The 70,379-nt window shown below is 51.1% G+C and overlaps 1 protein-coding gene across 2 annotated transcripts; it reads left to right on the top strand.

Moving 5' to 3' along the window:
* The first annotated feature begins 5,276 nt into the window (after window positions 1-5,276).
* Window positions 5,277-51,569, top strand: WT1 (WT1 transcription factor). Of its 2 annotated transcripts, none has more exons than XM_087433041.1 (9): window positions 5,277-6,256; window positions 11,738-11,860; window positions 12,281-12,383; window positions 21,876-21,953; window positions 40,910-41,006; window positions 43,911-44,061; window positions 47,104-47,193; window positions 47,766-47,858; window positions 50,237-51,569. In XM_087433041.1, exons 1-9 carry the CDS (start codon window positions 5,815-5,817, stop codon window positions 50,356-50,358), a joined length of 1,299 nt encoding a protein of 432 aa, XP_087289167.1. In that variant the 5' UTR covers window positions 5,277-5,814; the 3' UTR covers window positions 50,359-51,569. The 2 variants fall into 2 exon arrangements, with proteins under 2 accessions (XP_087289167.1, XP_087289168.1); XM_087433042.1 differs by having other exon boundaries at window positions 47,766-47,849.
* Window positions 51,570-70,379: the final 18,810 nt, after the last annotated feature.

The following is a 70,379-nucleotide window of genomic DNA, read 5'->3' on the forward strand; positions in this document are numbered from 1 at the left end:
TCAGAAAAACCACTCCTAAGAGGGAAAGAATGCCCTGCTTTGCCAAGATTTACGGAGAGCTGTGCCTATGAGCTTTGAGAGCCATTGCTCCTTAGACATTTCTCTGATTTCTGTCCGGGTAAACCTCTGCTGGGGATTCCGGCAATTCCCCTGCCTCACTCCCCACCCTTCTTCTCTCGTCCAACTCTGGTGAATACACAGCCTTCTCTGGCAGACCAGCTGCATATCCGGGTTCGCAGACGCAGGCCCAGGTGGCTCCTTACTTAATGGCTCATCCGTGTCTGTACAAAGAGCCAGCGCCTTTTCTGAGCAGATATTTTTTTGCAGCTAAATTGACTTTTGGGAAAAAAGAAATGCATTCTACAGAAAGCAATGCCTTTTGCTCTTTATCTCTTCCTTCCTTATTCCTTTGCTTCCCATCAAATATATCCTGCAAAATTTTCTCTAAAAAATTGTCTACGGAATATTCCAAATGCAAACTGTTGAGATTTTTCGTTTCTGTCACATTTTTTGAGCCACCACAATGCTAACAGCCTGCTCTAAAGAACACCTCCTTCTGCCCTGCCACCGCCCCCATATTCCTAACTCAGCATTTGGATATTTTTACAACATATATTCAGTTTGAAAGATAATACCGATACCTTGTTTTATACGAACATTTATACACCAGGACCCTGGCGAGAGACTGACTTCATTGGGATATTTTATGGCTTAATACATCTGAATGATTTATATCTCGTTTTGTCTAAGCATTTATGCTAATAAATTTAACAGATTCCCCAGTAGTGCCTGGTCCTTCGCTTTCTTCAGGGGGTCAAAGTCAGAGGAAAAGAAAGCAGCGTGTTACTAAAGAAAGAAGGAAGAAACTGGCCCAATGGATTTAGAACACAAATAAAGTTACAAGACAAATAAAATCTCTAATTACAGTTAAGCTGGAGCAACAGTCAAAAAAAAGAAAAGTTGCTAGATCCAGATAGATTTCTGCAATTAAGCTGTTTCTCAACGGCGGAATCACAACAGCGACAGAATATTTCGCAAGCTAATTTACTGAAGAATATTTTGGTCCTATATAATCAAATCCAACACTGAGGCAAAACTGACAACTATTAAACTGACTGCAGTCCGGAGACGGAAAGGAGATAAGATAAGGTCCAGTCTATAAAGTAGATTCCATTATCTTTTGCAGGTTTAAAAAACACAAAAGAAATGCTTGGAAAGAATCTTCTAAGATAGATAGATTTTAAGATTGTGTGGGGATTTTTTTTTACAGGTGCAGAGTATGTTGAGTTTTTTCCCTTTTGCTTTTTTCTTTTTCTCATTTTTCCCCCTGTTGTTTGCAGAGTTGAATCTGGGGTCAGGAGTTCTAATTGTAACCTCAGACTGGAATTCCAGATGGTGCGCTCGGGACTGGAAGCAACTCTCAGTTCATCAATTTCATGGGCCGAGTATCTGCTCTGGCCACAGCCCGGCTTCCATCCCCACTGTGGCATTAATGCAGAACAAATTGAGACATATCCTCTATATAATTAGTTCCAGAATTTAAAAAGATTTACGGTATCATAATAGAGGCAGCGCTGCGGCGTCTTTTCACTGGGGACGCTCTGGGAGCTCGGGGACCATCTCGCAGGGCATCAGGACAGACGGTGGCCCTGGAGGTTCCAGGCACCGAGCCTGGAAGAGGGGAAGAGGGGGAAGAGGGGGATTCGCACGGCGCACCCGGCAGGGCGCACCCGCCTGGGCCCCCAAAGCGGCTCGCAGAATTGAGTTTGAACCGGAGATGGGGGATTGGTCAAAAGATCGAGTTAATTTTCAAATGAACAGAGGAGGCCGGGGTGGGGGGGTGGCGGGGCGGACTGTAATACACAAAAGTCCCTCCCTTCCTTTTTTTTTAATTTAAAGAAATGAAGCTGGGATTTCTACCGCCCAAGCGCCTGCCCAGCGCCCAGGGCGGGCGGAGTCCCGCGCTGGGGCCCGCCGGGCGGAGGAGCGGCGGTCAGGCCGCTGGTCCAGCGCCGGCCGTGCCCTCCTCCGGTCGTCCGCGGCCCCAGCCCCTGACCGGCGGCAGTCTCGGCGTGTTTACTCAGTCGGGGGCCCGCTCGTCCCGGGGGCCGCGGCGGCAAGGCAGTTGACAGCGCCGGGGTCAGAGTGGGGTTTAGAGGTCCCCACTGTCCCCTCCCACTCGGCCGCGAGTTTTTGATCCCACAATAATTAAGCACCTTCAGGCCAGGATGAGCTTTAGCAGTGTTCCAAAGCCACATGGGTTTCCAGCGTCCCGCTCTCCCTCCCTCCTTCTTCCCTCCCTCCCTTCCTTTAGCTCTAGAGGGGCTTGGGGTAGGGGGTAAAGCCCGAGCTGGACCTTGAGAGACCCGGGTTTCGGCTCGGCTTTGCCACTAACTTGCTACGTGTCCTTGAACAATAATAGACACAAAAATGGTAACGTTTATTGAGGGCATAGGCCAACACCATCCTCCTGTCCAATCCTCGAGTCCCCATGAGGTGGGCGCTCGTGACCCACTATCCCGTTTGACCAAAAAGGAAACTGAGGCTGAGAGAGGCTCCAAAACTCATCTAGGGTCACACAGCTGCTCGTTATCCGGTGGAGCTGAGATGCCATTCTCTGGCCACCGTCCTTGCTCTTAACCACTGCGCTCCACAGCTGCCTTTCCGCCCGTCTGTGCCTCAGTTTCCTTCCCTGTAGAAAAGGAGTTGAACGTCTAGCTCTGCCAATGGGTGACGCAAACCAGACCCTCTGTGCCGCAGGTCTCTGCGCTGAGAGAAGGGACCAGCCGGTGCCGGGCGGGCCTCGACTACCGGGGTGCAGGAGCGCGCCGACCTGCGGAGGCGGACGGAGGGCGCAGCCCTGATCCCGCTGGGGGCACCGGGGCCAGCGTGGTGGCGGCGCCCGCCTGGGTCACCGCAGAGCTTCCGCAGAGCAGGTGAGTCGGGGAGAAGAAGCAGGAGCCGGGGCCCTGCGACCGCGGGGGTCTGCGGGTCCTCGGCGTCGGCCCAGGGGCGCCTGGGCTGGGGGCGTTCAGACCTCCGGTCCGCGAGGCCTCTGCCTGCGGGCGGCGCGGGGCGCGGAACTCGCGGCTCCTCCCACCGCTGCGGACTGCAGGTCCGGGTGCGGGGGCGCCGGGGCCCGAACGGGGGTGCATCGCTACTCTTCCCTCCCTCGAGGATCCTCAGGCAACACTCAGCGAAGGAGAGAGGAGTCCGAAATTTCCTCGGCACCCTCCTCCCCTCACCCCCTTCACACTCCACCCCCGGCAAAAACTTCTCTTTTTCTTTCTTTCTTATTAACATAAAGGCCGAGAGCTAGGCGCCTTTGCCCTATCTGGGATCTAAAAACACCACAGCTCACATTCAAACCACCTCCTCCAAATACCACCAAAAAACTTGCCGAGGAGGAGAAAAGAGAAACAATTTCCACCCTCTCGTTTGGAGATGGAAATCCCTGGCTCTTTATCCAGGGCTCTCCTTCCCTCGTGGCGCCTGACTGAGTCCTAAGTAAGAAAAACGGCTCCGAAGTAGGAATAAAAGTGGGGGTCAGACAGCGGTCTGGGCGTTCTAGGGGTAACTCGGCCGAGAAGTTTAGTCTCGGGGGCGGTTCTCACCACACAGACCCACCGCGCATGCCCTCCGTGCAGCCCAGGGCGCGCGGCGGGGCTGGAGACGCGGCCCGCGGGAGAGGCGGGGCGCTGGCCTCTAGCGCCTTTTCATTTCTGAAATAAAAATTAAAAGCTGCTGAGTGGAGACCAACAGCGTAAGGTACCAAAGTAGCGCAGAGAGGTGTCCACGCCCGCGGAGGAGGCCGGGGGACAAGCGGGCAGCGCTGGTTCCCGACCTTTGCCCTCACGGTCTCCCGCCTCCCCAGGACCAGCGACCCCAGAAGGAGGGAGCTGCGCTGAGGGTCTGGGTCCCGAGCCCACACACGCTTCGGGTCCGCGGCCGGAACTGACAGCTACTTCGTTCACTCGGTGCAGATTAAACCCAAAACGTAAGAAAGTCAAGGCGTTTAAAACGCGCGGTTTCTTTGTAAAACTGCAACTTCCTTGATTGTTGCTTCACGAGGGCTTGGCTGGAAAGCCGCGAGCCCCCTCCCCGGCCCGCCTGGGGTGAGAGGCACAGGCCCACCGGCGCTCCCCGCCCCGCGCTCCCTGCCGTCCCAGGCTGCGCCGTCTCCGCCGCCTCCCGGCTCCCCGGGGCGTTTCCGCGCGCCCCTGAAACGCACTCCAGTTCGGGTTCTCGGCGCTTCTCCTTGCCTGGGGCCCGTTTCTCCATAGATGCCGACTACCTTGGAAGAACCAAAAAACAAAACAAAACCTCAAACACCTGCTCTGGGGCGCGGGGCTCCCAGAGTGAGGAGGTGGAGGGAGAGTCCTCTTTGGCGACGCCAGGCGCTCGGAGCTCCTAGGGCGCGAACAGTGCTGTGGACCGTGTGCCGCTGGAGGCTCTCCTCGTCCGCCTAACTGGCTTTCGCCTCCTGACCAGTCTCTGCGCATCCAGAATGGAACTCCCGACCGCGAGCGGAGGCAGAGCTCGGCGGGAGCGGCTCCAGAAGCCAGCGTCTCCCCGCGGGCTTAGTATTCAAACCCTCCCCACCCCCGCCCCCAAACTGGGCGCCAGGATTCTCTGGCCGGAATGTTTGCATGCGCTGCGCGTTTCCCTAAGGGTTTAATTCCCCCCACCCCCAAACTAGCCGCTGTTTTCCCGGCTTCACCGTAGAAGAGTAAGATACTCACTAGAAGGGGAGATTAAGTGCCGCTGACACCGATTTTAAGTAGGCGGCAACTGCCCTCCCCTGGGCGCAAACCTCACCAAGTAAAACGACGGTCGAAATACGCCCTGTTTATCACAACTGATGCAGCCCCTCCAGGTCACCCACGTTGGCCTGGAGTCTGGCCTCCGGAACCCACAAGGGGCCACCCCCTCCCCGGTGACCCCGAGATTATGGCTACCACTCCAGCCCAATGGACTCGCCGGCGCCGAGCAAGGGAATCCGGGAAAGCTCTCTGCGCTTTCCTCAAGATCCCGCCCCCGGTTGAGCCCCCCTGCCCCTCCTTCTAACCCGCCCTCTCAGATTGACAACCCCCTCCCTATCCCCATCACACAAGTCAGCAGAGGGGACATTCGCTGCTCACCTGGAGAGACTCGCCAGTGCCCCGAGGCGCCCACACTCGCGAAGGCCGAGCAGGGGAGGAGGGGGAGGGTTGTGTCCCACAGGCCAGCTGAGCGCGTGGCGGGTAGGAGAGGAGGGTGTCTCCGAGAGGGACGCTCCCTCAGGCCCGCCCCCCCAGCCCCACTGCCAGGGCACCCCCAAGGAGCCGCGCGCGCTGCCTGGACCGGCTGGGGCTGCGGTGTGAATGGAGCAGCCGAGACTGCTGGCTCCTCCTCCTCCCCCGCCGCCGGCCCCTCTTATTTGAGCTTTGGGAAGCTGGGGGCAGCCAGGCAGCTGGGGTAAGGAGTTCAAGGCAGCGCCCACGCCCGGGGGCTCTCCGCACCCCGACCGCCTGTCGGCTCCCCCTTCCTGCCCTCCCTCCCACTCATTCACCCACCCACCCCGAGCCGGGGCCCCGCTGCCTCCTCGCCGCGACCCTGGACTTCCTCCGGCTGCAGGAGCCGGCTTCCACGTGTGCCCCGGAGCCGGCGTCTCCGCACACGCTCCGCTCCGCGCCCGGGTGCCTTCCACAGCCCGAGCCGCCGGGGCTCCGGGGCCCGGGCGGCCTCTGGGCCAAGTCGGGCGCGGCCGAGCCGAGCGCCGAGTGCCTGCAGGGCCAGAGGAGCCGCGGGGCGTCCGGGGCCGAGCCGCCACAAATGGGCTCCGACGTGCGGGACCTGAACGCGCTGCTGCCGGCCGTGCCCTCGCTGGGCGGCGGCGGCGGCTGCGCCCTGCCCGTGAGCGGCGCGGCGCAGTGGGCGCCGGTGCTGGACTTCGCGCCCCCGGGCGCCTCGGCCTACGGGTCGCTGGGCGGCCCTGCGCCGCCGCCCGCCCCGCCGCCGCCGCCGCCGCCGCCGCCGCACTCCTTCATCAAGCAGGAGCCGAGCTGGGGCGGCGCGGAGCCGCACGAGGAGCAGTGTCTGAGCGCCTTCACCGTCCACTTCTCGGGCCAATTCACCGGCACGGCTGGGGCCTGTCGCTACGGACCCTTCGGTCCTCCTCCGCCCAGCCAGGCGTCCTCCGGCCAGGCCAGGATGTTCCCCAACGCGCCCTACCTGCCCAGCTGCCTGGAGAGCCAGCCCGCTATTCGCAACCAGGGTAAGCAGGCCGCGGAGCGCCCCCTGCACGCGGGGCGGTGGCGACGGGCTGTGGCCGCGCGCGGGCCTCCCTGTCCTACCCCTTCCCTGACCCCGCTCCAGCCCGGATGCCTCCCAGAACTGAGATGGAGCGGAAGCGGCCGCTGGGGGCGAGGAGGCCCAGGAGAGGGAGCACACGCCGGCACGGGCTCCTGACCTTCTCCGGAGCCGGGAGCCGGAGTGTTCGCATGAGCCGGGAGGTCACCTGGGGCCCCTCGGGCCCGGGAGGTCCCGGGACTGCGAGTCCCTGTGGGAGGGGACAAGGGAACCGCCGCAGTGTCTGGCTCTGCCTCGGGAAGAGGTTTTTTCGCTCAGGGCACCACCAGACTGTCACCAGACATTGGACTTTTTAGACATTTAGACTCTGGATTCGGAGTGGGACCAGCACAGGGTGAGCAGCCCGTGCGGCCTCTGCCGCCAAAGTGTCCAGCAGCCGCTCTCGCCCCTAGTGTGGGGTCGGCACAAATCAGGCGCGCAGTAAGTATTCCCGAGCACAGGAGAAAAGGAGCCGGCTAGCGGCTGAGAACTTGCTTTCTTGGAACTGTCCGCGTACGGCTCCGCGTACGGTAGAGGGGAGGCGGATCTCTCCTGGGTCCCGCTCAGGGGGCGGCCACGCGGCACCAGCGCTGAGAGAGAACCCGGTTTATCCGATTCCTAGCCGGCGGGCCCGGGCCCTCCCGCAGGCGGCGGAGTGAGGCCCGAGCGTGGCCTTCCTTCCAGCTCGCCTCGGGCGCCTCCTTGTCGTGGAACGCGGGGCTCAGCGGGGGAAAGATTTTTGTAGGACTTGGGGGTGAGAACAAGGACAGGTTTATTTGCCGTCTTCTGTCATTATCCATGGAGGGACGCGGCCGGTGGCTTTCTCATCCCGCGCTGGCGCCCGCACACCTGTCTCTCTCAGGGACCCGCGCGGCACCAGTCATGCGAAGCCCCTGTACTTTGGTTTATAAGTTTGCTCTAATTGGATTTCTGCGCTGTTGAGAACCTAAACCAGTTCGGGTTGATTCGCTGTTTTAGGAAATGCTTTACAAACGCAATGGTGGATGCTTTTCCTGGAGCAAAAATCGCGCGGGCCTAGAGGCCGGGATGTTTCTGGAACGTGCGGGATGGGAGAAGCAGTGTGTGCTGTTCGCGGGAGGTTCCCAAGGCGCGCAGGAAGGGCTCTGTTCTTCCCGCCGGCGCGCGCACCTTCTAAACGCGCATGGTGTCCACCTCAGCCCAGCCCAGAGCACCTGACCCACCAGAGGCTCGGCGAAGCCGCAGCCGCACTCCTCACTTCGTCCTGGGAATCTGGGATGCCGCCCTGTAGAGGAACCTCAAGCCGACCCACGGGGTTCCTCCACTTGAGGTCTTTCCTAAATGAAATCAGTGTTTCGGACTCAATGGACGTGGGAGCAGCTCAAGTAGAACGCAGCGTCTCGTGTTTTCTGATTGTTCCACCCTTAATTAGCAGGCTGGTGTTACCTTTGGCAAATCTCCAGGTCTCGGTGTCCCCATCTGTCCGAGGAGAGCTGAGGTGGGCAACCTGAAGGTCACTCCAGCCTGGAATTCTATGCCGCAGAAGCAGAAGCCCGACTTTCCTCAGTGTGGGCTTCTAAACACAGGAGGCAGCAGCCCACCTAAACTTAACTGGGCCAGAAACGCAGGACTGGCAGGCAGGTGTGTGATGCAAGTGAGAGTCTGTGAGGATGTGTGCTGATGGAGAGGCCCAAGAAGCCATTTGGTCTGTCCCCAGGGCGCAAAATACTACTGGCCCATGATCATTTACTTGAGTCCATGTAGGTTCTGTGGAATTTTTGGAACCTGGGCTCTGTCGCTGTGTCTGGGTGCCTGTGTCCATCATTCTACAGGGCTGGGCTGGTGCCCAGCATCCCCTAAACCCAGTATGGGGGGCCGAGACTGTGGGCTTCCTGGCCAGCGGGCACTAGACTTAAGGGGGAAATCGGAATTCCTCTCTAGTAGATAGGCTGGCTGCCAAAAAGAAAAAGAGCTTGGTAGCTGGCGACGAGGACTAGCAAATGAAAGAGTCCACCCTCCCCACCTGGGGGGAAAGCCTAGTGGAGAGGTGGCCCCAGAGCTGAACACAGCCTGTAAGCCCGTTGCATCTGTGGGCTTAGGTTTTCTCTTGCAATGAAAAGGTAAATGGGTCACCCTCAAAAAGGCCTTGGACCCATGAGGGAGCTGGAAGCTGGGGTGGGATGTCAGAAGCTGCTCTCGCTTTAGCCCGGGTGTTGGCAACCAGGATGGGCCCTGAGGCCTCAAGATTCTGTATTTATTCTCTTGATTCCTGGGTTCCTGGGGCTCCCCCAGGAATGCCGGTCCTGGTGGGAGGCTTGGGCTCAGGGAAACTAGGGCTTCAACTTCTTCCCCAAAGTGTGGGAATGGCCCTCAGCAGGCTGAGGCCAAATTCGAGCAGAGCGGAGTCCAGACTCTGGATCCCGTCTCAGGCAGGGCAGCCGTGCCATGGCCCACAGGAGAGGACGATTGCTGGCACCCTCTCCCTCGCCCCCGGGGCATCACATCTCCTTTGTTTTTTTTTCCTGTTTCTTAAACGTTATAGCTGGCGTCCTAATGTCGCTTTTAAAGATTAATTCAGTAAGCATTTATGGAGCAGCTATTCTGTGTCAGGCACTGGGGATTGAATATTAAAGACCATTAATGCGCCTCAACCTTTGTAAGAAGCTCACAGCCTGGCATTGGGGGAGCCCCTTATTTTTGGATGAGGAAATCTGGCTCCAAGAGATTATGTGCAACAGGTCTCTCAGTTTGTGGCAGAGCTGGGACTCCAACCCAGACCATTCTAGGCTATTTCTATCTCCTTTTTCAGGGATCTTGGCCCCACTGTTGAGATGGATCCCCTCTGCCCGGCAGATGGGCACCCAACCCACTGCAATCCGTGTGTGAGGGTTGGGGGGTTTGTTAGGGCAGAAGTGGGATGAGGACTTGGGTAGTCGCAGACTAAGTGCGGGATTTGAGGAGGGAAGGAAAAGATCGCTGGTCAGTCAGCCAGATCCCCCAGCCCCGCTGGCGCAGGAGGAGGCCTCGGCATCGCCAGGCCCCAGGCCACCTGGGGGACCAGCTCGGCCTGAGGGCCTAGGGCGCACCCTCCGGTCGCACTGGAGAGGGTATCTCCTGGGGGGACAGCTTCGCCGTGTCCTGCTGCAGCTGCGGAGTCATCATAATCAGCCTCTCCCACCTTCCCGCTGGAGCCTGCTGTCCACTCCACCCCTCAGCTCCCCGGCCCGGCCCCGCAGTTCCCGGGCTCCTCCGTGCGCGGCGGGGGAGGGGGCGAAGAGCGGGTCTTCCCTCCCCGCACGGTCAAGGTTGCGCTCCCTTCCCGACCGGGAACAACCGTGGGAACGGCGCTACCTTGGCAGCTCTAGCCCCTCCCTTTAAGGCCTGGACGAAGAGCCTTTGAACACGCTGTTCCTCTCCTTCTGCAGCACCCCCCTCGCCCCCGCCCCCTCGCCCTCCGCGCCTGGCCCAGCGGGAGGCCCGTACTGCGCGCCCTAATCAGCCCCGCGTCCGATAACCTTCTAATTAAAAGAAACCCCCACCCCCCGCCGGCGCTTTCGCCACTGCCCAGGTGGAGGACCTGAGGGAGGGGGTTGGTGGCTGGCCCTGCCCGCCGGGGTCTGCGCGTCCTGTCTGGGAGGGGCCTTGGGAGCGTCGCCAGGCGCGGGAGCTGCAGCCGGCACCCTGTGGCCCTCGCAGCGCACGAGGTTGCAGAGCCCGCCTCCGAGGACAGCACCGTGCCGGGCCCCTGACTACTCGTCGGCCCAGGAATGGAGAAGGGTTCGTCCAGAGACAATTTCTCTGTCGCTTCTGTTTCTCCTCTTTATTTGAAAAATGACATTTCAGAATTCGGCCTTCCCTCTGCAAACTGGGGCGCTCAGAGCCAAATTTCGTTTGTGAGCTGGTCGGTAGGCCTCAAACGCGCCTGGCCTCCGCTCCCAAAAGGAAGCGCCTGTAAGCCCAGGGGTGCGCACCCGCCTGACAGCTAACAGGCGGGTTATCTCTGCCCACTTAGCGGGCGAGAAACGGAGGTCTCTGGGGTCACGTAAATCATAAAAGCTGGTGGCTTCTTAAGTTGTCAACCTGTGGCGCCAATCCGTGCGTGAGACTTGGCCTGCCTTGTACAAAATCCGGCTGTTCATACGTGCCCCAACCCTCCCTCCCACTCTGACAGACTGTGTTCCCTGGAGTGGGTGTAGAAACTCGGTTTTGTTTTTGTTTTGGGGGTGTGTGTTTGGAAGATGGGGTAGCAGCCTTCTTTCTTTGTCCAGCCTAAGTCCTCAGGCACACTTGTTGCAGTGCCTGACCATGCCTGGGGCAGTGGGGGAATGGGGGCCGTCTGACCCCTCTCACTCCTGAGAATTGAGTGGGGTTTGAAGACCCAGCCCAGCGGCTGGAGGTGGGGGGACTGGGACCGACCTGGGGCCCTGCAGGGCCCAAGTGAGGATCTGGGCCAGTCTTCTTCCCCACTAGGCCTGGACCTCAGGTCAGAGATGCCAGAGCCTGCCCATAGGAGGGGACCCCACCTTTGGGCTCAGGGCCCCAGGACTGATCCTTATCTTAGCTCGATGGTGCTTATTCCCCAGAGGCAGCAACAGTTTTCCAGAAGCTGATGGGGTATATGTTTAAAGCAATTTAATAACAGTAATCCTAGAAGGAGACTGGTTCTTCAACCGAGACACCACAAGACGCCCAGTATTGCCCTCGGTTTGTCGGCAGGGAAACTGAGGCAGAGGGCTGTGCACTGCCGTGGAGAGAAAGGGAAGTACAGTGTCAGGCACACGCTAAAAGAAGCAGGCTTCCTGGCCTGGGCGCGAGGAGGTCGGTCCCCCGCAGTGGTGGGTCGGATCACCGGGTGCGCAGTGGTCCAGAGCGAGGCCGGCGGGCCCAACTGGAGGGGCCCCTTCTTCCCCCCTCCTCTCCAGCTTTCCGACGGCCTGGGTGTCGTGGTGTCGGGGCGCACAGCCTCAGACAGATTACTCGGTAATTACTCTACCCGTTTGAAGCCCCTGCTGTATAACTGGCTCCGAGTAATTAATGAAAGTGGGTGCGCGGGCCACTGATTTACGGCTTCGAGTCAGCGCGGGGTCAGCCGAGCAGCTTCATTTCGCTCGCCCACGCTGCCCCTGCGCGAGAGCCGCGGGGTTTGGTTTTGGGGGAGAACAACTTTCTCTGTCCAGCGGTTTTTATACCCAAGTTGCCGAGGGTTGGGTGCAGAAGCGGCGGAAGGCGGGGGCGGGGAGGGGATCCTGTCCCGGGTCACACGTCGGGGCTGGGGCCCGGCTTCCCGCCCAAAGCTTGGGAGGCTGGCGGGCGCACAGCCCTCCGCCGGCGTCCGAACGCGGGGCAGGGGCCTCTCCCCCTGTTCTGGTTCGGACCCGCCGGACGCGTTTGCCCGCTGACGCTGTGCCTCTCTCCGCCGCGCCCGCAGGATACAGCACGGTCACCTTCGACGGGACGCCCAGCTACGGCCACACGCCCTCGCACCACGCGGCGCAGTTCCCCAACCACTCCTTCAAGCACGAGGACCCCATGGGCCAGCAGGGCTCGCTGGGTAAGCAGGCGGGAAGGGGTTGGGTCCTCCCCCACTCCTTCCATGCTACCTCTCCCCGGAGTTTCCAACCCACAACAGACTGGGGAAAGAGAAAGAGGACACCTAAAAGGGATTTAGAAATAGGTAGCCCCGTCTCACTCAGTCTGAAAGATAGGGTGGTTTCCCCGACCCCAGTGCGTTAGGGACAGCTCCACTCAACCAGATCTGCGAACGTCGTTTCGGGGTACTATGCAGTGACGGCTAAGGGGATGTCAAGTGTCCCGATCTGGCCGCCCTTTCTCCCACGGCCCGGCATCCAGGCCCCGCTGCTCCCAGCGTGGCCTCGGAGCCCGCTCCGGATGCTCTCTCCCTGCCCTCCCGCAGCCTGGCACCCTCGAGCCCTTGGGGCGCGCTCACTCCGCTCTCCTCGGCTCTCTGCAGGCGAGCAGCAGTACTCCGTGCCGCCCCCGGTCTATGGCTGCCACACCCCCACCGACAGCTGCACAGGCAGCCAGGCCTTGCTGCTGAGGACGCCCTACAGCAGGTAGGAAGGCGCTCGGCACCGTGAATGGGTCCCCTGGACCCGGAGGGGGTGCGCGAGCCGCGGGCGCGGGCAGCCGGACTGCGGGGCGGAGGGTGCTGGAGGCGAAGGACGCCTTTAGCCCACTCGGTACTTAAAGCAAATTAAAGCAGATCTTCTGGCTCTGACTTGAAAGAAGGGGGTTTCCTCGTCTCTTGGGGTTCTTATTTTGGCTATAAAAGAGGGCAAGTACTGTTTGGAGCTGAAGAAGACAAGAGCGACGCTTTGGGAAGGTTTTTTTTTTTTTTTTTGGCGAGGAAGATCAGCCCTGAGCTAACACCCGATGCCAATCCTCCTCTTTTTTTGCTGAGGAAGACTGGCCCTGGGCTAACATCTGTGCCCATTTTCTTCTACTTTATATGGGAGGCCACCACAGCATGGCTTGACAAGTGGTGCGTCTGCGCGCGTCTGGGATCCGAACCCCGGGGCCAGCGCAGTGGAGCGCGCGTACTTAACCGCTACACCACCGGGAAGGTATTCTTTAAGGGCTCTATGCTGGGAGGACTTGAGCTTCCTCGGGACCAAAGATAAACACGGGATCCACTCCCACTCGGCTCTTCTCGCTCATCAAACCCCGCGCCGCTGGCACAGGGGCCGGACTTCTCGGGGACTGATTCGTCCTCCGGAGTCTCGGGAGCGGCAGCGCTTCCTGGGCGTCGTGCCCCGTGCCTGGCATCGCTGGGGCGGGACCCGGGCCGCCTGCAGGACACTGCTCAGCCCGCGCCGGGCCTTCTTCCCGTTCCCGGAGGCGGAAGACCGGCTTCTCTTCCTGCCCCTGGTGCCTTCTCTCCCCCAAATTCACTCTTCACCTTCGGGTGAACTTGGCCGGCGTCCGCGTTCGCGATAGGGTTGCCTGGTGACGCGCAGAGGCCGCGGCGGAGGGAGGAGGCGCTCGCCGCCGGGGATTGGGCGCGCATGACCTCACCGCTACCCACCCATCCCGGGACTGCGGGGGGCTTGATACGGCCTGCCCCCAAATCTCACCTCCATCCTCCTCTGCTCGGGACGCGGGGCTGACGTCAGGGAAGGAGGTAGTGAGGTCATGAAGGAAGGAAAAGCGCCTGCCCTGGGAGATTGGGTGGGGGCCGGCGCCCTGGGGCCTCCCGTCCGCGGAGGGAGGAGGGGACCGAGTCTTCCTCCCGAGCGCGGGCGCATCCCAGCCACTGGCGCGCTCAGGAAGCTGAGGCTGGGGCCAGTCTCCTCTCGGGGGAGGGACAGGGTCGTGTCCCCGAGCGCGCGGGCTTTGGAAAGTTTCCCTTTTGATGGGAAAATCCGGCACATCTAACCGGGTCTTGGATTCGAGATCACTCTCTCTCTGTCTGAGAAAGAAAGGCAGAGAAACGCCCGCGGTGGCACAGATGGAGGTGGAATGGTCACCCCTCCTCACCATCCTCTTCCTCCCTGCTGGAAGCCAGTTCTGTTGTTTGGCGCCGCAAGTTCTGCCCCACGCCCGCCGTCTGCGCCATCCCTCGGTGGCTTAGTCGCTGGAATGGGTGCAGAGTCGTGACCCTCGCCCCCACCCCCACCCCCACCCCCGAGAATCTGCGGCAGCCGTCCATTGCCGTCCTTCTGGGAGCTGCTCCGCCCACTGCCAAAGCGGCGTTGCTGTCCTGGTGGCCACTGGGGCGCAGTAGGAATGGTTCCCCGTCGCATGACCTTGGCCCACTCCTCCCTCCTTGCTTCCTGGTACCTCACCGGGGGGAAGAGGAAGACCTGATGCCGGAGTGGCTGCTGTTGCGATGAGCTGGGATACCTGCTTGGGGTTGGGGCCCGGGAGCCTTGGAGTCGGGTTCAGTGGTGACACGCAGCTACACACGCTTTCCTCTCTCACAAGTGTAGACCCACCTTGTGGGTCACTGGAAGGGGGCCCGTCAGAGGGACTGAGCAGCCTAGAAAGAAAAGGAGGAAGGCAAGGAGGATACAATGATAACACCACCAAACCCAATCCCTGTGGTGGATTGACTTAGGGCTGAGTTTGTGGTTGCTATGGAAGCAGGAAAAGTCACTCGGATTGCATTTTATACATAAATTTTTCACATTTTCTAATACAGTTTCTAATTGGCCACGGTATAAAGCAATTTTGTCAGGTTCATCTTTGGGAAATATTTGCTTATCCCTTTCTTCTTTCTATGTAATTGGAACTTTTTTGGTTCTTGTTTTTATATGAATGTCATAAGAATACCATTTTCTCCTGTTACAGAAAATTTCCTAAGTAATAACATCTCCTAAAAAAGAATTTGTGACACTGGTAGGAAAAGAGTTTGCTCTCTTGAAATTTGTACTGTCTGCATCTTTGAAGCTCCATCCACCCTCAATTCACAACATTTCCAGTCGCTTTTCCAAGACAGATCAACTCTTCCCCTGCAGTGACCATGGATGGACAGGTGTAGGGGTGTTTTACCATGGGGTCTGTGCATCAGCATTACTGCAGTTGTGTCATTTTCTTCTTTCCTACTCCTGAAAAGGTTTGAAAGGGTATTTAAATGCTTTTGCGAATGCAGTGTTTGAAAAGTTGTAGGAAATAGGACTGAACTTTAACTGCTCAATGGCTTAACTTCTGGATTTTAGGTATTCAGTGGTGCTTCGAGGGGACCCTGTGTCCATTCCCTTTTCTGTCTGAAATTGGGACCTCCTGGGGAAGGCTTGCTTGTGTTCTGTTGGCCTGGTTGCCTTCAACCCCCCTGAGGCAGCCTGGCCAGCTTCTCCCCCTGCCTCCCCCCAGCTCTGTCTCTCCAGCCTTGGATCCAGTCTCCCTTCCCACCGTGAAATAAAGGTAGCGGTACGTAGGCTGACATTAAATAAGCGTGCAGTGTGGATTTGCTTTGAGGAAACTCAAAACCCTCTCCTAGTTGGGAGAGAACTGTACAGCCACCGTCTGCTCTCTCAGGTGGCAGATCTGAGGACTTACAGCTACACACATCTGGTGCAGATACAGTCAGTAGTGAGTGGGCACTGCCCCCAGGCAGCTTACAGGACGTGACAGGAGATGGTCTTCCCATCTCCCTGCCCCCACATATGGAAGGTGGTAGAGATTTGTTTATAGGTCACCAAGGCTTCTGAAACCCGACGTCGGCCCTGTGGAACCCAGTGATTGCAGCCTGGTGAAAGCATGGGTCCCCGTAACATAACAACTGGGGTTGTTGCGTGCTGACCACGTACTGTGGGCTCCACTCAGGTCACCCGTGACTCCTTCTGACTACTCTGTGAGGTAGGTACTCCAATCTCCACTTTCCTGAAGAGGACATAGGCTCAGAGACTCAAAGTAACTTGTCCAAGGTCACAGAGTGAATGAGAGTCAGAACCAAGATTTGATCCTCAGTCTCTCTGACTTCAAAGCCTGTCTGTGCTCTGAATCACTGAGGGGTTCCAGGCCACTCCGTGTCCTCCACCTGGAATGTTCCCTTTGTAGAGTGTGTGCCAGCGCTGCTGCTGGTAGATAATAAGAGCAAAGGCTTGTGTAGACCTGCTACATCCTGGCACCGCTCTAAGCACTGTGCACGTACTGACTTATTTAATCCAGGACTCTTTGAGGTAGGCAATAGGTTATCACCTCCATCTTACAGAGGGGGAAACTGAGGCCCTGGGAGGGGAGTTAGCCCAGTGTGACACATTAGGGACGGAGCTGGTGTTCAAAGCCAGGTAGTGAGGCCCTAGAGTCCGTCCCTCCTACCCACCTGCTGCTCTCCCAATGGACATGAGTTCTCTTTCCAAAGGTGGCATCTGCCTAGATCTCGCTAGGGGAAGGTCCTTATGCCCCACAGTTGTGAGAGAAACCCCATTATCCGTTAGTTTTACCCACTCTTTCACTTAAGGGACGGGGGCAGTATTTTCCCTGATGGGCATTGTGGAGCCGCCTGATGGTTCTCCTGAAGTCCTGTGCACAGCGGTGTCTGTCTCTGACTGCTTCAGCCCTGCCTTTACTGCTGGGCGTGAACCATGCGGTGAAGTTCAGCCAGGCCCCAGAGGAGACCCAGCACAGAGACCCCTTCCCATCCATCCAGACCAGCTACTTCCGGGCCACCCTGGCTCGGAGGCAAGGTCCCAAGGAGGGCTCTTCTGAGGGGAGGGAGTGCGAAGGGCACCCTCACAAACCTCAATTTCCACTGATCTCTTCCCAGAAGAGGCAGCTAGCGGGGCCTCCCTTGCTCACTCCTCTTGGTTCCTCCTCCACAGGCTCCTGCTGGCCTCCATGGAGCCCCAACTTTGAAAAGGAGTTCTGTGTGCTGTCTGTCAAAATTATTCCTGTGCACTATTTTTTTAGACATTCTAGTCTTTTCTCTGTTTTTGCTCTTCTATTAGGTTTGCATATCTCCCTTTAGCAACTGTGCCACGATTTAAATGAGGGTATTTCCTTTTCCCCTGAGCAGGTAAAACTACTCCAATCCGGGAAGCAGTAATTACTCATGTGGATATTTTTAATTGTATGTTGATGATTCACAAACAGTGAGGTTGGCAGAGGAGCCTGGTACCAGTAGATTGTCTTTCGTGTGAGAGAAGCTTCCTAAGCAGCCGTAGAGTTTCTGGGGACCCCAGGTCAGTGGGAAGTTCTCAGTCCACCTTTATGGCTGGACTTTGCAGAGACAGCTCGTGCCCAGGGAAGTGCAGCTGTGATTAATGGTGCCTCTTTCACTCGGGTGTCCACATACACTTTACGCGGAGTACAAGTCTCAATTAAGACAATGCTGGCGTTTGTTTCCTGCATCGTAGGCATGAAGACGAAAAGTCTGACATGGTTTCCAGGGTGTGGGCAATGTTGTCAAAGCCAACTGCCTGAATTGGACTTGTCTCCAGGGAAGGGGAAAAATCTAGTTTCAAATATTCCTGCAACTTTCTGCTGACCAAGTGTTTATTAATAGAAGTTGAATTCCCAGTGGGTTTTTCTTTGGTTAACTGGTGAGCTTGAGAGAAATTACAATACCAAGAGATTGACTGTAAAATAATTATTCACCGTGGCCTGCTGGGCAGAGATTTCTCAACAGGCAGCCTCCTTGGCGCCTCAGGGGGAAGAAGGCAGGAAGAGGGCTGTGGAAGTCTGGCTGCAGCCTCTGTGCGTGAGCCTTGGTTATCAGGTGGAGGTAAACCCACAAAGCCCTCCCTGTCGGTGTGGGCAGAGCTCCTGCAGCAAAAGCTAGAAGCATCTTGAATTCTGATCGTGGATGCCATTACCTCGCCTTTTTCTTATTTGGCGTTTTTTTTTTTTTTTTTTTTTTTAATCCCGTGGGGCAACTCTTTTCTTCCACCAAGATGCTACTTTGCCAGCTGGCACCATCTGGCAGAGGTAAGGCAGAGGTAACTCCAGGCTCAGCCAGGTTCGATGGTTCCATTCTGGTGGTGACGTGAACTTTTCTACCTTGTTCTGCTGAATATAGTAAACACACTTAAAGATGAAACGTACTTGAATTACACATGCATTCGAAGAGTGGAGGAGTTCTAGTCCAGATAATAGCTGAGGGCTTTTTTCTTCCTTTCTTTTTGTGAGGAGGTCGGGAACTCAGTAATACTGCAGTCTTGGCCAAAACAAACTCTATATGATCTACTACTGGTTTCCTTTAAAGTTCCCCTTTTTGCAAGGACTGACTTCCTTTTATTTTACTCCAACTTGCATTAATCCCAGTTATAGAAGTTTCTTTCCTTTCTCCCTTGCCTCCAACTTCAAACATTTTTTACATAGGAAACAAGTGACTTTTTTTTTAAAGATTTGCTTAAAAAAATATAAAGGACACCGTGACTTTTGGAAAGTATTTTGGCAGCCTGCAATTTCAGAGTTCACTTCCGAACAGACAGAGTTAGACGGGGAGCTGAAGTGCCTACGTGACCACTGTGGTCGCTCTGAGCCAAACCACCTGCTTATCTGATCTCCCCTGGGAAGGAGGTGGTCGACACCTACAGCAGTTATTTGATAATTGCATGCTTTGTCAGAGGCCATATATTCTTTGACCAGTGCTGCCTCTTTCCATGGGTTCTCATGATGGGAGCTGGGTGTTGACCGATTGCCCAGAGAGACCAGAACTTGAGCGTGCTGGAGCCCAGTATTTTTAGCTGCGCTCACATTTTGTCCCTCCTCCGAAGCAGTTATCGTCATTGCTGTCACTGACTTCCAGTTGATCGGCTGTGCCAGCCAGGCCGACTCAGGAGCCGCTGAGGAGCTCAGGCCAGCAGAAGGCAGGATGTGTTTAAAATTGTGCTCTGATCCTATCACAGGACTCAGGAAACCTATTAGTAGCTTGGGGACTTTCTAAAAGTCCTTCTTCCCGTTGGCCCATCCCACCTTCTCTCCCTTTCTGAGGATTTGCAAGCTGAGCTACCAGGACACTAAAGTCAAGAAGTGGGGCTCCCACGGGGTCTCGGTGCACCGCTCTTAGTCAGCTGAAGAGGGTGTGTTGGGTATCTTGCATCTTGGGACCTTCTGGAGACAGAGAAGGTCACAGCGCTCCCTTGAGCCTGTTCTCCCTCACCTCCAGACTCCTGTCTGCACTATTATTATGTTATTATCACGGTGGTGAGAGGATGAGGCTCAGAAGCCAAATAAGCCAGGTTGCCTTCAGAGGGGTGGGCAGGATGTGGGGGACCAGACAAGCCAGCACCAGGCAGCCCTCTGAGCGCTATCTCCTCTGATGAGTGGGGATCATAACTACACCTGCCTCACCAAGTTGTTGTGAGTATTGGGGATGTGGGAAAGTACTGTGCAAAATCTGATAGATTAGAAAAAATTAAAATACTTTATCTGTGTAGTCCTCAGAGAGCCCCTGTTAGAGCTTCTCAGCATCCCTGTGCAGCTGGACTGTTGAGATTAATATCTCCAACTGGCAGATGAGGAAACTGAGGTGCAAATACTGAACCGATTGGCTCGGGTCCTGAGAGACTCACAGAGCAGCACTGTCCAGTAGACACGTAACGAAGCCGTCTATATGGTTTGAAATTTGCTAGTGGCCACATGAAAAAAAATAAGAAACAGTGAAAATTAATTTTTAAAATATTCCACTTAACCCAATATAGCCCAAATCTTATTTCAGCGTGTGGCACCAGCTGTATTTCAGGTGCTCAATAGCCACGTCTGACTCGTGGCCACGTGCTGGATGGTGCAGTGTGCAGTACTTATTAAGCACTCACTAGGAAGATGCTTATAGGCAGGACACAGACCCTGTATGAGAGAAAGTTTACTTTCTGGGGGCTGATAAAATGCCCTTAAAATATTTCCTCGTTGGGGTACTTCCTTATAGAGACCCTTAGGAATCTATTGGACTGTTCTTTACGTCTGTGAGAAAATTCCTAAATTATAAAGTGAGATGTTTGGGACTCATTAACCCATGTGCGTAAACTTCTGTCACTCGTCTTGCTTCCAGCCCTCTTGAAAATTATAGTGTGCTTGGTCTTATGCAAGGATGAAATAATTTCAGAAAGATCCCACATCCAGATGGGGCCGAGGAAAATTGTCAGCTGGGGTTGAGTGATCTTAGTTGGTGAACAATTTTTTAAAAATTAGTGACAAAAATACAGAGCTGCCTGGGGAATACAATGCCTGTTGGCTGAGATTAATGGCAAGATTAATAAATGGATTGCTTGATGAAAAGGCGTGAGGGAACAAAAACCAGTGGATTGTGGAGGAGGCCGCTTATTAATGAACTGTCAGCCTGAAGAAAGTTCAAGAAACTCTCCTGTGCTAAATGCAGCAGGCTGGCACTTCTAATAAAGATCGGGGTCCTTCAGGAATTAATTACACCAGCCTTACAGCAAGAATTTGTGGAATTGCGAAACGTGGTGGCACAGACCAGCACGGCTGCCGCTGCAGACGGGGAAGCTGCAGGGGAAACGCATCATTTTTTCGTTGATAGGCAGGATATTGTAGTCGCATTGTAGCCGGGCAGACACGAGGTGAAGGATGGGGTCCAGACACACACTGACTAATGAAACTGCACATACTTGGAGTTTGAAGTCACTTCACATTTCATATGCAGAGTTCCCTCCTGAAATCTGATTTCCTCCTTATCCTGCGTACCCACTGCTAAGGAGCTCCACACAACTCAGAGTGATGATGGGAGAGGCAGACGGACTCGACCTCCACTTATCGAGCTGTGCCGAGAGCACCAGTGTTCATTTATTCCGAGTTGCTGGAATTTCCCTCACCCCTCCACAAGTTCCCAGTTTAGTTGGCCTGACAAACCTTCTCTTAATTAAAATTTGGTGTTGCCTCTGCCGGATGAAGCAACCCAAAGGAACGCCATGGCAAGAAGGAGGTCGTCCAGGCTTTGCAGTCTGATTCCGAGCATCAGATAGCGAAAGCGTCTTACCCCTCACTTCCACCTCGAAGGTGGAGTAGAAGTTTTCTCTGTAATGTGTTTAGACCAAAGCGTTCCCGGACAAACCGTCAATCTCTTGGGTCTCAAATTTCATAATTAACCCTTTCAGTCCAGGACTAAATTTATTCCTAAGAGAGCTTGGTGATTCAGGACATTTCTGGAAGTTGATTATGTACTAGTTTTCTAGGAATGAGAGAAAAATAAAAGGAGGAGAACAGCATTTGGTTGGTGTATTTTTTCCTTTGGGGTCTGAATGTAGGTGATCAGCTATTATTTTCCTTTGTAGAACTTTACGGAACTGGGGTGGAGGCTTTTTTAAAACTCCATTTGACTTGCATCAGGATGATAAAATCGTCCTCTTTCCTGTGCTTGTCACATCCTTGACTGTTGAACTCCATCACCCATCACTCTGACTTTCCAGGCCCTCATAATCCACGTGATACTTCTCCTTTTGATTAAAACAACTTAATGGCCTTGTCACGAATAATTAATCTGTTGTCTCTTTCCCTTCAGCTCTAGGCCTTTAGCTTTCATGCTGAGTGAACGGCCGGGGCTCCTTGCGGAGGGCACCCCCTTCAGCCTCTCCCCTCATGTGTTTAGTTCCTCTTTAGAAACTTCAGGGTTTGCTACACTAAGGGTTTTTTTTTTTTTTTTTTGAGGAGGATTGGCCCTGAGCTAACATCTGTTGCCAATCTTCCTCCTTTTTTCCTTTTTGATCCCCATAGGCCCAATAGATAGTTGTATGTCATAGTTGTACATCCTTCTAGTTGCTCTATGTGGGATGCCGCCTCAGCATGGCTTGATGAGTGGTGAGTAGGTCCACACCCAGGATCTGAAACCGCCAACCCCGGGCCGCCGAAGCAGAGCTCGAGAGCTTAACCTTGAACTTAACCGCTGCGCCACCAGGCTGGCCCGCTACACTAAAGTTTTTTAAAGGCTTCCAAATTAGTCTCGATCCTTTCCACTGTGTGTGAAGTGAGTAGCTGTGCTGAGATCAGTGGGATGAAATGAAAATCATCTCCGACCCGCGCAGTCTGTCGTTCTGGAAGACGTGAGGCTTCCACTGTAAGGAAAAATTAAAACTCCATTGCTTTTTGAAGAAACAATTGCATATTTTTTTGTAGTTATGTGTTTCTAACTCTGGCTATTTCTTTAACAGTGACAATTTATACCAAATGACCTCCCAGCTTGAATGCATGACCTGGAATCAGATGAACTTAGGAGCTACATTAAAGGGGTAAGTTCTTCTCTACTCCATTGTCCGTAAGTAGTGACTTACACCTGCTGGAACCATTTTGAAGGTGCTCGTAGCTTATGAAGACAGTGCAGTTTTAGGAGAATAGCACGGCTCTCTGTAGAATTAACACGAGTTACTCCCTCCCTAGCCGGTGGTTGTGTTCAGCATTAAATTTTCAGGGATGTGAACCGGGGGTGTTTTGGTCTCCAGCAAGGACTGTTGGAGGGTTCACACGGCCGTGTCCATTCAGCATCCTGCAATGCTTGTTTTGCTAGTGGCGTCACAGAAGTTAACCGTTACATTATCTTGTCAAGAAGTACTTTCAGTTGACAACGTCCAGGATCCACATTCGTACTGAGTGATGGTGGTTTGGACAATGCAGTCCGATGTGCTCACACCTGGGTGCCCCAGCGGGTTCTCCTCACACCTGACAGACAGCCACAGTGGGGAGCACACACAGCATAGGTGGGGGCAGCTCTTTGCACCTGAAAATGAACAAAGGGAAGCAGCTGGGACTTGCTTCCAGCGGAACAAGAACACGTCCGAGTGGAGGACAGTAGGATCTGACACTCGAGAAGTCCCTGTGATATATCAGGTGCTCTTGATCACCCCATCAAATCTTCCTGACGACATCATGGGCCTGGTATTGTTACCCTGTTTTCCGGGGTAAGTCAGTCAAGCTCAGAGAGTTAAGTAACTTCCCAAATTCACATTGAATTAAGCAGTGGAGCTGGGATTCCAAGCCCGGATCTGGTTCCAGGGCACGGGCTCTTCCCAGCCTCTGTGTGGTGCCTTCCGCCCGCCATCAGCCCCATGGGTTCGGGGACTTAGTTCAGCACTCTTGGCTACACCGCTAGTTTCATGTCTCTGTGTACTTAGTGGCTTCTTACTGGATTCTGGGGTCTGGGGGGCTTGCTAGCGCCATGCACACTCCATTCCCCATTCCCCACCTCTCCTTCTCTTCTAGAGTTGCTGCTGGGAGCTCCAGCTCAGTGAAATGGACAGAAGGGCAGAGCAAGTGAGTGGACAGTGCGATGATGGCAAAGCAAATGACATAGGCCTGTGGACGGGCGCCGGGGCAATGCAGGAGTTAGAACTGACTGGGCTTTCGGGGTCGCAGCAGGTGCACAGGATGGGAAGAACCTCTCCGTCTCCTTCTTGCTGCCTCTTCTTATTTATCGTAGACACACTGTGGGCAGAAATGGAGCTGGTGACATTTCTCATCAACATGCTCCTGGAAAGCAATTTTTAAAATGATGCAGTAGGAACCCTGCTCATTTCCTCTCAAATACTTCACAAAATACTAAATTTGTCGTTTTACACATGTTCTTGTTAGATCAATCAGACCTTTCAGTCATACTTAACTTGCTTTTTCTCTATTTACCTTTAAATCTCTCAGGGAAAACTTAATTTTTACCGCAAGTCCATGTCCAGACTTTTTGAAAAGACTTTTTTTCCTTCCCAAACATCTGTGCCTCCCACCCCTGCAGTCTGCACCCTTGGACGTTTCTGTAGCTCTTTCTTTTGGTTTTATTTTCTCTGTTAAACACCAGAACCAGCCTCCCTCTTCTCATCCTTCTTTCCGTTGTTGGCTCAGTCCTGGTTTTCAGATCATCCTTCAGTCATCAGCAGACCTACTGGTAGACCCTCCTCTGTACCCTCATCCCCCAATTTCTCTGCTACTTTATCCACATCTCCACTTCCTCTCTCTGGACCCCAAAGTAAAAAGCCTCCTGTTGATTTGAAGTTTTTCTCTCTCCGCTTCCTTCCAGAGGGCTGTGACGAGTTCAGCATTGTCTTCACCCACCCTCCACTTGTCTTCTGGGTCCCACCCTGTCTCTCTGGATCCCTCCTTCTCTTCTCTCTCCTCTACTCAGACTTCAGTAACTCTCCCCAAACTGAAAGCCAAGAATAGACAGAACATGATTGTGAAGTGAGCAGTACGTTTCAATTTTTGAAATTTCTTCATGCTGGAACAGGGTTGGTTTGTTTGCTCACTTACAAAAATTATAGATAAGCAATCTTGGCATGTGTTTGAATCTGGCTCTTTCCATACTTGAGATAATTTTGATACTTTTTAAGGTCTTTAAACGTGTGGTATCAGTCACTTGCTGGGGAATCAGAGGCTGTATTGTAAGGATGAAGCACAAAGTGTGAATCATTTGTTTTCTTCAATCCCGTGTAAGAAAATAAACTAGAAGAGTTTTCACTGGTCTGGTGCTTACGTTTTGGAAAAGAATTTCTGAAGTCAAATGTATTTCTTGAATACTTTATTCAGAGAGCTGGATAAAAAGGATCAAATGGCCCCAATAGATAGTCTTACAGGAGAGCAACTCTTTGGAGAACAAAAAGTCCCAATGGTCCAATTTCCTAACGTCTCCCCTCACACTTTCCTCTGGCGTGTGTTGTGAGTCCTCCAATGTCTGCTCCATTGGCGAATTGCGCGTTCATCTCAGGTGGATGTTGGCTTTACTGGGCCCTGTGTGGGGGGCTCCATACGCGTTTCCTCTTTTGATCTCACAACAATCCTAGGAGACTGCAGTCACGACCATCTTCTAGGTGAGGAGGCTGGAGAGATTACGCTCCCTAACCAAGTGCACACAGCGAGTAAGTGGCAGGGCCATGTTCGAACCCACTTCTGTCTGACTCCAGGCTCTGGACCCCAAGTTAGAGGTTCTTAAACTTTTTAGACTATGACCACAATTAGAAATACCTTTTACACTGAGATCCAGTATACACACATGTGCACACACAGACACACACCACAAATTTTCACAAACAGTGATTACCCTTACTAAATGCTGTGCATGCTTATGCTTTCTAATGTATTCCGTAATTTTTAAAATGCTGGTTGTGATGTGTATATTGATTTTACAGCCCACTGATGTGTCTTGGCCCACAGTTCACCTCTCTTTCAGCTCTTAAGAATAGTGACTCCTGGGGCTGGCCCGGTTGTGTAGTGGTTAAGTTCACGCACTCCACTTCCGTAGCCCGGAGTTCGCAGGTTTGGATCCTGGGCACGGACCTACGCACCACTCATCAAGCTATGCTGTGGCAGCGACCCATATACAAAATGGAAGAAGATAGGCACAGATGTTAGCTCAGGGCCAATCTTCCTCAGCAAAAAGAGGAACATTGGCAATGGATGGTACCTCATGGCCAATCTCCTGCACCAAAAAAAAAAAGGAATAGCGACTCCTTAGCTCCTCCTCCAAGCCCGTGAACAGCCGAGAACTGGATTCAGTTGGATGTGTTATTCCAGGGGAAAGTTTGGCTTTTCCCAGGGGGACGTAATCTGGGGAGGCATCATTATTCTCTATGATACTGAATTTACTTTCTTTTGCCATGGTATGAAAATACCGTTAATATGGACAATACATTTGAGAAAAGATACTTCGTGAAGAAAGATAAAGAGAAATAACTGTCTTTTGCTTTAATCCATAACTAGTATGTTGACATTATTTGGAATCAATGGTAAGGACAATCATGGTGACAAAGTAGATCTACAACAGGAAAATTGAGGTTTGACTCACGTTTTGGAGAAAAAAAGATATAATTCCCATATCACATAAAAATGAGGCATTATCAATTTTTTATGAAAAGATCATGTACCTCGGACTAACCCCCACTAAATATTTGTTCATTTGTCTTCTTTCCTTGAAAATGTTACTTTTACAAAAAGAATGGGCTTGTTTCCTTGTGTCCTAAGCCAGTCCACGGAGGCGTCTCTCCCTTGGTGTCGGGAGCAGCGTCGCTGCAGTGGGTGGGGACAGGGTTTCGGGGAGAGCGTGGAGCAGATGAGATGAGAAGCTGATATAACGGGGAGGAGGGGACGCCCTGATTTACTCTTGTCTCCTTCTCCTCCACTCATTTCCTAATCTCTGCACGCCCATTGGGATCAGAACTACTTTTATGACCTCAAACGGGAGAATACTGTATTTCAATTTAAGTCAGAGAGGAGGTACTTTATGGAACCGCTTTCTTAACTCTGACCCTTTTCCTCACCCACAAACAAATGAAATTAGATTTTTTAAGTGGGTCACTGGAAGAAAAAATTGCCGGGGACTCTGTGTAAGCGTTAGTCCACCTTTACGAATAATTCTGTTAATGGTGCCTTGCGTTGTCTGCTTTTTATTTCTTTGAAAACATTTTCTGTGCATTCTTAATGGCTGCCGATTTTCTAAGGCTGCTCACAAGCCTTGGAGACTCTGTTTGCCTCTGTTTTGTCTCTTCTGAAGAAAATATCCTGCAAAATGGAGAAACACATCAACCTTGACTGTGGTCCAAGTTACTAAAACAAGGAAGAAGCTATTCTCTGGGGACTCGGGCAGGGGAGTGGGAAATGGAACACAATAGAAATGCAAAGGAGTGCTGAGCAAAATGAATGTCCCTTTGCTGGCCCAAGAAGTTCACAGACTGTTGGGAACACACAGTATTTGACCTGTGGATGCTTGAAAGGAAAAACGAAAGACTCACGATGAGTGATGTATGGTGAAAATAAAGCTGCGCGTTTTGGTAGGGCCGAGGCTGTCGGATCTGGAGAAAATCCCCACTAGACATGGTCTCATCCCTGAGAACCTGTGCCAAAAGAGATAGCTGTCTTCTCTGGCTGGGAGATCCAATACACAGCCCAGCACCTTCCCTCTCCAGCTCGTGAGCATAAGGTCCTTGTCCAAGAGATTTACTTCTTGAAAACAGAGAGGCTGCTTTTAAGTGGCTCCTGGAGCTCCAGAATCTGCCAAAGCAAAGGTGGAGAAGCAGCTCGGTGAGTATCAGCATCCCGAGTTACTCCTCTACCTCCACCCGCCCCTGCAAAACGCTGTTCATATCTCCTTTGAAGCGGTTACATTGACGCCTTGTGAGGCTCTTTATCCTGCACTGGACCTGGCGAGAGTCTGGGAGCCTTGCTGCAGAGCAGAGCCTGGGACTCCTGGGCCTGTGGGCGGAGATGGAGGCTGACTGGGCTGTGTCCCCCATCCCTCCCGAGTGGACGCAGTCAGTGCTGCTGCTTCCCTCCCGCCCGACCTGTCCATGTCTCCCACCCTTTTCTCTTTTGGCATGTATTCAATTAATGTATGTAACTTCTTTATTACGTAAGGAATGTTTATGAATGATGGAGCAGTAAGAAAATATGACTGTGTAGGGAAGGAAATTAACATCCCCCAAAGCCCAGATGGAGCGCCCATGAACAGCGCGTCCACTTCTAGACCTTTTTCTGTGTACATGCACATTTGTGTCACTTTCTTCTTTATAACAAGTGGTTGGCTTTCACTTAGATCTATTTCAGCAAAAGCGTATCTATAGGCTGTAGCAAAGGTCTGTGTTTTGACCCTTATGAGAACGTTGACTTTTCGAGAATATTCTCAACCTCTTAAAAAATACTTCACTTAAAAAATATTTTGGGCTTTACGGACTTATCATTTCCACAGTATGTTTCTAACTATTTTATTTTAAAGCAAGGAATGATTTTCATCTCGTGAAGGTGAGGAGAAGACAGGTTTGTTTAGATCAGGAGAAGAATGAAGCCAAGCAGGAAAGATAGAGAGGGGAAGATGGTGGTGAAGGGGCCAAGCTGGGATGAAGTGGGGTAACGAGGGCTCCAGTCTGTTGGCCAGGGGTTGTGTGCGTGTTGGAGGGGAAAGGGTGTAGCAGAGGAGGGGAGGGTCTTTCATGACCTAAAGGAGTGTTTTGGACCTCTCATGTCTGTGATCCCAGCTTGGGCCCTTCTGACACCCTCTACTCATCATTTATCCTTATTGCTCTCATCTAGCCAAGAAGAAATCATAACTTCTAGCTACAAAAACCTTCATATTGAAGCTACACTAATAAAAAGCCATCCAAATAAATGTTTCTCTGAAATGAGGAGCTCCTGCATATTTTAGTAGGGTTTTTTCCTACTAAAAGTAAACAAGTACATTTATTCTAGCTTTAGTTCTAACTCTCCACTTTAAAAGCAAAGCCACAGATGTAGTATTCCTAAGGCTAAGGTGGGGACTTTATCGAAAATGAAAACAACGTTTTTACCCCTTGATTATAAAAGTAACACAGGCTTATTATTTAAAAAAATTCAGACAGTACCAAAACATTATAAAGGAGAAAAGAAAAGTCATCTGTTGTCTTCCCACCCAGAGATAACTATTTTTTAAACATATTCCGGTATATTTGTATCTGCAGAGAAGAAATTTTGGAACATTTACCGAACTATTAACCGTAGCTGCCTCTGGAAAGATTAGGGGGAAAGGCAAGAGCCCGATGGAGCTGAGTTTGAGAGATCACAGGAGCAGACAGACTGGAGATGTGGTGTGAAGACAGCACTTCCGTGGAGCTTTGCTGCAAAAGAGCAAAGAAACATGGTTCTAGCCCAATAGGGATAGAGGGTCAGGAGAAGGTGGTTTTTTATTGGTTTGCTTTCTTTTATTTAGTTCTATTTAGGTGGAAGTACCTATATGTTTATTTGCTGATGAGAATGATCAAGAAGAAGAAAAAACTTGATGATGGAGGGGGGAAGAATTGTTAGAACAATGTCCTTGAGAGAGAAGAGTCTCCCTGTGCAAGTGGGGGCTGGTTATCGGGGAGCTGGGTAGCTCACCTAGTAACAATACTGGTTTACAAGAGTTCTTGGTTTATAGGGGTATTAACCCTTTTCTTGTGCTATGCGCTGCAAATATTTTCTCTGGTTTGTATTTTAACTCTGTTAATGTTTTGTTTTGTTTTTTTTCTTTCAGAAAATTTTATTTTTATAGTAAAAATGATCAGATTTTGTTTTATAGTTTAAAGTTTTTGGCTTTTATATCCTGCCTAGAATGATTTTTCCCATCCCAACTTTTTTTAAATTTACTTACTTATTGGTACATTTTTGGATTTATTTTTTACATTTAAACATTTAATTCATCCTGAATCTATTCGGCAGTTGGATTCTACCTTGATTTGTTGCTAGATGACCAGCCAGTATCCCCAAACCTGGTTTTGAATAATCCAGCCTTTCCTCATTAATTCCGGATACTACTGTCGTCAATCCTTGGATCCTTCCAGATTCCTTGGATCCATTTCTAGACTCTTGACTCTCTTCTTTTGATCAGTCTGGCTCTTTCTGCCAAGTATCAGACTGTTTTCTTTGCTGTAATTTTATAGTCTGTTTAAATATCTGAAAGGAAAGTTCCCTAGCATTGGACTTTTCAAGCTATTTCTGGCTATTATCTCTTGTTTATTTTTCAAGATGAACTTTAGATTCCTTTTGTTCATTTCAAAGAAAGTCTTTATCAGCATTGGTTCCTTAATTGTGACAAATGCACAGTGCTAATGTGAGGTGTTAATAATAGAGGAGACTGAGTATGGGGTATATGGGAACTATCTGTATTATCTTAGAAATTTTTCTGTAAACCTAAAACCATTCTAAAATAACAAGTTTATTTTTTAAAAATCTTAATTGGAATTTTGAATGGATTACATCATGTTTAAAATTAATTTGGGGGAAGATTGACTTTTGAAAAAATTTTAATCCTTTCTTTAAGAACACAGCATTTCTCAAATTTTTTCATGTTTTGTTCTATGTCAGATGTTCCTATTTAGAATTTCTTCCTTTTCAAGATTTTTGACAGTGATGCCTCTGGCCTCAAAACCTCCTTAGAGTGAGTGTGATTCCTCTGGATGCATGACAAGGTTTTCCCTTTGTTTCTTCACCTTGAATTACTTTGTTGTATTCCTGCGTGGGTTTGGAGGCTGGGGTCCGTGAGGAGATGATGACACACACATCCCTGGTAGCTACAAGCCTCTGTTCAGCTGCAGAGGCAGGAGAGATCTTAGTCTTAAAACTAATCCTGGGGGTTTGAGGGAGGAGTTTTTTCCTGTGATTTTATGTAACAACTTGTTCATGTAATGAGCATGGTTGAGTGAACTGTTTCAAATTCACCGGCATGTGAGCAAGCTGGGTGGGAGCCTTTGGGAACTCAGGCTGAAAAGATCCTGTTCCACCTTTCCTGTATGAAATGCAAGGTTTGTCTCGAATGTGGATTTAGGATACCCCTTCTTGGGATGGAGCCAGCAGCAGTCTCTGGCCATAGAGCCAAAGCGTTGAGCATGTAGAGCCCAATGAGTGAAGATGAAGTTGGGGTTCTGATGAACTAGCACCTCCATACCAGACACGTGTAAAGGGAGAGCCAGATATTTTTTGTGATCTGATGAGGTGGTCTGTGAGACATGAATTCCTGTGTCTGTACGTGTTGAAGTAGGAAGGAAAGTCGTGCCTAAAAATGTTCTTCCGAGCAGTGGGGGCCAGTAAGCATTGTGGTTTTTTGAACTGTGTTCTCCCCAAACTGTTGTGGGAAACTGGATGTTAAATATCTCTTAGCTCTTCTCTGAGTGTGAAATAAGAGGAAAAAGGTCAGTTGGAGGAGGTTTGTGTACCATTTCAAGTGGTGAGGAAAGCTTGATGGTTCATAAGGGCTGATTTATACAAGCGTTGCTGGCAGCCTGTTACCACTCAGCCTGTGTCCGTATTAAATAGTGGCTGACGACTAAGCTGCATGGGAAGTGAAGACACATGAGCTATGACTATAAAGAAAGTTTAAAAATAGGAATACAAACAAGAGTTTAGTAATAATAGCGTAGTTGGAACACATGGGCATCTTCCAAAAGGTAGGACTGTGAAGGGACCAGTGCTCGTTTACAGGCGTCATGTTTAGATACATTTGCTGAGAAATAAGCCCAATTACCTTCAGATAACTGTTAGATTGTGTATTAATCGGGTCTTTTTCTATAGCAGGTGGCAGAACCCCAGTTGTAAGTGGTATAGGTCTAACGGAACTTAGCAGGGACCGGCCTGCTGGTGTAGTGGTTAAGTGCGCATGCTCTGCTTTGGTGGCCCAGGGTTTGCCGGTTCGGATCTCGGGCGTGCACCGGTGCACTGCTTGTCAAGCCATGCTGTGGCGGCGTCCTATATAAAGTGGAGGAAGATGGGCACGGATGTTAGCCCAGGGCCAGTCTTCCTCACACACACATAAAAATAGAAGGGAACTTAGCAGCTTATGGTGTTGCATTTTAAAACCCCATATCTGGGTTCAGGGGCTCAGACAGTGTCATTAAAACACTCTCATTGTCTCTTGTCTCTGCTCTCTGTGCTGGCGGCCTTCCCAGGCGGGCTCTCTCCATTGTGGCAAAACAGCTCCTGTATTTGGCACAAGGAGAATCCCTCTCTATTGGTTCTTCTCCATCAAAGGCCCAGGGAAGGCTTTGATTGGCCTAGACTGGGTCATGTGGCTAGAGAATGCAGTGTTCTGATTGGCCAGGCCTTACTCACATACTCACCCCTGGAACCTGAGGGTAGGGTTAGAGGGGGAAAACAAGAGATGCTCAATGGAGAGTTTAGCAAGCCGAGTCCCTGCAGTGGGGTGAGCCCTCTTCCCAGACATGGTATGGAGCTGGATGCCAGGGGGTGTTGGGACCTGGATGAAAATGGTTGGAGGCTGCATAGAGGGAAGCCTTCTTTATGACGCTTGTGGAAAAAGTGTTCATTAGAAAGTACAATGGTTAGAATCATTACCATAATGCAATTTTTAATTAAAAGTGACACAAAATATATTATGATTCTGTAAAAAGTCAAAATGCATTTTTCTCTTGAGGTCTGAACTGAAATGAAACACCTGAGGGCAGGGGGAAGGTAAATTTTTCAAGTAAAAAACTGGATGATTCTTTTCTGTAGACGATTTCTGAGGACATTTTATACCTAAGAATTATCAGATTATAGGAGTTACTCATGTTTTTTTTTAAACTCAATCAAATTTGACTTGGTTGTTTTATTTTTAGTTTCTACTTTCTGTGCTGGATTAGTAAAAAAATGCATCGTTCACTCTTTCCGTTTATATTCTCAGGAGCAGAATTATCCTTTGGTTTTTAATATATCCACTGATCTATTATATTCCTACTGTAAAAGATTAAATTGCACTAAGAAGAGAGAATGCTGGGTGGCATTGTGATATTGTTTGTGCAGAATTCTGAGTACTGCCCTTAGCTCACACACTCAGGCCAGTAATAAAGTAGCATTCGTGCTGAACTAGAGGTGGCTGTGCTAGGCTGCCACCAGCTCTGAATGTGTGCAAAAAATCTAGTGTCCATTCGTGTCCCCAAGTCAGATCTTATAAGTAGATATGAGAATGAGTTTTAAAATTGCTCTCGCAACAGGGAAATTATCTTTTCATTCAGTGAAGCTTTGAACCTAAGCATTCTGCTGTGACCACTGGGGCTTCCTAGGGGAGGTTCTTGGTGCCTTTGGCCCTAAATCCTCTGGGACTGATGAATTCAAGTCCGACTATCTCTCACTCATCCGTGTGCATGGTGGGCATTTGTGCAAAGGCTTGTTGTCTTGTGGATTTTCATTTATTTTGTTGGTTTCCTCTTGTCTCTTTTATGCTGTAACTGTCCTTCCCTCCCCTACCTCTCCCTGGGCTGTTGGTTTGTTGGAGAGAGCAGGTCAGTGGGCTGGTCCAGTATCTCAGTCTGGATTTGGCAGATTGCTTCCTCTTAGTTTTGTAGCTTTGGGCCTCCATCCCCTGTGTTTCTAATGAAGAGGTAGTTAGATAGATCTGGAGGCTCTCTTAGAATAACTGAGGAGTGGTGGGGGTGCATTTTGAAGGAAGCGCACTTTCTTAACAGGGTTCTGTTGCTCTTTTCCTTCAAAAGTGGCACACCAGACAGGGGTGATGCTTTTCAAGGCCTGTGGCAAGGTGTATTTTCAGCACCAAAAGAATCAGGCACTTAAGTATCTCATATGTGAGCCTGAGTATCAAGGATGGAGAGAGAGGAGTGGCTGGTGGGTAAATTCCCTCTTCTGGATACACAGGAGTGTGACCGTTGTCCCGGGTGCTTCCCTTCAATCTGATTAGCTCTGAAGAGGTGAGAAGATGGAGGTGAGGGTGGAGGACGCCCACCCAGCCAGTGAGTGGAGGTGGGAGAGAAGTCACAGGCCAAGGTTTACCCTTTTTGAATATTCATATCAAATGCTAATTGCCTTCAAAGGCTCTTCTTTTTTCCTTCTTCTTCTTTTTTTTTTTTTTTTTTTACTTCTTCTGTTGATAAGGGATTTCAGGGCAGCTCTGGTTTTTCTCATCTGTAAAACCTCAATTCCTTTTTATTAATCTTCTTGTGCCTGTGGAATATCAAAATTAATCATTTCTAAAGAAGCTACTCAAACATTAAGTTTTTTCTGGGCCAAACCTCAACGTACAAGTTTTTAACATGAAGAGGGCTCATAATTTGTGTTATATGAGGGACATTTTTCTCTTTTTGCAAACTTTCTAAGGACACGTGTTTATGTATTTTAAAGCTGTCTAGGAAAAGGAAACTTTCTCAGGATACATTTTTATGCATTTTAAAGCTGTTTAGGAAAATGTACAGTTCACACCACTGCCAGAAATGAAGTCACGAGGCATGGCTCTGATAACTGCCTCTGCTTGGTTTATTTTCCCAGTTTGGTAGAAAGAAATTTTTTTGTAAAAGTTTCGCTCAGCTTTGACTGCTCTGGCACATAAGCAGGCCCTTTCCATCAGTTAGCCTTGCACTTTATACCAAAATAAATATTGCGCCTCAGCACAGAAGCTGAAGTTGCTGAAGCGTGAACATTTTGAACTTGCTCCTCCTCGCCGCACCCACTCTCTCATCCTTCCCACTCCCAGGACGTTTTTAAAATCTTCAACCATTTCATTCATACCCCTGGAGAAAAGAGCTGGGAATTGTGCAAGGGTCATGAAGATGGAAGTGACCCCGGGATGGGGTTCCACCACCAGAATTGCCTACTAGTTTTGAAGGAAGAAGACCTGCGCTGACCTGGACCCAAACCCCATCTCTGCCACCTGCTGTCTGTCTGACTTTGTGCAGATAACTCAGTGTCTCCTTAAACCCCAGTATTGTTTGCTGTAAAATGGGGATAATACTGTTAAGTAATAATTACCATTTATGGAGGGCGTGCTCGGTACCACGCATTGTGCCTGCCTTGCTTAGTTAATCTCTTTTGATTCTGTAACAGTCTGGTGGTGGTGGTGGTGGGGGTGCTGTTTTTCTCTTTTACATGAAGCTGTAACCAGAAGCTGTCAAACTATATTACCTGACAACCTCAGGGAGGTTGTCATTTGCCTAAGGTGATTCACTGTAATGACTCCCGGGGTTGTGCAGGATAAAAAATACAAACTTTGTAGATCTCAACCACCAGGCTCATAGGAAGCACACAGGAGACGGTTTTTCTGCTGGCTGGTCACCTGCATTCACGGACCTGAACGTTTTGCTGGGATAGGGTCAGAGTGATGTTTAACTTTTACTCTGGGTGTCGCTTACCTCCTTGATTTTCAAACGCGTCTATGAAAGCAATGATTGGCTTCGTCTTACAGATGGTGAACCTCAGTCACAGAGGGGTTTAGACGACTCACCCCGACCACAGAGCAGATAAATTGCAGAAGTGGGCCTGGAACACAAGCCTTCGGACTCGGAACCTGTGTTCTTTCCGATGAGTCTTTCAAACTAATCTGGAGATAAAGGATCCAGATTAATTTGGCTCTTTCAGATCTATCTGTAAGAAACCAAATATCCAGTTCCCTTGGTATGGTGGGCTGAGTTATGACCCCAGAGGTGTCCGAGTCCTGATCCCTGGACCTGTGAATGTTGCCTTATGTGGAAAAGGGACTTGGCAGATATGAGGATCTTGAGATGGGAGATTATTCTGAGTTATCTGGGTGGACCCTAGATGTGGTGAGTGTCTGTTTAGGAGAAAGGAGAGGGAGATTTGACTACAGAAGAAGAGGAGGTGAGACGAAGGAAGCAAGAGGTTGGAGTGATGTCAAGAATGGGCAAGGAAGGCAGGCGAATTCCAGGACTGAAAGGGCAAGGAGAGAGAGTCAGCCTCCAGAAGAAAACAGCCTTGCCAACACCTTGACTTCACCACAGTGAGGCTGATTTTAGACTTCTGATCTCCAGAATTAGAAGAGAATAAATTTGTCTTGTTTTAAGCACCAAATTTGTGGTAATTTGTTACAGCAGCTGCAGGAAATAGATACACTTGAATTTTCTGGGAAGGAAATATGGTTTTCTGACTGTAACTTCAGTGCTTCCACCTACTTTCAAGTGGGCCCGTGGAATTGGAGGTGACGGCTGACACCTGTGGATGGTGCCATCTTCTGGATACTTCTCTAGCAGCACTGGCCATTCCTGCTGTACAGGTAGAGCATCCTTTCAAGCTCTGAAGGGTTTGGAAGATTCTAACACTCAATTTTCAAAGAATCAGGCACATCCCCACCTCTGCTTTGTTGCCATGTGGAAGGAGACAACAGAATCAAGATGGACTTTTCCAGTTTGCAGCTTAAACTTCACTGCTCAGCCTTTAAAGCAGGGGTTGTGCACTGGTGGCCCTCAGCCCAGAGGTATGTTTTGTTCGACTTGACAGTGATTCTGTTAATTTCAATTATTTGCCAGAATTTAAAATTCAGGCAATCACACATAGAAATTCTGATTTCCGACTTTTCTGGAGAGTGGGAAGATCTGACAGCCTGGGTCCTGTTATTGATGGTGCTTGGCTGGTAGAGCAGAGTCCTGGCTGCCTCCTTTGGGCAGGGTGTGGGGTGACCAGTTCAGGGCCATCTTGCTCTCCAGGGCCTTCATTTATTTTTCTCCCTTTCTTGGCCCCTGTAGTCATATCTGAGTTTGTGACTCAGTTCTTTTAAAGAAAAAAGAACTAAATCCATATTCTGACCAGTTTAGCAAAGATATAAAATAATTGCCCATTGGCCCATAATCTGGAAATTCCTGGAGAATAAGTGAGGTAGCAGAAGAGCTGAGACTGTTGTCTTAGTTGAGGTAAATGTCTTAGTTTTCAAGTAGGAAAAGAACAGGGGATTCTGGAAACCACAGAGCAGGGGGCTAGCATGAGTCCTTGGGAAGCTGTTAAGCCAGATCTTTGGGAGCACGTGGGGAAGAAAACGGAGATCGTTAGGAAGCAAGGTGTGTTGACCGTATATACAACCATGTTCAGGTCTGTTTCTTTTTGTGGTAGAATTATTAGTCTCATAGTGGAAGGCCACTAATTAGTGGATCTTTATTGCAAAAAGACATTTGATAGTTATTTTTGATGTCCTTGTGGACAAGATAGGGAATTATGGGCTAAATACTTAAAGGAATGATTTGTGTCTAGTTGAACCACAAAACCAAAGGAGCTGTCTTAAGTATCTCTGTCAGTCTCGCGAGTGGTTTCTCTTGCGGTGGTGGAAGGAGACGCAGTCACATTACTATGAGCCTCCTTGCCCACATCTTCACCTGCCTGCATCAGGCCCACCAACTCCACTCCCCACCTGCTGGAGCCATAGCTGCCCTCATTCCCCTCACTGTGACCTCCCTGGTTATCTTGGCCAAGGAGTCATCAAATCCCTTTTCCCTGTAGTTCAGCTGAGTCCAGTATCTTATCTGTCAGAGAGAAGTTTATGAGGCAACAAAACTTGAAAACATTTTATAAATCACCACTTGTTCTCCCGAGAAAGTCCAGCCTTATCCAGGTGTGGCTCACATGTCTTGCTGTTGTAGTGCCAGGGGTCCTGCATTTTCCTTCTCACTGTCTGGGTTGGAAGGTAGGTGTAGTCACTGCATGCATTTCTACCCTAAGGGAGATTTGGGCCTCTCAATTGCTTGGTTTGGTAGGATTCACGTCTGCTGTAGAAGCTGCTTTCTTGTGTCAGCTCCATGAATGATAACACTGTTGTCTCTGGGCCATGATGAATTTTTACCCCACAGTTGTCTGGGGCTCTGTGATTCCTTTATGTGGAAGGTGCATCTTTGGCCCCAGAAATCTCTTCATTAGGCTGGTAGTTCTTGTCCTTCTTGGAAGGCTTCATGGCTCCAGACATCTAGGGAGCCCGCCCTCACTCCTCTTTGGTTCATCCACAGCACAGTCACTGGAACTTTTCAAGGCTGATCTCTCTTTGGGTAAAGCTTGGCTTCACTTGACTATCTAAGCTAGCAGCTGGGTCTTGACCACAGCTGTTGTCCCAGTGGCAGCTGCCATCATCCTGATCCTTTCTGTCTCAGGTTGACTCCTGCTGATGACTTACGCCCTGTTGGGCTGGACCCTATCCAGATGCCTAGATTCTCTGTGATGGCTTCCCTCAGGTTGCCCCAGGGAGAGACCTTCTAGAATCCTGTCACCTCCTGAATATCAGAGAACAGTTATACATACTGTGAATATAATAGTTCCCAACAATAGCAACCTCTTATGAAAACACAGAAAAGGTGCTTTTCAAATGTAGAGATACTATGAAATGAGATAGGAAGCAAATGTTTTGGAAGTGAGATCAAGAGTCAAAATGATTTCAATGGTTGGGGATGACTTGCTAAAAGAAATAGGATGGAACTTGAAGGATAAATGTGTTGCCCTGGACTGCAGTTTAAAAAAACCATGTCTTCAAGCTTGCGATTGGCGATCCCTACCTTCACTGCAGTTCGTGCTGGGGTGGGAGTTGAGATTCTGTTTGGCTGGAGAAGACCACTGTGACCCGAGTCTTCGGGGTGTTGTCCAGATGGAGGGGGAAGCCCCAGGACCTCTGTCCGCGGACTGAGCTCTGGCAGCCTGTGGGCCTATCACACTGTGTTGTGTTTGACCAGCATGTTGACTGAAACATTTGGAATCCCTGTGGGTGAGGCATACACTCTCCAGACTTAGGCGTTCATGTTACTTCCCTGATTGTCAGGTGTTCGTGTGTTCCCTGATGAGTGGTGATGGATGTTCCTCCCTCCTCACTCCCTTATGGACATGCTTTTCTGGGCCACTGGGGTCCATCCTATGCCCGCACTTTGAGAGGGACTTAACAAAATGAAGGGGATTAAGAAGAAGATGATCCGGAGAGAAAAGCAATTAGACACCAGCTCACATCGTAACAGTTGAGAGAACCACAGCCCGAGAGCTGTCTGCAGATACTTGAAGGACTGTCCTGTGGAAGAGGAGTTAGATCCAGTCCCTCTTGGGGAGCAGTGATGGACTATGAGCCTTATCCAGTCACTAAGCTGAGAGGATACAGAGAGGAGCAAGTCATTCTCTGTCCTCCAGGCCGAGTTTACCAGAGAGCAGAGGAGACACACGGAGATGGCTGTGGAATAGTAATACTCACTCTGGGTTCTCCAGAAGATGGAAATGAGGGGGCTGATTTCAGCTGGGTTTAGAAAGGCCTTTCCTAGCAGTTACAGCTCTCCCCAGATGGGATGGCTACCTCAGAAACTTGTCACCAGCCATGTCATCCCACGGCTGAGGATGAGGTGGAGGAGCTGTGCATGGGGTTAGGGTGGGTGACTTTTCTGCCTCTGTTAATCTCTGTTCCAAGACCTCGACTTGCTTTCCTTTCCTGTTCTAGAGAGTCATCACCATATTAAAGGCCCACGGGTGGTGGACGGTGTTCTAGGCGGACCACCCTGGGAAGAGCGTTGGGTTGCAGGGTTTCCACAGTGTGTTTGTCTTGTGGAGACACAAGAGCCAATGCAGGGGCCTGGTGGAAGAATCCAGTGGCATATTTGGCAGGTACAGTCTTGTTGCTGGTTGCTTCTTTTGTTGGTTGGCTTACATCTGCTGTGAGGATCAGGACATTCCCTGAGTGGTGCAACTCTTCATTTCCTGGGACAAGCATCCCGAGGAAAGTCTTATTTCCCATGGGCCCCACCCTCCAGGAACCCAGACCAAGAAAGGAGATTCCAAATTCTTCCCGTTTGATGGTATTACCTTAACATAATTCAGGTTTCTGTTGTGTCCCTAAATATCCCTCAGCCCTAGAAAACGTGTAAGTCACATTTGGACTCCATGCAGGAGGCTGAACCAAGCACAGGCAGTGTCTCTTCGTGGCCTTTGAGGGAAGGTGTCGTGGCAGCACATTCTCGTCCTGTCCTCCTTCTGCTCCCACATCGCCCTTGTCATCAACTCTCACGTGCCCACTGTCTACATAACATAATCATGGGGAAGGCAGACATGGCCTCTTTCTCTTGGCAAACACTCTAAGGTTCAGAAAGGCAGATGCTATCTGAGTTTGGCATTTCTTCCCAATTTTTGCATGTTTAACCCTGGTTTAGCTCTTTGGGACATTTCTCCCCAGATATGTCAGAAATCACCTGACGGGTGTAGAGGCAAGTTGTAGTGGGTTAGGGTGACACAAGTGCCACCATCTCCCCAGACTTGCTGTCAGTGAGGCCGCAGCTCTTTCTAAAAAGCTTGGAGCCAGAACCAAGTGTGCTCCTGTGGCTGCGGAGTGTGGACATCTCAGCTGTCCTGGTGGACACTCTGCTCTTCTGGGAGTTCTCTGCCCTGGGTGAGCAAGAGTTGAGCCAGCCCAGGCTTTCCCCACACCTCTGATGGAGAGGGCTGATCGGCCAGGCTGCCCGCTTCCCCGACCCGCGCCCCTGGGATCTCTAGAGTAACTGAGCAGAGGAGGGACGTTCTCGGCCCTCACAGCCAGGAAACTGTACCTGGAGGCTTTAAAACATGCTGGTGCCTGGGCCCCGTTCCCCAGAGGTCATTCTTTAAAGCAGCTTTATATATTTCACATACCATACAGCTCACCTGTTGGGAGTGTACAATTCAGCGGTTTTTAGAACAGTCACAGAATTGTAGGATCGTTACCACAATTGGAGGACATTTTCGGCTGTCACTCTCCATTTCCCACCAACTTCCCAGCCCGAGGCAACCAACCAGCAGTCTGCTTTCTGTTTGTATAAGTCTGCCTATTCTGGACGTTTTGTATCAATGGAGTCACCTAATAGGCGGTCTTTTGTGACTGGCTTCTTTCACTCAGCATAATGTTTTCAAGGTTTGTCCACACTATCATGGATCAGTACTTCATTCCTTTTTATTGCCAAATAGTATTCCAATGTATGAATATACTGTGTGTTGTTTATTGTGGGCATTTGGGTTGATTCTACAGTTTGGACATTATGAATAACACTGCTAACGAGCAATGTGTACATGTTTTTGTGTGGACATGTGTTTTCATCTCTCCTGGGAATATACCTAGAAGTGGAATTTCTGGGTCATGTGGTAACTTTATGTGTAACCTTTTGAGGAACTGCCAGTTCCTCAAAGCAGCTGCCCCATTTTACAGAGGCTTTCATGAAAACTCCCGTGGTGATTCTAGGTGTGGTTCTGTGTGCAGTGTGGATGAGAATCCTCTCTCTGCCCCATTTGGAAGTAAAATAACTACAGAACAGATATCAGCATTCTACCTGAAGGAAAGACTACTTTTAGAGCAGAACACCCCCCCCCCAACAAGTTGTTCTCTTTAGCATCCACATCCCTCAGCTCTACTAGTCCAAGGTTAACCTGAGCACCAACTAGGAGACTAGTCACTCTAATGCTGAAGGAAGATTATCCAGTGTCCACCTAGGGCACAGCTTGGCTGCAAGGAGTTAAGCTGAGCAGGAAAACTGATCTGTAGGTTAAGCAGAGTGGGGCCACAGATGTGTAATCCCCACTTCTGAGGATGTGACATCTCTTCTTGTAAGTGTCATCACTTTCCTGGTGCAATCTGGTCAGAACTGAGTCATGAGGTGCAGACAAAAATCCAGGGCACTTAATGTGAAACTTGAGGCATCTGCTCATTCCTGAGATATTCGCAGCTGTCAGCCTGCCATCTACATGGTAAACAACTTGCTGGGGATGAAATCCTGCCACTGGGACTTTTCCCAGCTTGTCTGAGAGGCATCGACCAAGAAGGTCGTGCCTGTGAGAAGTGTGCCTGCGAGAATCTGAGTGTGGGGAGGGCTGTGTGGTGGTGGCAGAGGACTGAGCAGCCCGCCCCTCACAGAGCCCTGTTTCCAAAGTGGCCCAGTGGAGGGAGGCAAAAACCAACCATTGTCATGTGAGCTTTTAAGAAACATTGCTTCCGCTGCAGATGCACGTTGCCAAATGGCGCCTGTGAACCAACCCAAGCCTTGTTTTCTCTTCCTTGTGTTTGCAGCCATGGCACGGGGTACGAGAGCGATAACCACACCACACCCATCCTCTGCGGTGCCCAGTACAGAATACACACCCACGGCGTCTTCAGGGGCATTCAGGTGAGGACTGGGGCCTCTTTCCCTTCCTGACAGCCTTCTCTTCCTTGCTGATGGCCCTTTGGCCATTTGACCCTGGCAAGTCTGTTCCTAGTTATAGGCTCCTCCCAGGTCCCCAGCAAGGACCCCTCCTCTTCCCCTGGGACAGGTAGGGCAGCCTCCCCCTCTCCAGAGGCCAGTGTGAACCCTGCCACCTCCTGGACTCAGGCCAAGGTGCTTCCCGCAGAATCCTTTTCTCCCTCACTGCCTAGTTGGCTTTCTCCAGGGTGGGTACACAGCTCCTCTCTTTGGGCTAATTGGGCCTGAATTAATGACCTGGACCCTTCACTTCTAAGATCTGGTCTGCATTGTAAAGTGCCCAAAGGTAGACTCTGCCCTGCCCGTAATAACAACAACAACAATAATAACAATGACAATAGCAGCGCCATCTGTGGCTGGACACCAGCTTATGCCAGGTGTTGTGCTACGTTTTATATCTGGACTGTTTTTTAATAGACTTAATTTTTTAGAGTAGTTTTAGGTTTACAGAGAGTACCGAGAGTTCCTGTACCCCCTTCCCCCTCCTCCCCTACGGAGTCCCCTGTTGTTAGCAGGTTCTTTGGTGAGGTGCGTCTGTTACAGCTGATGAGCCAGTTGACACGACATTGTACTAATGTCCGTGGTTTACATTAAGGTGCTCTTTTTGTGCTGCCCGGTTCTGTGGGTTTTGTTAAATGCATAATACCGGGAATCTGCCTTACAGTCTCGTACAGAATAGAGTCACTGCCTAAAAATGCCACTGCTCCACCTGCTCACCCCCACCCTGCAACCACCGATCCTTTGTATTGTCCAAGTAGTTCTGCCTTTTCCAGAATGTCGTGTAGTTGGAATCACACAATATGTAGCCTTTTCAGACTGAGTGCTTTCACTTAGCGGTATGCATTTAAGGTTCTTCCATGTCTATACATGGACTTTTTTTCTTCATTTGATCTTCAGCACACCATTATGAGGGTGGGTAGTGTTATTATTTCTGTTTTATGAAAGAGCAGACTGAAGTCCAGAGACGACGGGTGACTTGTCCAAAATCACGTAGCAGGTAAGAGGTGGAGTAGAGACTTAGAGCACAAGTCCTGTCTGGCTCCAGAGCCCCGTGTGTGACCGCCGTGATGCTGCTGCACGGGAGGCAGAGGGCTGTGACCAGCTCCAGGGAGGCTGTGACCCCAGGGAGAGTGAGGAAAGTGAGGTGAAAAGGTAAATGCTTCTGAGAAGGCAGGAGACCCGCGGGAGGCCCCCACGGAGCCGCTCTGGGCAGGCAGACCACGCACTTCCAAGGGTTCCTATTTGTGACTTTGCGTGTGACTCGGTGGCTGCACCGTCGGTGACCGCCATGATGCTTTCTCCAGAATCGTTAGCACCCTAGAAATAAGTCGTGGGGGGCCAGTTTCCCCCGTGACGTGTGGGGCAAGGAGCTCTCAGGTGTTTTGATGCATGTTTCCAGAAGCGTCATGGTGATAGAACAGCAGGTCCCTCATCCTAAACCTTCCAATGGAGAGAAATAAAGGCAGAGGCTACAGAAACATGGAAATCTTGTGGAAGGACAGAAAGAGTCATCCAGTCTCTCCTCCACAAATTCCATCAGAATCTTCCACCAGGACCCAGACTGACAGTTTACAGCCCATTGCTGTTTGCGCCGCATCTAGGATGAATAAAGGAAACGGAAAAAGCTCCTTCCTTTCCACCCGGCCCAGTTGGTCAGACTCACCGTCGTGGCCTCAGATAGACTCCAGATCACACAGGTGTAGTTTCACTATCTACTCATTTTCTCCTGGAGGATACCAAACACACACAACTGGCTCAGCATTTGAATTTATACCACCCTTTGCCCCGAGACACTGTGGCCTGTCAACAGCAAAGTTGTGTGTCAATACAGTACTTTTTCTTCAAAAAAGATGATGATCTTGCAGTGCCAGGCAGTGTGAGATAGGAGCTAGACCGTGAGCGTGGGGAGCATGGCAAGTGCACAGCAGGGTGCGGTAAGTGGCTCCAGTCTCAACACAAAACGTGGCTATGCTCTGTGGCCTTGACTGGCTCGTCTCTAAGAGCCGGAGGAGGATTCAGTGGCCCCACGGGTTCTTCCACTTCTCCCAGCTGTGACTCCCTGATGCTGAGAACAGGAAGGGAGTTTGCCTCAAGGTTTTTCTCTGGCTCCTTTTCACGGAGCGCTCACCGTACACACATTTATTCTCCCAAGATAAAGGGATCAACAGAATGCCCTGTGAAGGGCGTGGAAGGTGCACGGAAGGCAGACACAGTGTTTCTTGGGGCCACTATTGAAGGATTGCACTGGCTACACTGTGGGCTCTGGTGGTTTCAGCCTCCCTTTATAGACAGAAACCCCACATTTCGGGGGCTCCTTCTTCCCTGTCACTTACACAGGAAGTGGTCAGTTTGGGGCTGATTCGGTGTCCCACGTTCTTCTCTGATAAGGACTCCCTGCCCATTGCAGATTGGGCCCGAGGTCATGTGGCCCTGTCTCTGAGGGGGAGGGAAGAGAGCAGAGTCCGGAACTGTGGATGCCAGACCTCGCTGCCACAAGTGGAGAAGCTGAGAGACGGGGTGGAGTGGGAGCTTTTCCAGTCACCAGAATTTTCTTCCAGATGCTCGGGGTCAGCGACCCCAGACAGACTTCCTTTCATGTACGGGTTCTGGTGGATCAGTGGTGATGGCGTCAGAGCCCCACGCTGCAGAACGTCCTGATCTGCTCCGTCGACGACGCCTGCCCTGGCCTGTAGGGTGTGGAGGGAGCGGCTTGAGGCCTCCCATTGGCCTCCGCCTCTGGGTGCCTTCCAGCACTCACCCTGCCTTGGGACCGACACCAGTGTTCACATGGGGCCTAAAGCCTCCATTTCTCTCACACTCTGCCTGCAGGACGTCCGGCGCGTGCCCGGAGTCGCCCCGACGCTCGTCCGGTCGGCGTCAGAGACCAGTGAGAAGCGCCCCTTCATGTGTGCTTACCCGGGCTGCAATAAGCGATACTTTAAGCTGTCCCACTTGCAGATGCACAGCCGGAAGCACACTGGTGAGTGTGTCCGCCAGCCAGCCTGGTCCCAGTGGCCTTGGGCGGTGTGCTCAGAGCTCCTGCTCCCAGCTCGCACACCTGCGACACAGGCCACTTCTGGGTGGGAACAAGGCTCTGCGTGGGAGGGTCTGGCCACGGTGCTGGGAGAGGCTGTGGGGCCGCCTGTCCTGACCGTCCCTCCTGATTAGACCTGACCGCCCCTCCTATGTTAGTCCTGACTGCCCCTCCTGATTAGAGACGAGCAGAGCAGAGCACTGGGGGGGAAGTCCACAGAATTAAAGAGCCTGCGTTTGGCTTCTGGCTTCCCCTGCAGGGGTGAGACCTTGAGCAAGTCACCTTACCTCTCCCTGAACTTCATCTGCACGTGTGGAAGATAGAGATAATAATCCCACCGTGTACAATTGTACAATTGTTAAGTTAGATTAACTTGTAGAATCAAACTGAACTGAAGGAGTCAGTGATATGAAGCACCTAGTACAGTATCCTGTGTCGATGGTCTGAGTAATGATAGCGTTACTGTTAGAATACTAAGGGAAGAGCCAGCCTGGGAGCTTGGTAATCGGACAGTTTTGAGAGCTTGATGGGCAAGGTCGTCATGAGACTGAGGAAGAGGTGGTCCAGAGAAAAACTTAACTGCTTGGCTTAGTAATAACCAGATGATGATGTGTCAAAGAAAAGTGGGTTTTCCCGCAGTCAAGGGGCCTGCCTCTGGAAAGGAGAGTCGGCCTCGTCCGGTGGTTGGCACCGTGAATGGGAGCTGCTGTCTCCCAGATGTTTCTTTGGGCCTTGTGGGCACTAGATGGGAGCGTGGTTGGGTCACCCTACGGGGAAACGGGCTTTCCTACAGGGAGCTGGTGCCTTCTTCCCGCAACTGAAGGACAGCTTTGCTGTTACGGTTACCACTATTATTTTATTGTTACTGCTGACTTTGGGAAGCTGGAGCAGAAAGCAAGCTGCACTCAGATCTCTTTAGACTATTGGCTTTGCTCGTCCCTTGCGTCTGGAGGATGCGATTCTGGCACAGACCTGAGTTTGCGCTCAGTAAACTACTTGCTTGAGGCTAAAGGGGAGAGGACCAGTGGCGTGTTATGGGGTCATTTGAAAAGGATCTGTTCAGGTTGTGAGGAAAATGGTAAAGTAAAATTCTGCCTGGAAAATGCAAGGGAATGCATTGAACGCAACATAGTTGTAGGAACTTTTAATGGGAAAGACGCAGTTAGGAAGCAGCGGGGTTCAATGTGTGTGTGAAGGGAAGGCGTGGGCAGTGTCCTGAGACCCGTTGGGGCCCTACGGAGCTCCTCCTTGCAGAAGGTGAGGAAGCAGGCTGGTGCTTAACAAACCCGTGGCCCCTTCTTGGAAAAGTGCAATCTTTTCTTATTTATTTATATGCTAAGAGTACAGACCCTTACGTTAAGTACTTTGGTATTAAATACTTTGTATATGCTAGACTCTCTACAGCATTATTTCAGTTAATAGGTGGGTAGGATATAGTGGAAACGGACTCAAACTTCATGCCTTCTCACCCCAAGTCGCAGCCCTCCTTCTGAAAGAGTTTATGGTCTCTTTTGGAGCTAGGATACGCACAAATGAAAAGAGTGTGTGCTTATGAGCTAAATCGGAGGCTGGAGGGGCTGAGGAGTTCAGAGGGTATCCATTTGAGCTAGGGCCATCCCAGAGGGCTTCTTGGAGGAGGAAGGGTGTGGCTAACCATCCAGGACTTGGTAAGTTCAGGCAGAAGGATGAGCAGAAGCAGAAAGGCAAGGAAAAGAAATTAGACTGAATGGGGATGTTGCGGTGTTAGGCTCTGGGTGACATAAAGATGAAGTTGAGGGAAAGCTCCCCCCTCAGGACTTTCCAGGCCCTGGAAGAAGGCAGACCTAGACTCGGCCCACCACATCAGATAGCCCGTAATAAACGCTGTAGTGGGGGAAGGACGGCCTCAGTCTGGACGTGAAGTTTCCGAGAAGGCATCACCGAGGAGGCAGCGCCTATGAGGGTGCACAGTAGACTTTGAGGGGTGGGGGTGAAGCATGATCAGTGTCAGCAAGAGCAAGGCAGATTTAGGAATGGTGATCTGCAGGAATACAGATTAATCAGGGACTGAGAAGGAGGTGTGAGGCTGGAAAGGAGCTAGGGACTGCCCTGCGGGGGAAAGACCCGGCTGGTCCCGAGGCTTACTCCCATCCCAGAATGGTGACTCAGAATTCTCCTAAGGAGGTGGGCAGGCCGAAGCTCTCAGTGCACTCCTGGGGCTCGGTTCCAGGGATTTGGCTGAACTTTCTCTAGCGAGGACAGGGGTGGGGCTTCTCTGTTCCTCGGCAGGAGGTTGTGTAATCCCACTCCTGCCTTCTCTTGGATAAAGGGACAGCAGAGACTTTAAACACTGTGATTCCTGGTTTAACTTGAGTGTGACAGCCGTGGAGCTGTTTACGCTTGATTCAGGAGGGAGCAGTCGGCAGCAGAGAACATCAAATCTTTGGGCCATAAAACGTAAATTGCTTACTTCCCAGGGTTGGCTCTAAGGCTCATCCCTCCCAGAATTCTGCCTCAGACTCAGCCTGGGAGCTGCGACTTCTTTGGTTTATTACTTGTCTAAATATTCTCTGCTAGTATTTTTTGAGCCCTGCTTCTGTGCTAGGCACTCGGCTGAGCCCTTTACCTGGATGGTCTGGTTTAATCTGTTCAGAAGTCCTTTAAATTGTCAGCTTATTGGCCCCCTTTCACAAAAAGGAAATGGCCCCTCACCCAGGGCTTTTGGGGGCAGAGCTGGGTGTGACCCTCGGGTCAGATTCGGAGCCTGAGTTCCCGTCCACCTCTCACTCGGAGGAGGGACCATCTCGTTCGCCTCGGCCCGTTCTGGGCCCACTGTCCACAAGCGCACAGGCGGGGCCCTTTAACCTCCCTCTGCGCTGGGCAGCGCCATCCTGACGGCTCCGCTGAAGAGCCTCAGGCATTGGGGATCCCTCAGCCCCAGCAGGAGAGGCTGCCTCTAAAGAGACCCCCTTTCCAGTGTCGCCTCACACGGAGTGTGTCTTTCCCAAGGTGAGAAGCCATACCAGTGTGACTTCAAGGACTGTGAGCGGAGGTTTTCCCGTTCAGACCAGCTCAAAAGGCACCAGAGGAGACACACAGGTTTGTGGGCTCACTTCTCGCTGCTGGTGGTACTGCCCTTGGGTTACAGTGGATTCTGGGGTTTTCTTTGTTGTTGAATGTGGATGTGAGAGGGTCGACCATTTGTTTAGTTTTTCCAATATATATATATATATTTTTTATAATCTCTGGGGATTTTCCTTCTCTTAAAAAAAAGAAAAAGAAAAGAAAAGGAAACATCCCGCATTTCTCCTGCAAACCACAGAACTGTGGGGTTGCACCAGCAGTTTGCTGCTGGTGCACTGCACATCAGAACAGCTCACAGGTGGCGGGGGCTGAGCCCCGTCTGCAGCAGAGATTCCTCTGTTGAGTCTCAGACACGGCTGAGACCTGGCTGAGAAGCTGGGCAGTCGTGGTTCAGGAACAGTGGTTCCCCTGACAGCGGCCGGTCTTCAGGGGTCAAGCGGCGGCAGGCGGCTTGCGCTGGGCCTAGAGTGTCGGGGATGTGAGCGTGAGATGACATTGCAGGCGTGGCCGCCGGGAAGCTGGCCTTGTGGGCCTCGTGCTGCCCCCACGTGGTTAGGGCCGCGGCTAGACCTTCTCTGTCCATCTAGGTGTGAAACCCTTCCAGTGTAAAACTTGTCAGCGCAAGTTCTCCCGGTCCGACCACCTGAAGACCCACACCAGGACTCATACAGGTAAAACAAGTGCGTAACTTTTCTTCACATTTATTTTTCATTATTTTTTAAACTATTGTTGGATGAAGTTGTTTGTGATGAGAGAGACTGCAGAAGACCAGTGTGAATGTTCCAGTCAGGGTTAGAGTCGGTTGAGAGAAAGGGCAGTGCGTGACTATCTTGAAATAATAACATTGCTGAAGTTGGGGGGTGGGGTACAGAGCAGGAGAGAGTTGAGGAAGAACTCCTTCCATGAGTGTCCACAATGAAACGAAGGGCAAGCCAGGTCCCTACTGTCCATTACATTGTTATCACTCTGTTTGATTTGATAATCAACCTTATAGAAAAACAGCAGAAATTCTAGCAAGCCAAACATTTATTCTGCTGAAAGCCCCCATTTCATGACAGTGTTTTTGGAGTGCTGTCTCCTTGCTCTGCTAAAAGTTGATGCCGTGGGAGCCGCCCTGGTTTCTGCCAGGCTCACAGCAGCGTGTGGATGTTCTGGTAGAGGGAGGGGAAGAGGACGTTTGTTCACTGGCTGCGGAGGGCTGTTGCTTCTCCACGAGGCTGCTGTGAAGAGCACCATCCTTGTTGTGTGTTTCCTAGCTTTGGGAGGAGGGCTAGCACCTCGGTTTCCTCAGTTTATCTTCAGGACATCCTTGTCAGGAGAGCAGGGATGCCTGTCTTATCCCCATTCTACAGATGAGGAGATTGAGGCACATAGTGAGCAGATGGCTTGTTGAAAGTCCCAGTGCTGGGAAGGAGCAAGCCCAGTTCTATCTGCTCCCAGCCCACCGCATCTCTCTGCCTTCTTTGTTGGAGAAAGAAGGTTTCAGGGTATGGGGTTCACCTCCCAGCCCAGGGAGGAGAGAGAATCAAGGGGAGCCAAAGTCAGCAGAGTTGAGCACCACTGAGAGCCTGAGAAGAATGCAGACGCCAGGGGAAGGGCTGGGATTCGTCCATCAGGAGCATGGCCACGGTGGGGCCGGAGTGAGAGGCAGATCAGGAAGGGCAGCGGCGCAGTGAGTGCAGGTGAAGGGAAGCCTGAGGGCAGTCCCACATCCTCAGCCCACGTGGCCGCTCTCTCAGGGTCAAGGCACCGGTGCCCGAATGGACCTGATGGGCGTCTCATTCCTGCTGCTTGGGTGCCCTTGGTGTCGCTTCTTGGCCTCAGTCCTGAGCCCATAATTTGGTGGGAAAGATTTATCGTTCCTGCCCCTGCCCCACCCGGCGCACATCTGCATAGGCGTGAAGTGGCCTGTGTCACCAGCAGACCCTTTGATGCTGTCTTTGACTGGCCTCCAGTTCTGACCCTGGAACAGCGCCCCCTTGGGACATTTCTCAGTGCTCATCCCGACCAGTGGTTCTCAGAGAAGGCCAGGTGGGACCAGTGACAGCCTGAGAGGCTCCCCAGGTGGGGAGGGATTGGCATTTTTACTTGGGATGAAGCCACAGCTGTGCCCCCATTATGGCTCCACCCTGGGGTGTGGCACAGCAGAGTGCATGGGCTTTGGAGTTAGACAGACGTAGACTTGAGTCCTGCCTGTGTCTGCGCTCACCAGAAGTCCAGCCTCATCCATACAGTGGGGGTGGTAAAGCTTCCCTTACAGGGCTGTTGTAAGGAGCACATGAGGCAAGGTGTATCTATGATGCCCAATGCAAGGCCTGGCATATAGTAGGCATTTAATAAATGCTGATTACCTTCCCTACACAGAAGGAGGCTTGGAAGGAACTTCTGAGGGCTCGGTAGATGGAGAAGCTTCCAGCTTTTGCCAAGCTTGTTAAAAATCTCAAAACCATGCTCAACTAGAATTTTCTGTATAATAGAGTTTATGCTCTGAGTAACGCTTGAAGGAAAAAGAAGCAGGTACCATGCACATAGATATCAGTGATTTATTTAAAAATATCCAACCCATCCAGAATATACAGACAGAGATCTTAAAGCTACAGTCGCAGCTCCACTGCTGGATGGCAATCAATCACTAATATCCAGAGTGATGAGCCGGAGGCCCTCGCAGCCCAGTGAACAATTCTCTGCTTAGACAGCAAAGGGGGAAATTCACAGTTCACGGAACAGTCCAACAGCAGAGGTTGAAGCCGATGTTTTTTCCCTCAACTAAATAGGAGTTGCCCAGACATTTCGTTAGCTAGACTCATTCCTCCCCTCCCATCTTCCAGGTTTTCTGACTTAATAATATTTTACAGTTTTTTCAGTATTTCAATCCTCAAGTCCCCAGAGGTGCTGCCATTTCCGGGATGCCTGTGAAATGAGCCCGATGGTCAGCTCAGGGAAAGAGCAGGAGGGAACGTGGAGGGGGTGCCTTGTGCGATTGGACTCGGGCCTGCACGGCTGACCTCGTGCCCGGGCTGTCTGTGCGAGGGTCTCTGACTGGCGATTGTGTCTGCAGGTGAGAAGCCCTTCAGCTGTCGGTGGCCTAGTTGTCAGAAGAAGTTTGCCCGGTCAGATGAGCTGGTCCGCCATCACAACATGCACCAGAGGAACATGACAAAGCTGCAGCTGGCCCTGTGAGGGTCCAGCGGGACAGCGCCGTGTCCAGGCAGGGCTACGCATGAACTGCCCTCAGATCTGACTCGAATTCCTCTTCGCCCTCCTCTCCAAGAAGGACACGGCATTCGACCTTCTTCATCCGGCTTCCGGGACAAGACACCTGCCTACTGCGTCCACCAGGCTTGCCCGGGGGAGCTGCCGGGCGCTGCTTGGGTCACTTTCAGTTGGCTCACAAGGCCCTGGAGAAGTGGCTGACGCTGTCTGGTCAGTTAAAAGCCCATCGCCATTTGGTCTGGATTTTCCACCGTAAGAGAGCCGTTGTTGATGACGCCCCTCTCCTCCTCTGCGCTCATTTTCACTAGGAATGGAGTCACTGTGCCATTTTTCATCATAGAATATTTATAGGCCAGGGCATGTGTATGTGTCTGCTAATGTAAACTTTGTCGTGGTTTCCATTTACTAACAGCAATAGCTAGAAATAAATCAGAGAGCGAGGCTCTGGGGCGAGTCCCGCCGACATTCCGGAGGTCAGGCGGGCTGCTAACCTGGGAGGCAGGATGTAATGCTCCCGGCAACTTCAGAACTCATGCGTTTCAGCAGCTGAAAAAAGAATCAGAACTAACCAGTACCTCTGTAGGGAAACCTGAAAGAATCTTACCATTCAGTTAATTCAGTGTTAGCAAGTAGCACACTGCTCTTAGGAAACTGTGCTTGAAGATCCCAGGTGTTGTTTTGCGTTTATTTTTGACTTTTTTGAGTTGTAATGTTATGCATCCTCGGAGATGTACATGTCCCCTCACACAAAGGGAGTGGAGTTCATTTTCACCACGTGGGGTGTCCTAGAGTGTGCAGACCACGCCAATTATGTGGCTTCAAGTTGTAAAATTAAAGTGACTGAAAGAAAACGGCTGTGCGAGATCTGCTGATGGCACTGGGTCCACAAGTGTGCGAAACACAAGCCTGACTCCTGCGAGGAAACCCTCTGTCGAAAGGTGGTTGGGGGGCGTGTGGGTGGTTTTTTTAAGGGAGGGAGGTTGTTATTTACTGTTGCTTGAAATTATTGTGTAAATAATATATCTGATAATGATTTGCTCTGTGACGACTGAAGTTAGGAAATGTACAACGTTAGATGCATCACTGTTCTGGTGTTGATTTTACAAACGTATCGATGATGACACTGACATGTAACCTGCATTTTCACTTCGCTCTCCATTAAAGTCTGTTCAAAAGGACAGTGGCACGATTCTCTCTGTTGTGCTGTGTTCAGATCTCAAGGACGGTCTCGCCTCTTTTAAACAGGTAAGGGTAAGAAGATGCACCGACGTTGATGACCACTAGTTGAGCCCATCCAGGACCTGACCACGATTTATTTCTCTGTGGAACCTCAGGAGGCAGTTACCATCCTGGAAGCGGCCAGGGCAGTGCCTTCGCCGCGCATCGTGAAGTAACTGCTGGTGCTGTGGCTGGCTGGGCGTGCGGGCGGCGTGGCGGGAATCCGTTTTAGGGTTTGTGGTATCCAGGCTGTCATAGCATTACCTCTTACTCCACGTCAGCGGAAGAGAATAGAGAGATGCTCATGACAGCTCTTTTTGAAAAGCTCGCAGGTAGACACTTGATCAGGAGGGCTCAGTACAACTGAGTTTACAACTGTCATTGCTCTAAATCAGCTCAGCTGGTGTCTGACAGCTGCTCAGACTTCCCAGGGCAGCGGAGTGAAAGCAAAGATCTACACTATCTGCAAACTATAAACTCTCTTTCTGGTTCTGGTGTATGGCTTTTCAGTTGTAAATAAGGAGATTAATTTGGTGCCGCCCCTTCAGCCCCATTATCTTGGAGCTTGCCTGCATTCCAGACTTCATTTCTTCGTTTAAATGTGTCTTGAGCAGACGGCGGCTCAGCCACTGAAACTCGGAGACTCGCCTCTGCACTGAAGTGCAGCTCAGAGTTTGGGCCTAAAAGTCAGGTCCTGAGGCCCCTCTTAGTTTGCATCTGGCTCTTGCATCACCGTTAATTATAGCGAGTGTGGTGACTCATTTGTATCAGCCGTTTTTATCTTTTCCTGCCAGAAGACAGCGTTTCTCTGGAGAAGCTCAGGACAAGCATGGCAGACGTCAGCGGCGAGTCAGGCGAGCCAGGTTTCCCGACAAAAGCAGAGCCACATTGTCTCAGCCGCACTGGGGAGACCAGTCTCCCCTGCCCCAGCCATTGGCGTGCAGCTGAGGTCACGGGCTTGGGAAAGCAGACCAACCTGGGTTCAAATCCGAGGTCCCCATTTCCTCCTCTGTGAAGTGGGGATGAACGAGTCCTTGGCCTGACAGGTCCTAGTGAGGACTAAATGGGGAAAAAGTACGACATCTAGAACAGAGCAAAGGCTTAATACACGTCATCTGGGAAGATGATTGCCCGGGACTCACCAGCTGTCCAGCCATCTCCACGGGTCAGTTCTGCAAAATGACCAGCCACTCCCCTTCTGTACACCCCAAACCAGAGTTAACTTGAGGTTCGCACAGCAGGGCCCTTGCCAGCCTCCCCATAGGCCACACCCTCGTGCTCTGTGTCTCGCGGAGTGCGGTGGTGCCAACCGCCAGCAGGTCGTCAGGGGAAGGCTGGGCAGCGGGAGCTCTCTGCTGCCTGGGCTGTGTTGGGGCAGTTGTCAACATGTGCATTTTTCCATCTCGCTTTACTGTAGCTCCTGGTTCAGTGTGTGGTTTGATGTCTTTAAAAGGCCACCTCCCGCCCGCTCCCCTTGCTGGATCTTCCCAGTCGGTCCAGCGATCCCTGACCTCTCATCTCTAAACATCGGTGGCACTCAAAGCACGTAACATTCAGGAGTACCTCGTATGGGGGTGGTGCTTTCCCGTCCAGGACAGTCCACAGGGGGGACAGGCCAGGGGTCTTCCCGCTTTATAGATGAGGAAGCTGAGGCAGGACTTGGTCTTGGGTCTGGATCCCAGTTTCCTGCCAAATTATGCTTGACAGTGAGCCCTGACTCTGGCTGTTGTTTCACATCATCTTCCTGGCCAGGGTGAGCTTCTAGAGGGGGAGCAGGTCTCCCTTTCCTGTGTTGCTCACATCAGGGCTTCTAGCCCCCAGAGTCCGTAGACATCACCCGAGGAGTCTGGGGCAGAGCCCGAGGTTGTGCATTTCTAACAAGCGCCCCAGGGATTCCCACCCTACTGGGCTGGGCCACATTTCACAGAGCCAGGACCTGAAGGCCAGGCTCAAAAATGCTTGCTGAGAGGTGACTGAGAGATTTGCGGTTGATTGTGGGACCGCAGTGAACCGTCTGGCCGTGAATGTGGCCTGGGGCTCTGCTGCGGTGGTCCAGGGCGGAGGACGTTCGTGCTGCAGGTGTCAGAGGAGCTGCTGTGTGGCCCGGGGAATCCATCCTGAGGAGGCGTGTGCCCAGTCTGCCTCCTGCCGGTGACTCTTCACAAGCGGGCAGAACTTTCCAGAGAAGAAGGAGCGTGGTTACGGTCACACCTGCATGTGTAGTCCTCGAGCCCCACTCGGCCCACACTCCACAACACGCCCCTGCCTCCCTGACACCCCCACACTTTGGAGAGGGTCCCGCTCCCACTAGGGACTCGCTTGGCTCTCGTGGGCACCAAAGGGCAAAGACGGGCTCCTTGAGCCGTCCTCCCTGCACCTCTGACCTCAGACTGACAGTTGTGTCAGGGGTGTGTGCGTGTGTGAGAACAGTGGTCCTCGACGGGGGCATTTTCTCCAAAGCCTCGCAGCAGGCAGAGTGGCTCCTGAGAATCTCTCACGGGTAAATGCATAAGAGCCACAGTGAGAAGAATCCCTGAGAAAAGATGAAGGTCTTGGCCCTTGTCATCCAGGTCTTTGCTTCTTGTGACCATTTTATTGATCAAGGGTTTGAAATCTGTGCAGAACTTGATAAATACATTGAAATGATCATGACGATGACCACAGCTGGTCCGACTTCTCACACAGGGAAACCAGCTGCTTCCGTGGAGGGCTCTGGGCTTTTCTCCATTTTTCAAGCAAAACCCTGATTCTGTTAGTTCTCAGACTGACCTTAAGAAGGAAAGAGGGCTAGACAGTGTAGGAAGGGTGGTCTTGCAGACGGCAGGAAATCCACCGGGCCAGCCGGCAGGCGGCCTAACGCAGTCGAGTCCCCCTGAATGAGGCTGGGTCTCTGAGGCTGATGAGGGAATGAGGTCAGACTCCCGAGGACCAAGACTTGGGACAGTCGGTGCCTTGCAGCACAGGCTGAAACGAGCGGGGGCGCGGGAGGCCTAGGACAGAGGGATCTCATATGTGGGCAGCTGGGGCAGACCCAATTAGCAAATGTGAGTTTGAGAGAGAACAAGTGTTTTTACGGAGCGGGAGGTTGAAGGATGGCCCAAGGGGGCAGCTGAGGTCAGCGTGGAGGGCGGTGGTTGGGACAGGCGGCTTTTCCCGCTCACAGCGTCCCAGGAGCATTGGTGGCGGTGACGCTGCGAGAAGAGATTCTGAGGGCCGTGAGAGGCGGTAGACTCCAGGAGAAAGAGCAGGAGGGATGTGGAAAGGGGGGGACGACTCTGGGAAGAGAGGTGAGACGCCCGGGGAACGGGGTGCAGGCGTCAGGAGGTCTGACGGCCCGACTCCTCAAAAGCCCGCACCAGCAATGTTCCGGAGCACCGAGGGCTTTCCCAGGAGAGATGGCCGAGTGCTAACATGCACAGGATGGTGATGGCGCCCTCTGTGTGCAGACCAGGGCCGTTCATAGGCCTCCTCTTACTGAGAACGCACCCATTTCACAGATGAGGAAACTGGGGCTCTAAGAAGAACCTCACAGGGGCACACAGCTCGAGTGTGGCAGAGTTGAGATCCTAGCTGACCCTGACTCAAAGCTCACACACACCCCAACGGCACCGTGTTTTCCACGGGGAGGGCACGTTGGCCCCGTGGACCAGAGCAGGATGCCGAGAGATGCGTCTTCAGATACTGGGAATGTCTGTCCAGCGCCCAGAGGAAGGACAGACATGATTGACAAAACGTTCCCTCCCCCCATCCAGTTGCAGAGCCTGTGTGTAAAATATGTTTTCATTCAATATTTTATATTAAATACCGGAACTTAAGAAATGACAAAGCATAATGTTAGCGGGACAGTGATAAAAGGGGAAAATTGAGAAACATTTACAAGTTCAAGGTCAAGGAGTGCTTTTTAAAAGCAGCATCCTGCTCTTCTAGGAGCTCTGCGTCAGAGGGGTGGGCTGGGGAGGAAGCCGTGGGTTCCTAGTGATGGTGGGAGGATCTTGTGGGCGACCCTCCCCTTGTCTCAGCAGACAGCCTCCATCTTTCTAAGATGTTTCTGGGCCCTTCCCATCCAAACAGGGAACGCCAGGGAGACTGTCACAGCTGTCTCCTGTCCTGGCTTTTCTGAGGTCTGAACATATGAGGACCCGTGTCCGTGGCCTTTATCACTCTATGTGGGCACAGCCTTCCTTCTGGCCCCGACCCCAGCCAACCCCTCCCCTAGCGGGAGGAGGGCCGGCGGTCCCGGTCAGGGCTCATGGAGATCTCGGGGGGAAGAAACCGAGAGGGGCTGCACAGGTCAGCGCCTGCCTTCATACTGGAGGAGGCGCCTCTGAATTCACTGGCTGGGCAAGAGCACGGGTCCTGAGGAGATTCCCCAGGCTGCCATGTGGAGGCGAGAGGCTGCCACTTTTAGGCAGGGGCTCCCGGGCCCCAGAGAAGCAGCTGAGGAGACGTGAACCTTGAAAGCCTCTCCCACCCCCTAAGTGCCCAGTGACGTCCAACCACTAGTGGCGAGACACAGTGGTTCTGTCTGCTGATCCGGCCCCTGGCCAGTCCCTCCCTTCACCTCTGACAGGAGCAGCCCAGCAAGGCCCAGAGCAAAGGGCGAGGATTGTCGCAAGAGGCCATGGGGTGGACACATCCTCAGGAGGCGGGAACATCCAGCAGTGGGACATGGCGGCTCTGCCACTCACACTCGTGGGACATGAAACACCTCGTGGACGACCGAGGACTCACCCCAGGGTGTGCTGACGACGAGGGGCCAGTGCTCAGCCCCCACACCTGCAGTCAGAGGAGCAGGGCAGAGCTGTTCAACCAGGGCTGAGACAGAGCCTGCCCCGCACAGGCCCTGGCCACGCCCCGGCCAGCCAGGCCCCTCACTCACTGCGGAGAGGAGAGGCCGGCGCACGGGACGAGGCCGCAGGAGCCAGAGGTTGGTCACCGCCAGACTCCTCTTGTTGCACAATCGTCTCTGTCTGCCCGTTTGACCCGCCCTTGTCAGAATGCTGAAGGGGCCGGGGATACAGGGTCAGTCCCTTCAGAGAGGACTGGCTGGGACCCACCCCCATTGGACGCCTGGTGTCCTGGGCGTCCTTCCTACCAATGTCCTCTCTGAACCCGTCAGGATGCCTCCTGCTGGTTTCACCTCCCAGGTGAGAGGAGGGAAGTGTTCAGAGGACTTTGCAGAGGGCATCCTCCTCACCTGGAGTGTGTCGGCAGGAGGGACACACCACGGGATCCGGAGACCTGTTGGTCTCAGTTTCGGGGTCTTGGTGACACCTTGCCTCCTAATTTGCTGGCTCCATTTCTTGGTTATGTGTGCGAAATGAGCAGAACAGTGGCTCAAATCACCAAAAGCAGCAGAGGTTAGAAACTTCTGGTTCTGGGTTCTGAGGTGGATTTATGGTGTGTGTCTTTTAACCACAGCAGTGGACTCCTCTCTCACATTACGGTCATCTCTACGCTGCTACTAAACCCGGATGAGACTGCAAGTTTACTCCTTTATCTGCCTGTCTCCTGCCGACTTTCCAGATACTCAGCTTCGTGTTGCCTCGTTTCCCCCACACTTGTCCTGTTAGGACTACAGGCTGTGTGGACAATGAAACTCAGTGTCACTCCCCAGATCTGCCACTTCCCACCCCTGACTCCAGGCAGGTGTGCTCACCTATCCGGTGGGAGCAGCATGTGCCCTCCCAGGACAGTCCATGGCTCGTGACGGGGGTAGGTAACGGCTGTGCTCGGCGTGTTCTGTCTCTGACCTAGGATTCCCCTGGGCATCTGGGAGTCTGTCCAGCGTGGCATGCCCTGGCGAGCCTCTAGGCCTTCCTGGCCCGCCCCCAGTGAGGAGTCAGTGAGGGCCTGGGATAGTGACAGGATGGCCCAGTAGGCGGGGCATCCGGCTCTGGTGAGTCTGCGCCTCCTTGTCCTATGGCAGGCAAGCCTGCTGACGCCTGAGGCGGAATGCAGATGGCAGGCGAGTTTGGTACCATGCCCGGCCTGCCAGCGTGCGCTCCTGGAAGCAGATACGCGCGGGCTCTGGCCGTCAGAAGAATTCACGAGGCTGGTCTGTGATATGGTGCTGAAACCGGAGGCTTGCGCAGGCGGGCCGCGCTGGGGGCTCATCCCCACTGAACTTCTGCGGCTGATAAAGGCAGCTCCTAGGGCAGACTGCATTTTTCACGGGGCCATCTGCATCCAGTCAGGATAACTTGTTTTTCCGAAAAATCTCCTCGTCAGGCCAACCCTGCACAACCTCCTGGTGAGTCGGGCACGTCCTAGTCACGAGGCAGGTGCGGCGTCAACCAACCGGTGTTGTCAGCGTGGACACGGAAGTGTGGCAGTGGCTGGTTTATGTGGCTGACGCCTGTTGCTTCCATCAGCCCGAGTTATGGCCGATTTCGCCCTGTGTTAGCCGGTCTATGAATCTCCAGAGCAGGGTGTGTGTTCTTGCGTCAGCCTTTCCCACCCGTGACGTGGAATGCGTCACCGCCCCTCACCTGTTCTCGTCCTCTCACCTCACCCTCAGTCCTTCCCTCCACTGCCCTCTTGCCAGTCAGGAACCCCAAGTTTGAAGAGTCTGTCTAGCCCGTCCCTCCGACGCTTGGGTTCTCGTGGCAGGTCCTGAGGGGACGTCCTGGGGGACACTCTCCCGCCTGCAGCCCAACCCCGTGGAAGGCTCTCAGTTTGGGAAACTTGAGAGAAGGATCAAGTTCTGGCACTAAAATCCACCCTCCCCTTTTTGTGATCACAAAACAGGTTAAGGCCAACTGTAGTGGTCTGGGTCTTCCTGAACATCCCTTCAGAGCTGAGGTTGGCCAGAGGGAGCTCTGTGTCCTGCAGTGGTCAGTCCCTGCCCACAGCTGGAGAAGAGACACCCCAGCTAGTCGCTGCCCAGCCACCACCGTTAGAACTGCTTCTGTGGACCTCCTGGGGACGTGGACACTTGGACCAGCTCGAGGAGTGACGTCATCCACGGCCCACCTTGAAATCAGAGGTAGTGTATAACCTCGTTCACTCAGCAGCATGCACCATGAGCCCCCTCTGCGTCCAGCCCCTCGATCAGAGATGAAGAAAGCATAGCTCTCTTGCCACGGGCCTCACAGTCCAGGAGGAGAAGCAGGAACTGAGACAGATGATACAAGCTTAGGCAGAAGATCCAGAGCGAGCTGCATCTAGAGGCCGGGGAAGGCTGAACAGTGAGAGTGTGCTTCAGCCTGGTCTTGAAGGATGAATAGGAGTTTCTTAGAAGGAAGAAGACGGGACGAACTTTCCAGGCTGAAGGAACTGCAGGAATTAAAAGGATGGGATATCTTGGTGTGGCTGGAGCCATGGTGGGAAGGAGGTCCTGGCCATTGTCCAAAACATCCCCTGCTCCCTTGGAGCTGGCTGCCCAGTAGTGTGGACCCGGTTCCACTGGCTTGCAAGAGCCAGCTGTTAAATATTTAGGGGTTTTTTGAGCCAGTGGTTAACGCGTTAGTAACTTGAATTGAGAGTGTTTACATAGTGGAAATTGGCTGGTGTTCGTCCGTTTTCCAGAGAGCCAGATTACCAGCACACCGCTGGGGGCGGGGGGGCACAGTTACATCCCAGGAGAGTCTGGGAGCATGTCTCTTTGCACTCGGAGTCAACTATTCCCTTCTGCCAGGAAGGCCTGGCGTGTGCTTCTTCTTAAGCATCTGCTCTTCAAAGATGGGGTCAAAAGAGAAATAGAAAAAAAATGCAATTCTTTCTGTTTTGAAGATGGCTTAGTTTGTGCAGCCCTGTCCCTGCTCACGCCATTGGCGTACTTCCTCCCGCATGTCCATTCTACAGCCTCCTCGGGGCCATCCTACAGGTCCGTCCCCACCGAGGTCAGTTCCCTGCCTGGGATTCCTCTCGTGGGCGGGACTTGTCCAGAGGAGCTCCTGTGGGACAGAGCCGGGCCTCAGACCCCGAGATCACAGCTCAGGCAACGTCGAGAAAGGACGGAATTTTTAAAGAAATACTTTATCTTTCTTTCCACTGAATTGACTGGCTGTTTCATTGTCGGTTGACACAGCGTTGGCCTTGATAAACATGGTTCTGGATGCTCAGAAACGACTGTCCCAGTGCAGAGTGACGAGAGGAGGCGAACAAGACGTGTTCCGATCGCGGCTCTGCTGCTGGCCAGTGGTGATAAGTCTGGACAAGTGACTCAGCCTCTCTGAGCCTCCTCTTCTTCATCTGCACAATGGGAACAACAAGCTCCCCCCACAGGGTTGCCACGAGGATTAGATGGGACGTGCACGTACAGTGCCCGGCTCTGCTCCTAATGCCTTCTTCCCTCCCCTGGGCCCTCAGCACCTCCGCCTGACCCTCAGTGAGTGGAGAAAGCTGATGTTGAAATGAGTGATGGATCTGCCGATGTTTCTTCTGCAGGACCCCACCTGGAGCATAGTTGTCAGGCCGGGGGAAGCGTCGGTGACCCCCCCGGGGAGAGGACTTGAGGCTGTGGACCACCAGGCTCCGATTTCTCTGAACCTGGACAGTGTGGACGATAACAGGGCTCACCTCGTAGGTGTACGTGAGAATCCAAGGAGATACTGCATTTGGGTGTTGAGGTGTCTGCTGGCTCACCGAGCGCTTGGTAATGTGGCTGCTGTGACTTAACCAAGAGATGGGAAGGGTTCTGAGAGTCAAAGGGATGTAGAGCTGGAGGGAGACTAGAACCCGGTCCCCTTGTTTGCAGAGACAAGGCCGGCACCTCCAGGCATCCTGACCCCTGTCAGGCCACCGCATCGGATCAGCAGGAAATGGCGCGTCCTCACGCTTGCGCGTTGTTTTCCTACCAAAGCTGGAAGACCAGCACAACCCTCAGGGAAGATCGTTCATATTGGGGTCTGTTACTGTGTTCCCCGAGGGGTAAACTAAGCAGGTTGGGCCTCACTTCCAGGAACATGGAAGCTGTGACATGTGGCCTCTGAGCACAGCCCCAGTGGGGACCTGAGTCCCCAGGGGCTGATGGGACATACGTCTTCTGGAGAGCTGGCTGCTTTGGGCCAAATTCAAATACAGGTGAGACCCCAAACTGGGATTTCAGCTCTTTCTTTAGCAGAATGAGGCAATTTAGCAGATAAGACAAAGCTGAGGAAATTGGCAAAAATCAAATATCAGCCTCAAAATAAATGTGTTTGGATCAGAGTATTGACCATATGTAAAGTGTGTAAAAATGATTTTTTTTTTTTTTTTGGTGAAGAGATCAGCCCTGTGCTAACATCTGCCAATCCTCCTCTTTTTTTGCTGAGGAAGACTGGCCCTGGGCTAACATTCGTGCCCATCTTCCTCCACTTTATATGGGACGCTGCCACAGCATGGCTTGCCAAGCAGTGCGTCGGTGTGCGCCCAGGATCTGAACTGGCGAACCCCGGGCAGCCGCAGCAGACAGCGCGCACTTAACCGCTTGCGCCACCGGGCCGGCACCATAAAAATGATTTTTAAGTGGATTTTTTTCTTTTCTCTTCTCCTGCACGTTTATTTTGGCCATTAGTTCGAGATGACGGTTGACATTCTTGACTGTTGAAAATCCTCCTCTGTGACTTGGCCTCATTTTTGCAGTTTTTGCCCTTGTTTTAATCTGAAACGTCCAGGACATTTAATCCTGAAACGCCCAGGACACATGCGCCTGGGAAAGGAGGGTGAGGGGTGAGCCCGTCGCTCTCGTGTGTGCTGTCTTTCCTCTGACTCCTGTTAGTGCAGCGGGATGGTGAAGACCAGGCCTCGGAGCCGATAGTCTGCCACACTCCCCACATGACCCTGAATAAGCCATTCCGCCTCTCTAAGTCTCATTCCCTCAGCTCCAGGAAGGAAATACTAACGGTACTTGCCAGTGCCAGTCTGGGTGCATCAGGAGGCAGAAACCACACTGAGTTTGAACAGGGTGCTTTAATCTAAAGAAATAGTAAACTCTGGTCAGTTCTTCACTATAAAGACGTGAAGAGTCCTACAGGTACCTGGGCAGAAGGAGAGGCCCAGGGAAGACAGTGAGGGACGGGGAGGCCTCCCCGAGCCTGGGGTTCAGACTTGGCTGGAGAAGGCGTGGCTGCAGCCCCCTGGGAGGCCGGGACGTGTGCTGGGTTGTTTGGCCCAGGGCTGGTGAACAGCCCTGAATAGGTGAGCCAGGGGGGTGGGCCAAGGGGGTGGGTGTTGGGAGTGTGCTTCCTGACTGGGTGACGCTTGGCCTAGGGTTGTGGGCCGATGTTGGGAGGGCCACGGAAACAGTCCTCCCTGGTGTGGGGAAGCCTCGGCTGGAGGGCGGTGCACAGGGGAGTCAGGGAGCCTGATGGGGAGGCTGGAGTGTCTGCACCAGGAAGGCCACAGTGCAGTGCTCACTGGGCTCTGGGCAGGCTGAGAGGTTGCTGAGGGACTGGGCACCCTGGGTAGGGCAGAACCCCACTGGATGTCCCTTATACGCTCAGGCAGATGCCTGGAGCTGCAGAGCCAGGAAGAGGCACTTCTTTCCTGCCGTGTCTCTCCACCGCCCTCTGCTGACAAAGCCCAGCCTCGCGCGCAGATCAGGGAGAAATGCATGGAGTCCAGGCAGTCAGGGCAAAGCAGGTACTGAAGGGTGAATCTGAAGTGAGAGGCAGTAACTTGATTAACTGGCACATGACGTCAAGCAGTCGTTTGAGGGATTAGATGGAAGACGCCGTGTCTGGTCCCTAGCACAAGGCCTGCCAACTCTCGGTAAATGGAATCTCCTCTCTTGGTTCCTGTTGGGGGGTGTCAATCCACTCTTCCAAAATGTGTACTAAGGCCTTTGACTTATGTGGTGACAAACCGCCATTTAATGAGAAACTGGCTCAGAAGAACAGCTTGAGCATCCTATAAGAGCCACAGAGGAAAACAGCACCACAGGCCAGTGTTTGTATGGTGACAGTTAGCAAGTGGCCCCTTGAGGGACAGTCCCTGGGTAGCTGCAGCCTGGGCTGCTCGGGAATAGGATTGTAATGACCTGCCCCCACCTACCAAGGTCTACGGGGCCCCCGAACAGTGACCCCTTGTTTGTGTTGATTTTCACTCTCTCCCTGGGCTCTGGCGCTGTTTCCTGATGGCTCATTCCCACATTTCCCTGCCTGAAGGAGGCTTCACTGGGTCCCAGAATCTTGTGAATAGCTAAAATGAAAGGGACCTTAGAGGCCACCAGTCCTGACTTCGTTTTTCAGATGAGGCCCAGATAGGGGAAGTAGGTTTCCCAAAGTCAGCCACGCTCTGCGGGATGATGACCGGAATCCAGGTCTTCTGACAGCATCACACTGTCTGCAAAGAGCACTCGACAAATGAGGCAGATGTTTCATAGCCTGAAATTGACTTTCCAAGGGTGAGTGAATATACGGGTGTGTACTGGTTTGGATCGTCTCTCCCCAAAATTTATGTCCTTCCCAGAATCTCAGAATACGACCTTATTTGGGAATAGGGTCATTGCAGGTGTAACTAGTTAAGATAAGGTTACACTGGAGTAGGGTGGGTCATCAATCCAGAATGATTGGTGTCCTTAGAAGAAGAGAAGAGACGTGGAGATTCAGAGAGAAGGCCATGTGGAGACGGAGGCAGAGGCTGCAGTGATCACAGGCCAAGGGATGCCAAGGACTGCTGGTAGCCGCCGGAAGCTGGGAGAGGTCTGGATGGGCAGATTCTCTCCCTGAGCCCCCAAGAAGGACCCAGGCCTCTCAACACCTTTATTTCAGACTTCTGACCTCCAGAACTGTGAGAGAATAAATTTCTGTTGTTTTAAGCCACCCAGTTGTGGGAACATCATTACCGTGTGCAAAGATGAATGTCCAGAGATTCGATGGGCCAGGAGACATTTGCCTAATGTGTACCCACAGATGCTTGTCACATTTCAAGGCTAATTTTATCTCAAATCATCAGTCTTGCCATTGGGATTGACCAGGTCCATCATTTATCTGTCCGTTTGCTCTGTGCTGCGGGAGGTTCTGGGGCTCAGAGAGACGGAGGAATCGGCCAGGCCACAGGGCTGGAGAGCGGCTGACTGGTATTTGGAGCAGTCCTGTTTTCCTCCCAAGCCCTCTCCACTGCACTGAGAATAATCCCTGTATTACAAAAATTACTCCAGAATATCGGGGGTGGGGGGTGACCTGCTAACTGAGGTTCTTGTAGGAACTGAATTTGTTTTTGATCCTTAAATCTGATGAAGACACAACACCACATTTACCCTGCTCCCCTTACCACGAAATAATTTTATGTGGGAAAAGATGCAAAGACTGTATATCAAATTGTATCAATCAGAATAAAACAACACATATTAAAAGAATTGTCCACTGTGGTAGTATAAGGTGTATTCTGGGAATGGAAGATGTAATTGTAGAAACTATTAATAGTTTCCTATTTGACAGGGAAAAAATTATCTTAATAAATATAAACTCCTTAACCAAAAATCTATCATTTTCCTTGATCAAACTCTTAAAATTTTTATAGGAAGCATTTCTTCACACACACAAACACACACGCACACACACATTTACACTTGCAAAATAAAACAACAATGAGGTACCATTTCACATTTGCTCCAACGGCTACAATGAAAAAGACTGACACCACCAATACTGGTGAGGATGTGAAACACCTGGAATTCTCATATATTGCTAATGAGAGTGTAAAACGGTAAAATCATTCTAGAAAACTTTTTGGAAGTTCTTTACAAAGTCAAATACACACCTATCCTATCACCCACCAATTCCACTCCTTAGTATCTACTTAAAGGAAGTGAAAATGTACATCCACAATAGGGATTGTAGAAGAATGTTTATGTCATCTATATTCACAATAGCTTCAAATTAGAAACAATTTAAATGCCCATAGGCAGGCGAACGCATAACAAATAAATTGTGGCGTATTCACACAACAGAACACTGTTCAACAGTGAGGAAGAGCAAGGTCTGATCCACGAAGAATCTCAAGCACAGTTTGAAAGAGAGAAGCCGACACAAAAGAGAACATGGAGTGTGATTCCTTTTACATGAAGTTCAGGAAAAGGCAAATCACTCTGTGGTGATAGAAACCAGAGCAGGGGCTGCCAGCGGAGAGGGGGATCGGTGGGAAGAGGGCACAGGGAATTTTCTAGGGTGAGGGAAACGTTCTGTATCTTGATTGGGGTGTTGATTGCTTGGGTGTATGCATTTATCGAAAGTCATGAAATTGTACACTTAAATCTATACATTTCATTGATTCTACGTCAGTTTAGAAAATACTCCAGTCTGCCTCATCATCACCACCCCAAGCCAAATAAAGGAGGAGGAGGAAGAGGAAAGAGTGTTTGGAGTGGAGTCAGGAGATAAAACAAGAATGGAGAAACGTTAAGACGTTGTTGAGGCTGGGTGTCGAGCACACGGATTCAGTGTAGTTTCCCTCGAGCTTTGTGCGTGATGAAATTTCCATAATAAAAAGATTTAAAAAATTAAATGCAAAAGCCAATAACATCTTTACTGTAGAAGAACCAAAGCAATTCTCCTTCAGAATGGAAGCAGGCAAACGGTGCCTCTTCCATTGCCAACACTGCTGTTCAACAGGGGTTAGAAATGCTGGCAAGAACTAGTCAAGGGGACGTAGAGACAAGAGATAACAGGAGAGAAAGGCTAACACTGCTCGTGGTGATGGAGAGATATGTCCATCCACACTGAAATGTGAATGTGACTATTATTTTTATATTCTCGTGGGCACTCTGGCACAACAATATTTTCCCAAGGTTTAATTTGGTTTTTAAAAGTTATTTGATTTATTAAAGTTACAAAATTAATTACTTAGTTCTTACATGAGCTTCTGAGTCCTGCTTACAACTCTTACTCTTTTGTTTATAAAACTAGCAAGATGCACAACTCTTCGATTAATGTTTGACGCCATTTGAAAACTTGAGATAGCTCGTTTAACATTTTAAAGTGATTTTTATATTTAATGTATTGGATTTTACTTTCAATACTCTGCTTATCTGATCCAACAAACAAAACCTTCCTGAGAACCTAGTAACTCTCTTAAATCTAATAAACTAAACTCATAAGTATGGTGATCTCAAGCCCTCTTCAAACTTGTATTTAAATTTAATCAGAGTTCAACTTAAATATTATACATGTGCATCAACCATTCATTACATTTTAAAACAGAATTGCAAAACTGACCTGTCAACTCAATAGACCAAATTCTCTTAACATTACACTTAAAATACCAAATATGTGCAGATGTCTTAACACAAAAATACTAATATTTTTGTTTGATTTTCTTGCCTTTTCTATATTTACATATTAAAAAAAATCCTCCAGGTTTCAGAATTAAGGAAGCTGTTACCCTCTGAGGAAACAATCTCACTTTCCCAAACCCTTTGGGGTCACTGTCGCACGGTGGGTCTGGGCGCGGACACGGAGCTGTCCATTAGACTGAGAGGCCTGAGCTGCATTCACCCTCCTGTGTCTCAGCTCCTGGGATTGGAGTCACACGGTTCCTAACCCTTCTCTCCACTCACAGAAGTCTGCACGCCTCTCAATCTGCTACCTCACTTGACTGGATTTTGCATTTCTTTGATTCTTAAGATATTGAAATACCTCCGTTCTCGTTTTAAAGACCTTTAAACTTGGTAGAATCCTGCATTCTTTTAATACTTTTCCAGCCTTGGAGTCCAACAACATATAAAAGATGTTGAAACAACATCCACTGGATTCTGGATATTTCTCATTGCGTTGTCTGACCTCGTGCTCACCACTTCCAAAGTTATCCTACTGACAGGAGCACAGGAATTTGAAATGCTATAACTATTTAGAGGTTAATGTTCCTTGAATTCCATTTTTCTCTTATGAAGTTGCTATGCTCATAATGATAATATTTAAAGGAAATGAATTGCCTCTGGTGCCTCATAAATCATAAAACTTTTCCTTGTACCAAAAGGTGCTTTTGCCCAGGAAAATTAATTCTTCTCTCTGGGGGGCAAGGAGTATTAAAGTGCTAGGAGAGGTTGCCCGTCTTCTTACAAGTGCCTGTGTGCCCAGATGTGTGGACAGAGGACTCTCTCTGAGGGCAGTGTTGGATGAAATCAGAGTGAAGAGGAGTCGACTCTTGGCTGACATTGCTGCTGTTAACGGTGCAGACAAAGGCCTGCCCCCACCCCCACGCCCACCCAGCTTTGCATTAAAACAGACCCCCCTGGAGCTAATCCTCACCCTCAGCCCAAACTCCTGGGTCCCCAGGGCATGTGGGGAGCTCCTAGTCCAGGGCTGACCCTCCCTGGAACTGCACAGCAGGTGCCCTCAGGGGGTTGTTTTCTCCGTATTTGGTTAGTGCTAATTCATTTCCCCACTTCAGCAGGCAAACTGCCATCTTTCCCTGTCAATCACGGGACTCGTGTGAGAGTATGGACGTGTGTGCAGCCGCACAATCACCCTCTTCCTCGCTCTCTCCTCACTTACTTGCCTTCTTTCTGTATGTGGCTCAGGCCACGGTTTCCTGAAGCACAGCACAGACCTGAATATGACACTAATAAATGATAATAATGCCTCATATTTTTTAAGTACTTACTATGTGCCAGCTATTGGGCTAACTGCTTTCCATGGGTGATTTTGTTTCATCTTCACAAGAACCTGATGACAGAGCTGTAGCCAACGGCTTCCTAGGCAGCCCCACTTGACTCTCCCACAGGTGCCAACAAGTCAACATGTTCAAAGGGAACCCATCGTCTTCTTCCCCAGCCTCCTCCTTCTCCTTCTCAGTGGCTCCAGCCAGAAACCTGGGGGTCATCCTGGACTCCTCCTTCTCCCCTATGCCCCCTTGAAGATCCAATCAGTCACTGAACCCTGACAGCCCTAAATCTAAATCTACATCTCTCACTGCCTCCGCTGTCTCCAGCGCCCCAGCCCCAGCAGCTATCTCTGGATCATTGTAACAGCCTCATAACTCTCCTCTCCATCACCCCTCCAGTCTACACTGGCACAGCAGCCAAGAGGGACTTTTCTCAGATCCTCTCCCCTCATCCCCATTGCCCTTGAGATGAAGCCTAAATGTCCCAGGGTTTGCCAGGCCTTTGAACATCTGACCCTTACCTTGCAGCCTGGCTCAACAACTCGCAGCTCCAAAGATCTACTTTATTCTCTATCGTCTTTGAGCCTTCATTCTAAACTTTGTCTGAATCCCTCCCTCAGTAGCCTCCTCTTCCCATTTCTCCCAAGTCCCGAACTCTTATTCATCCTCCAGGTCTCAGCCCAAAGAAACAGCAATTTCCTGGTTCCCAAATCTGCTATCTCTGTGACCTCTCATACCACCCCACATTTCTCATTGCATTACCACAGCAACTCCAGGCTCTCAGGCCCCTAGGGGGCAGGATGATGGCTCTGCAAAGACATCCCAATCCCAGAACCTGTGGGTATGTTACCTTACAAGGTAAAAGGGACTTTGCAGATGTGATTAAGTTAAGGATTTTTAAATGGGGAGATTATCTTGGATTATGGAGGTAGACCCTAAGTGTAAGAAGGGTGTTTATAAGGAAAAGAGAGAGACAGAGAAGTCAGAACCAGAGAAGGAGAGATAATAAAGGAAGCAGAGCTCAGAGTGATGGGGAACCAAGAGCCAAAGAATGCAGGCACCTCTAGAGGCTGGAAAAGGCAGGAAAAGTATTCTCGCCTGGAACCTCCAGAGGGAACTAGCCCTGAGGACACCTTGATTTTAGCCCAGTGAGCACCATTCTGGATCCCCATTCTTCAAAACTGTAATATAATAAATTTTTGTTGTTTCAAGCCACTGTTTGTGGTCGTTGGTTATAGCAGCGATGGAAAACTAACCCGCCCTCCGTGTAGATCTCGTTCACCTCACATCCCACAGTGGGTGCTCGGTAATACGTGGCAGGATATGGTTTGGGGAATATCTTCTTCTTCAGTTTTCTCCGGGCACTCTGCTCTCCCTCTCCCTGCTCTGACAGCTCGTCCCTGGGTTCCTGTCTGAAGGAAATGGGCATGATAAGAAGAAATGGTCAGATGGTCCCTGTCTTGAATTTTTATGTATTTTTGCATTTGTATTTGCCACAGAGTGAAAAAAGGGCATGGAATGAATGACTCTGAGAAGAAATCACTAATATTTAAAAGAAGGAGGGATTTCTCCTGAAGACCAGAGAAAGCTTCCTTCAGGCAGAAGGAGGTGGAAAGAGAGCACGGGGCGCGGGCAGGGATTGGCGAGACCACAGGAGGGGAGGCTGGGATGTGTCTTGGTGGACGGGGGGTGGAGCGCCACAGACGCCTCGCTGCGTGTCCAGTGCCCTCCAGCCTGAAGGTCAGGCAAGCAGGGGACGCGTCTCGGTGCTTCCTACGTGCAGATTCCTGGAACAGTAGGAAGGCCACCTTCCCGGCTTTGGCAGTGAGTCCCCTGGCACGTAGACTGAACTTTTAACATTGACAGTTAGACCTCAGTGACATGGGAGCTTGATATGGGAACAAAGTTCCATTCTAGAAAAACAAAGTTATGTTTCTTGTGCTCTTGAATGTGCGGGCTGAAATTCAAACACACCACATGTGTCCGTCAAGTGAACGACCACACCGCGCTCACGGTCTGCAAGAGTCAACACTCTCATGACTTCAGAAACCGTCCTGCCACAACTCAAAACTCTCTCTTAACTTCGAAGAAAATATGTTTTAATGACCCATACCACAGCAAGTATTTTAAGTCTATTTTCTTGATTTTCGAAATGAAAATTTGGATCTCTAAGCCTAATATTTTTGTGCGTTCATTCATTCGTCTAATGCCTTCAAACAGCAAGATTATACAGTACGGTGCTTAACAGCAGTGCTCTGCTGAGTGTAAATCCTTGCTGGCTGTGTAGCCCTGGGCCAGTCACTTAACCTCCTCACAAGAAGCCTGTGAGTTAGGCTACCACACAAGCTTCTTATCAAGATTATTTGAGTTAATACATGTAGAATACTTCTGTTGGGGTGTGCTGCCTAATTTGCTTTGCATTGAGCTTTTTTTTTAACCTGATATATGCATAGAGATTGAACTAATGTCCTGGCTGTAGTTGGAGGTAACAGAGATGGTGGCTTGACACAGACAGCTCCCCCAATGGGTCAGGTGCTTGTGTAAGTGCTACTTGTTAGGAGCCTATGCAGACTCTGCTCCAGATGCCAGGAATGTCAATGGACAAAACAAAAAATTCTGGTCTCCTGGAGCTTACATTCTTTTGGGGGAAAGAGAGAAAACAGTAACAACAAAATCAAATGAATATCTATTAGGTAGGGTGAAGAGCAACAAAGCAGGGTGAAGGGGGTTCCATTCTAAGTGGGGTCATTATTTGGGCAGAGGCCCGAGGAAAATGGGAGCATTCCAGGGGGAACAGTGAGGGCAGAGGCCCGAGACAGGCATCAGGGTCACTGGAGGACCAGGAAGGAGGCCAGTTTGTGGGGCCAAGTAGGGGAGTAGTAGGTGAGTTCAGAGAGGCTGCAGGAGCCACATCACAGAGGGACCGTGTAGGGAGTTGTAAAGATTTTTATTCTTATTCTGGGTGGGAAGCCATGAGAGGGTTTTGAGCAGAAGAGCAACACGGTCTGACTTAAAAGGATCGTGATCCAGCAATTCCAATTCCAGGTGTATATCTCAAGTACTGAAAGAGGTATTCAAACAAAGACCTGTGTGAGAATGCTCACAGCAGCACTGCTTGAGCTAGTCCAAAGGTGGAAACAACCAGACGTCCGTCGACTGATGAATGGATAAGCAGGGTGTGGCATATTACTCAGCCATAAAGAAGAACAAAGTGCTGACATAGCTACAACGTGGTGAGACGT

The sequence above is a fragment of the Ceratotherium simum genome, chromosome 7 (assembly GCF_057802395.1).
Source record: "Ceratotherium simum simum isolate JZ-2026a chromosome 7, ASM5780239v1, whole genome shotgun sequence".
In the NCBI taxonomy this organism is placed as follows: domain Eukaryota; kingdom Metazoa; phylum Chordata; class Mammalia; order Perissodactyla; family Rhinocerotidae; genus Ceratotherium; species Ceratotherium simum.

Coding starts and splice junctions, on each gene's coding strand:
- WT1 (XM_087433041.1), top strand. CDS start 5,815: ATGGGCTCCGACGTGCGGGACCTGAACGCGCTGCTGCCGGCCGTGCCC. Junction 41,007..43,910: donor GCGTCTTCAGGGGCATTCAG/GTGAGGACTGGG, acceptor CTCTGCCTGCAG/GACGTCCGGCGCGTGCCCGG. Junction 47,194..47,765: donor GCACCAGAGGAGACACACAG/GTTTGTGGGCTC, acceptor CTGTCCATCTAG/GTGTGAAACCCTTCCAGTGT.